General features: G+C 52.7%; 4 protein-coding genes across 11 annotated transcripts; 3 read left to right on the forward strand and 1 right to left on the reverse strand.

The window, feature by feature from the left end:
* Positions 1 to 241: 241 nt before the first annotated feature.
* On the reverse strand, positions 242 to 18,274 carry PLCD3 (phospholipase C delta 3). The gene is made up of 15 exons (XM_049636291.1): positions 17,979 to 18,274; positions 9,323 to 9,484; positions 8,976 to 9,204; positions 8,559 to 8,697; positions 7,367 to 7,595; positions 6,709 to 6,910; positions 6,383 to 6,527; positions 4,960 to 5,112; positions 3,697 to 3,831; positions 3,443 to 3,593; positions 2,620 to 2,736; positions 1,851 to 2,017; positions 1,475 to 1,610; positions 1,250 to 1,399; positions 242 to 1,070 (listed from the first exon to the last, which is right to left on the reverse strand). Exons 1-15 carry the CDS (start codon positions 18,115 to 18,117, stop codon positions 982 to 984), a joined length of 2,343 nt encoding a protein of 780 aa, XP_049492248.1. The 5' UTR covers positions 18,118 to 18,274; the 3' UTR covers positions 242 to 981.
* Positions 18,275 to 19,610: 1,336 nt separating this feature from the next.
* On the forward strand, positions 19,611 to 28,304 carry ACBD4 (acyl-CoA binding domain containing 4). 8 transcript variants are annotated; one of them, XM_049636300.1, is made up of 10 exons: positions 19,611 to 19,996; positions 20,119 to 20,515; positions 20,781 to 20,901; positions 20,973 to 21,057; positions 21,318 to 21,438; positions 21,690 to 21,776; positions 22,090 to 22,160; positions 22,249 to 22,327; positions 22,914 to 23,044; positions 25,475 to 28,304. In XM_049636300.1, the coding sequence occupies exons 2-10, from the start codon at positions 20,428 to 20,430 to the stop codon at positions 25,598 to 25,600; spliced, it is 909 nt and encodes a 302-aa protein (XP_049492257.1). In that variant the 5' UTR covers positions 19,611 to 19,996; positions 20,119 to 20,427; the 3' UTR covers positions 25,601 to 28,304. The 8 variants fall into 8 exon arrangements, with proteins under 8 accessions (XP_049492257.1, XP_049492258.1, XP_049492259.1 ...); XM_049636301.1 differs by having other exon boundaries at positions 22,252 to 22,327; XM_049636302.1 differs by having other exon boundaries at positions 22,252 to 22,327; positions 25,478 to 28,304.
* A 1,741-nt stretch (positions 28,305 to 30,045) lies between these two features.
* On the forward strand, positions 30,046 to 33,522 carry HEXIM1 (HEXIM P-TEFb complex subunit 1). Its single transcript, XM_049636292.1, has one exon. The coding sequence runs from the start codon at positions 30,736 to 30,738 to the stop codon at positions 31,813 to 31,815; it is 1,080 nt and encodes a 359-aa protein (XP_049492249.1). The 5' UTR covers positions 30,046 to 30,735; the 3' UTR covers positions 31,816 to 33,522.
* A 5,724-nt stretch (positions 33,523 to 39,246) lies between these two features.
* Positions 39,247 to 44,912, forward strand: HEXIM2 (HEXIM P-TEFb complex subunit 2). Its single transcript, XM_049638184.1, is given in 3 exon segments — positions 39,247 to 39,441; positions 41,127 to 41,240; positions 43,892 to 44,912. Coding segments are annotated over 3 exon segments (1,104 nt in total). The 3' UTR covers positions 44,687 to 44,912.
* The last annotated feature ends 23,643 nt before the right edge of the window (positions 44,913 to 68,555 follow it).

The following is a 68,555-nucleotide window of genomic DNA, read 5'->3' on the forward strand; positions in this document are numbered from 1 at the left end:
CAGGAGGAGGGGTCAGGCTATTTAGAGATGTGACACCTCCTCCACCCCTCCCACCCCCTCCCTGGCTGTTTTAGACAAATCCAAGCCCTGCTGGGGGAGGGGACCCAAGGGACTCTGCCCTCATCCCTCATGGGCCTGTGGGTATGACCTCAGAGGGCTCAGGGTGCAGCAGTGGTAAACTTGCTTCTTTATAAAAAAAAAAATTTTTTTAACATTTATTTATTTTTGAGAGAGAGCACGAGCAGAGGAGGGGCAGAGAAAGAGGGACACAGAATCTGAAGCAGGCTCCAGGCTCTGAGCTGTCAGCACAGAGCCCGATGAGGGGCTCAAACTCACAGACCAAGAGACGCTTAACTGACTGAGCCACCCAGGCGCCCATGCTTCTTTATTTTTTTAAACCAATGGTCTTGTTCTGTCTGCTCCAGGGCTCTTCTGTGGCACAACTTGAAACCTACTCCCAGGTTTCCTCGGCTTTCCCTTCTTAAGACGGGAAGGGAGCTCAGGTTCAAGAGCTTGAGGGAGGAGCCCAGGAAAGCCTAGCCAGGGGAGGGCCTTCGGGGGCACTAAGGCCTGGTGTGGGCTGGGGGACAAGGAGGGGGCCGGACACTCTGGGAGAAGGAGGCTGGGATGGCCTCCCCCCGGGGGGGCAGAGAGGAGTTCAAGGCTCATGTGTCTTCCTCAAATCTGGCAACGACAGGCCTCGCTCTTCACCAGCCACGACGAGGGAGTGGGCCGAGAATCCAAGGAGTGGGGGCCATCTCAAGGCTCCAGGGTTGTAGGAGAAAGCGCTGATGCCTGTTCTCAGGAGGGGCCAAGGCCACCCCCCAGCACCCAGTTGAGACTGGAGTCTAGCCAATGGCAGGGCGAGCAGGCTGGAGGGGCTGGTCCTCCCACCACCCCTCTACTGCGGAGGAGGAGAGAGCCTCCGCCACGGGGTGTAGACTGGCACCCGAGGAACCCCAGGGTGGGTCAGTCCAGCTCTCAGAAGCGCTGGATGCGGATGTGGACGAAGAGTGTGGCTGGTGACAGTGAGGCCCCGTCCTTGGAAAGCAGGTGGATGTGGCGGTACCCTGTGGGGAGGGGGACATGCCTCAGGTTCTCTGTCCCCGATCCCACCGGGCCTGGGCCGTGGGCTCACGGACCACATCCCACCCCTGGGCTCGGGGGGCAAGCTCTCAGAGGGGATGCAAAGCCCAGGTGAACAGGGCCTTGGAGGCCCAGACCCCCATCCCTGTCCGTCCCCACCAACCTTGCTTCAGGCTGTTGAGAGGCAGTGTAAACTGGCCCACAAAGTCATTGGGGGAGGTGGTGTCATAATCTTCTACCACGAACCGGACCAGGACCAGCTCTGGAGCCCGCAGCTGGAACTGCAGGGTCTGCCCCCAGCGGGGGTTGAAGCCTAGGGTGCAGGCCTGGCAGTCAGGAGCCAGCTGGCCCCCAGGCCCACCCTCCTCCCCCCGGCAGGCCCACCCACCATTGTTGAGCACGTAGTTGGTCTCCTTTCGAGCACAGTCTGCGGGCACCCCGTGGATCTCGACACGCACCAGGGGGTCCACGATGGAGTTTGGCTTCTCGGTGTTCAGCTTGGGCAGCTGCTGCGCAGTCAGAACCTGAAGGGGATGAAGGGGAGCTTCGGTCCAGCCCCCCGCCCCCTGCCAGGGCCCATGGCTGCCTGCCCCCTCTGTTAGGGTGGGAAGCCCCTTGCCCTCGGCACTCACCCTGAGCCTCCCCGCATGGGACTGAGACTCAGACCGCCCTCACACCAAGCCGTTCGGGCCGGCGCCCTGCAGACTAGGACCTCTCCAGAACCAGCTGGGACCCCAGAGTAGGGCTTGGTCCAGGCTGCTGACCTGGATGGTGAGAGTAGTTCTGGGGGGTCCAGGACACTCAGGGTCAAAAGTTGTGTCAGGCTGTCGCAGGCAGGCAGGTTTCAGGATGTAGCCGCACTGCCCGTTGATGAGGAAGCGGCCAGCATTGAGGTCCATCTCGTAGCCTGGTGTCTGGAAGTTCAAGGCCACTGTGGACACAGCAGGGTCAGGGCAGGGGCTCTTAGTGGCCCTCCTCTCACTGCTCAGTTTCAGGGTCTCACAACCCACTCCCACCGTGGCTTAGGGGTGCATCATAGCAGCCAAGGGTCCCAGCCCCCGTTGTCACCTGCCCTTTATCCCTGGTATCTCCCACGGCCAGAGGGTTGGGCTGGGCATAGGCCTGGGCCAGGGCTGGGCCCAAGGAAACCTTGGGTTTCTGTATCTCCATTTCTGCCCTCAAGGGGACCATATCCCCCCTCCTTTGCTCCTTTGTTGGGGCTCAGCCTCCAGAGCCCACTCTTGTCAGTGTTGACTTAGTGGGACTGCCAGGTGTGTGTGTGGGGGCGGGGGGGACACATGGGAATGGAGGTTTTTAACTTTTGCCTTCATGAAAAATGTGAGACTTTACAGTGTCAGGAAGAAATGTGTCTGATTTGTGTTTTCCCACCTACTTTCCTGACAATTATTTTAATAAGTGTTATTACCAAGAAAACACATTTTTCCACCTTCTGAAAAGCTGTATGCCCCATCACTGCCTGAGCCTCTCATGGTTCCCTGGAGGCCACTCCCTGCTCCTGCTGCCCCCACTCACCAAGCTGACAGCCTGAGTTCCACATCTCCTGGGGGCTGTAGTTGGCGGAGTTCATCCGCAGCCCCAGTGGGTAAACACGGGTCAGTTGTCGGGTATTGTGCCTGACGAAGCTGTTCCCTGGGGGAGGAAGTCGGCGCAGGATTGTGATGGCCCCTGGGGTGTCCCTCACCCAGCACCAGGGCCTGTAACCTCCCCAGCCCCAACCGCAGGGACAAGCTGGGAACAGAGGCTGAACTACCCCCACCCCGCCGGCTCCCCCTGCCCCAGGGCTGAGAGGACCTCCCAGAGGAGGCTACCAAAACCCAGAGAGAACCAAGGACCCCTCCCACAACGCAGCACTGCATCCCAGTCCCAAATCCCCCAACTCAATGCCTGGAACGCGGGGCCCCAGGCTGACAACCCGGCTCTCGTCCCGCCTTGGAGGGGTCTGGGGTCTTCGCAGGCATCACCTGCTCTGGAATTCTCTCTCCTGTCCGCACACCCGCTGTGGGACTCCCCCAGCCCCCACCACGGCCCACTGATCACCCTGCACCATTACCCCTGCCTGTGTCTGGCCCTGCCACCAAGCTTGAGCCCAGTAAAGGCGGGCAGCAGCCTCCCTACTCCCTGGGCCCTCTTCCCTCCATCCATGCTGGCCCGGTGCTGCCCACGTGCTGGGTGCTCGTTCCCCGAGCCCCGATCTGGGGGCCTCCTGACCCCTTCACTGCCCTGGAGGCCCTCTCAATCTCCTTTCCAGACACCAACTTCAGGGTACCCCCCACCAGGAGCCTGCAGGCCTCCACGGGGCCTCCTGCCCCCAGATGCCCCACGTCCCAGCTCCTACCTGCCTCTCGGATGAGCTTCTTGGCCTTGCGCTCGCTGAGGGAGCTGACCTGGCAGGGCTGGGGTGGGACCGGGTTGGGGCGCAGGGTCCGCAGGCGGGTGGCACAGCAGTACACGGCCAGGGCCGACAGCTCGGGGGAGATCTGCTTGGCCTGGGAGATGAGCTTCAGGGCAGGGTTCCGGCCCCCCTGTCCTTCCCCTCCCCATGCAGCCCCTCCCTGCCCAGGCCAGGCCAGCCCAGCCAGGCCCACTCACCCGCCGCCTCTGTTCTGTGGCCTCTGCCTCTTCTTCCTCTTCATCTTCCTCCTCCTGGTCGGACAGAATTCGACCGTCCTCGCTCCGAGCAGCTGGCAGCTTCTTCCCCTTCACCAGGACCCGGCCCTTCAGCTGCTGGAGAGGCCAGTATGGAAGGATGATGCCCTCTTGCCCCTAGGTCAGCCATTCAACCCCCACTATGTGAGGGGCTGACTGGGGATGGGGAGCAGGAAAGAACATGAGTGATGTTTCTAATAGGGAAAAATGGGCAACGACGTATAGACCCATCATCATGGGACTGGCTAGTGACGTCCCTCCAAACAGAAGACCACACGGCAGGCCTTACAATGGTTGAGGCAGCTCAAGACTGAAAGAGAAGGTGCCCTCTTCAGAAAATATCTCACATGAAAGAAGTGACTATAGAACACGAACACGTAATCATATGATCTTCTTTGTGCAACATTTGAAAGGTAGCTATGTACATAGGTATATACACATGGGAAAGTTCTGGAAAGACAGACGAGAAACTTAAAGATGGTTACTTCCTGTGAAATTGGACAGGGGCAGAGAAAAACCCATTTTTCATTGTATATACTTTTGTACAGCTCGATTTTTTTAACCATGTTTCATGCTAATAAAAAAATCAAATCACACACACACACACACACACACACACACACACACAAAGGTGAATCAACCTTCTCTGCATATTTGGATTGCGAGGAGGAGGAGAGTTTTCTCAAGGAGCAGGGAAGAAAACACAAATGTCCTGAGGGGGCAGAAAAAAGGTTCTGGGGTTCGGGAGGAAAAACCACCTCGGGCCAGAGAGCTGAGGAAATTTCTAAGGCCACAGAAGAGGTGGTTTATCACTGAGCTAGAATTCTAAGCAGGTGGCGGTGGGCAAGAGTAGATGGCTGGGAAGGGAGCTTCAGGTGGAGGGGACATGTCAACCAAGGTTTGGAGGTAGGAATGGCGGAGTCTGCAGGGACTCTGTAGGTAGGGAGGCAGAGCGGGGTGGGAGTGAGGGCATGGAAGGCCCTGGGTGCCAGGTGAGGGGGTGGGGTGGCGGTGAGGTGGGGGAGGGGGGAAGCGTGACGAGACCTCGGGGTGGCAGATGGCCACTGAGCGCAGGGGCAGAGGAAGGCTGAGGCAGAGAGAAGTGAGGGGTCCTGAGCCAGGGAGGTGGCACAGCAGTGGGGGATGGCGGACAACAGCCGGGTCCCCGCCCCCAACCCGGCTGGGAGTCTGGGGGGCACTCACTACCTCTGGGGATGGCAACTCTTCGGGGTTCTGGGAGTCCAGCGCTTGTGTCACCAGCACGTCTCCCAGGATGGTGCGAAGGTGGCGGGCCATGACAGCCTGCTGCTCCAGCCCGCAGTGGTTCTCAAGGGACAGGATGACAGGGTATGGGGACAGCTGGAGAGGGAGAGGGGGCAGCAGCTCAGAGCCACTTCCCCGTCCCCCTCCCAGGCTCCCCCACTACACCCGGACCCCAACCCCCTTCAGGACAGGCAGGCAAAGGCACACTGGGGGGGCTGAGGAGGCGGAATGTGGGACATAGTCTGGGGTCAGTGTGTCCATGAGGGAGACAGAGGGCAGATCTCCGGTCTCAGGGAAAGGGTGGTATGTCTGGGAAGCTGAGGGCAGCTGCAGAGATGGTTTTATTTTTTATTATTTAAAAAAATTTTTTTTAACGTTTATTTATTATTGAGAGACAGAGTGTGAACAGGGGAGGGGCAGAGAGAGGAGGAGACACAGAATCGGAAGCAGGCTCCAGGCTCTGAGCTGTCAGCACAGAGCCCAAGGCGGGGCTCGAACTCATAAACCGCAAGATCATGACCTGAGCCGAAGTCGGACACTTAACCGACTGAGCCACCCAGGCGCCCCAAGATGGTTTTGTTTTATAAATGCCCTTTATATGTTAATGACATTGACCATGTTGTTTATGTTACAAACTTTTCCCCCCACGCCAGTCTTTTTTTTTTTTTTTTTTAATTTCTTTTTAGGTTTACTTTTTTTAGTAACCTCTATACCCAACATGGGGCTCGAATTCATGACCCTGAGATCAAGAGTTGCACGCTCTTCCCACTGAGCCAGCCAGGCACCCCCAAGCCCATCATTTTTGAGGGTAAGATCTGCATATAGCTTGACAGAAGTTACAATTTTATGCAGATTCCATGCCCAGCTTCTCTGTCATGGCTTTCCCTTTGGGAGTTAGGATTAAAATGTCCTCTCTTGGGGCGCCTGGGTGGCTCAGTCGGTTAAGCGTCTGACTCCTGGTTTTGGCTCAGGTCATGATCTCATGGTTTGCGAGTTTGAGCCCGGTGTTGGGCTCTGTGCTGCCCTGGAGAGCCTGGTTGGGACTTTCTCTCCTTCCCTCTCTCTCTGCCCCTGCCCCCTGCTTGTGCTCTTTCTCTCTCTCTCTCAAAATAAATTAACAAAAAAAAAGGTCCTTTTTACTCCTAAAGTTTTCTGCTAGACATTTTGTGATTTTAACACATTTAATAAACATGAAAGTAGGGGAAGGGAGCCTCTCAGCTTTCTTCTACCCCACTGGCCAGCTGTCCCAGCAACACTTGGTGAGTGAGTGATTCTCTGGGCAAGGGGGTTTTTTCTGGAAGGACTGAGGATGGCTGGGGTCATCGGGAAGGCTCTGGGGCTGGGCATGGGGGTCCTGGGAGCTTACAGTGAAGGCGTGGTCACGCACAGCCTGGACCACGTCTCGGAAGAGGATCTTGGAGGTGAGGGTGTGGCCGTGGTAGATGACGGGCTCCCCTCCTGGCCCCTCCCAGCAGTCTAGCTCCACACAGCGGCACCCCTGAGCAAAGGCCCTGTGGATAGACAGATGGACAGGCAAGGTGTCCTGTGGGTGCCACAGGGCACAGCAACCGGCAGACCGAGCCAGGTAGGCGCCCCCCCTCCCCGCCGGAAGCCCACGGTGAGATTCGAGCCCCATGTCACCCTCAAGCTGGGCTCCCAGATGTGTTCACCCCACCATCCCTGCTATGGTACCTAACATAGGCCTCGGTGCTGCTGGGCCCCCCGATCTGAGAGTCAGTCAGATAGGTATTGTGCGAGGAGGAGATGAAGTAGTGGGAGAGGGGCTGGTCCATGTCCTGGAACACACATGTGTGGGCTGGGTCCAGAGCAGCCCCTTCGGGTGACAACAGGTACATCATGAAGCCATCCAGTGTCATCAGCTCATGCTGCTTGGCTGCGGGGATGGGCAGAAGAGAACGTCAGGCCACAGGGAGGAGCCCCACGTCTGGCCCCATGTGCCCCCAAAGCTCACTCTACTTAGTACCAATGAGCACCTATCTACAGACTGGACTCTACTCAAGCGATGCTACTGACTTCTTTGAAGTAATCTCTACACCCACCGTGGGGCTCGAAATCACAACCCCGAGATCGAGAGTGACATGTTCTACCGACCGAGCCAGCCCAGTGCCCCCTGAAGTCATGCCACTTCACCTTCGGCCAAACCCTGTGAGGAAGGTGCACTACTATGCCATTTTACAGATGTGGCAACTGAGTCTCCAGGAGGCGAGGTAGCCTGCCCAAGATGGCACCCACTGCCAGTAATCGCAGCGCACGCTTAGCTAGAAGCCCAGACCTGTCAGATGCCAAGACGGGGCCGTGTTGACCCCCACCCTGTCTGTCAGACCGCCACCTGTCTCATTGAGCTCATAGGTGTGGATGAGCTGCTGGGCACGGGCCAGCGTGGCGCCATCCTCGCCCTGGTCCTCCAGGAACTCCAACAGCTCAGGGGCGCTCAGCACGCGGTCCTCGCCGGAGTACCGATGGAAGATCTCCTCCAACTCGGGGCGTTTCAGCAGCCGCCTCAGAAACTCCTCAATCTCAGCCCCCTCCAGCCGCTCATTGTTGGAGTGGTCGCACTCCTAGAAGGCAGCAGGGAGGAGCTCAGAGGAGTGGGGGGGGGGGGGGGGGGGGACGACACCCTGGGAAAGCTGGCCTGCACGGACACCTCTGTCACCTACAATGCTAGGAAGGCAGATGTCCCCCATTTCGCAGGTAGAGAAACCGGGAGCTATCGAGGCTCTGGGTGTTGCTCAAGCTCACACAGCTGGTAAATTGCAGGGCTGGGATTCTAAGGAAGGTCGCTTGGGTTTAGTGCCTGTCCCTGTATGCCCATGACCTACCCCCCCAAAAATCCAGATGTGGGAGGAAAAGCAGTGGCCCAAGGGCAGGATGAGCCGTAATTCCCCCTCCCGGGCATGTACATTACCATCCTCACAGTCTCCAATTCACACCCAGGGTCAAAGGGCAACAAACAAGTGCGACTGCACGTGGTGCAGTCCACATGGAGCTGTGGGCCCCCGTGTACCGGGGCCATGGCTCTTCTGTCTTTCAGGGTCTCAGGCTGGTCACATAGGCGTCTGCCACGTGCCCTGGCTGGGCCATCGATGCGGAGCCCACCCCCGCGCACCCCTGTCTGTGCTCCCACATATGGGGTGTATCTGGTCACACGTGGAGGGGCCACATGGGCCACGGCGGAGGAGGATGCGCGCGTGTGCCTGTGAGCTGACTCCTACTTGCACTCCCATGTGCAAGCCGTGCGTGGTCACCTGTGCAAAGGCTGCCTGCAGACTCCGAGCAATGAAAACTATAGCTCTGCTGCTCCCTTTGGAGGTATGGGAGGGCCCTCCCTGCCCCGAGCCCCGCCCCTCCTCCAGCTCTGCCTGAGGGTGAGGAATGTTCTGGGCCGGTACTCCCATCCTGGCCCAGCCGCCTCGGGGGAGGGTAAAAGGCTAACTAGGCCCAGATGGGGCCTTCCCACTGGGAGAGGCCACTCTGTCCACAAAGGATGGTGACTCAAAGATCAGAGTGCGGCAGGAGCCCACCTTGAAGAGGCGGTAGGCATACATGTCGTTCATGTCCACGTTGACCATTCTGAGCAGGCTCTTGATCTCCTTGAAGCTCATCTTACTGTCCTGGTTCGAGTCGGCCCGGTGCAGATAGGAGTGGATCCAGGTGTGGGTGCTCAGGAAATACCAGCAACAGCCTGGGCACCGCCCCCAGCCGACAGGTAACTGACAGGGTCGCCACCACTGCCTGGCTCTGGGGGCTCCCGGGTCTAGGGGCTGTACTTCCCCTCAGCCTGGGGACTCCCTCCCTACACGGGGCCAGGACCGAGCTTCCCAGAGACGGAGGCGGCGTCACCAGCCTCGGTTCTGAAGACTAGGGGCCCCGGGCTCAGCCCGCGGGGCCCCCAGACACGGCTCCCCCCTCCCCCACGCCCGGCCCCCTGGGCAGGATATTGATCGAGGCGCTCGCGCTGGCTCATGGCGTCGAGGCGCGCGCGCAGCTTGCCCAGACCGCGCACCCAGCGCTGCGCCTCCTCCGGGGTGGCCGCCGCCAGGTCCAGGTTCTTGCGGCGGCCCTTGAAGGCGATGGTGAGGCAGCGCGCCGGCGGGAAGGCGCCCCCGAAGCGTCGCAGGCCCTCGGACTGGTGGCCCTCGCGGACCGCCTCGATGTGCTGCACGAAGACTGCGGGAGGGCGAGGAAGGGGAGGGGGTGGGGAGGACGGGGCACGCGCAGCCGGGTCAGGGCGGCGGGACCCGGCCGCTGTCCCCAGCCCGCCCCGCGGCCGCGCGCCCTGGCTCACAGATGTGCTGCGACGGCGCGCGCGGGATGCGCCTCTGGAACCACACGCTCAGGCCGTCCTCCTGCAGCCGGTACAGCCGCTCCTTGTGCCACGTCCGTGAGCGGATCTTGCAGAGCCGGGAGCCCCGCAGCATGGCGCGCACGTCCTCGTCCTCCGTCAGGCCTGCGCGGGAGAGAGGCCGGAGGACGTCGGGGCCGGCCTCGCCCTCGCCCTCGCTCCCTCCACCCTCGTCCCGGCTGGCAGCCGGCCTGCCTTCCTGCGCCTGGAGCCTTGCAAGTCCTCACAGGCCCCTCTTCCTCTCCTTAGCGTAACTCGTCCCCAGTGGTGGGTTTGGCTATAGTCTCTTCCGCCCCAGGAACTCGCTGGCTTGGTGTGTCCCACCCAGCCGCCCTGGGGAGGGTGCCCGTACCTCCACCAAGCAGCTGCCTCCGGAGGCCCCCAGAGCAGAGCAAGCCCTCAGGCAGCGCCTGGGACTCAGGCCTCCCTAAAGGTCACCCTTTCTGCCACTCCCTTCCATCCGGGCCTCCAGACTTCAAGACCAGAATCTGCCACCAGCAACCTTTTCCCTTGACGTGAAACCCTGACCATCAAAAAGGTAGTCTCACTATCTAACCCAGATCTTCCTTGCTGCCACCCAAGCTGCTCACCTCTGCTGTCCCCCCAAGACCAGGGAGGACAGCAGAGGCCACCTCTGTCACTTCCGAGTTACACAGCCTGGGTGGCAGCTGAGACTGCTCTAAGCCTCATGTTCTCTGTGCACAGAATGAAGGCCACAGTAGTACCTCCTGCAAAATCCAAACTTCAGTCAAGATGCTGCCCTGCTCTGATTTGTCTCACTAGAGGTCAATACCAAGGGTTTACGAGCCAGGGGACAACAGAAAGAGTGGGAATCCGGCATACTGGAAGGAGGAGGGCAGCCAGGAATGGATGAGGGCCCAGAGTTTCCAGAGAACAGGAAGCTGGATTTCTATGGGAAGTCTCCAGATTTTGCAGTGCTGGCAACCAAATCAAATTGAAACAAAAAAACCCCTAAAACACCACGGTATGGGCCAAATGAACAGGACAGTGGGCCTCTCTTCCTCCCTTTATTTTATTTTAATTTAATTTTTTTAACATTTATTTATTTTTGAGAGACAGAGCGAGACAGAGCATGAGTGGGGGAGGGGCAGAGAGAGGTGGATACACAGAATCCAAAGCAGGCTCCAGGCTCTGAGCTGTCAGCACAGAGCCTGACGTGGGGCTCGAACCCGCAAGCCACGAGATCATGACCTGAGCCGAAGTCGGACGCTCAACCGACTGAGCCACCCAGGCGCCCCCCTCCCTTTATCTTATCAAGTCCCCAATACTGGCTTTGGCTCTAGGCTTTGTGGCACCAAGACTCCTGCTTGTTGTAAACTCTGGCCTGTGGAACCAAGTCTACATCCCAGGACATTCCTCTCTCATTCTCTTGGAACCTTTGTAGGATCCTTCTTGCTTCTCTTCCTCACACAGGAGTCCTTCAGGGACCAGCTCAGACACCATCTCCTCCAGGGAGCCTTCCTTGGTTTGTCCTCAAATGGGCATTCTCCCTCCCTGATCACCAACAGCACTTTTTACTTTAACTAAAACAAACACCCTACCTAAATTGTAATTTCGGTCAACTTTAATAAACCCAAGGACAGGGATGAAGTCTCATAGCTGCACTACAGTGCTCATCCCAGAGCCAGACTCACAGCCAGTGTTTTGATAGGGGAGGCAGATGTACCAGCAATTGGGGGAACTAAATTTATTCTGCCCCCTGCCTTACCCTATCTGTCCTTTCCTTATGGGCCAGGGTTTCTGAACCCTGGCTGTGATCAGAATCAGCTGGAGGGGTTTGCAAAACCCACAGCCCAGAGATTCTTGTCTGGCAGGTGTGGGTTGGGACTTGGGTATCTATGTTTAAAAACCTATCCTGTGACTTTGAGGGTGACTATGACTGAGAATCACGGCCTCAGGGCCAGGAGGAGAAACCTACCATCCAGAGGAGCCTATAGTCCCCCCCTTGGGTTAGCCTGTGGCCCTAATGGCTCTCGGGATTTAGACGAGCCCCCTGGGTCAGTGCCCATTTGGTGCCCCCTAGCTAGGAAAGCTTGTCCTTTCCAGACAAGGAGCTAGAATGTGGCAGGCACCAAGCCAAGAGACTCACCAGACCCTCAGCCCCCTACACCCACATCTGGGCAGCTTCTGAATTCCTTCAACCTGAGAAGCAATGGATTGGGGGGCAGGACATTCAGCAGAACCCGTAATGCCATAGCAACCAAGCCTGCCCCTCCTCTACCTCCTCTCAGTGGGAGAGGAACCCCTATTCCCCTGACAACCAGGCTCTGCAGCTGGGGCCACCTCCCCTGACCCCGCCATCCCTCTGATGCCAAGCCCATAGTTGGGGAGGGTGGGGAGAAGGGGGACTGGTGAATGACTAAGGCCGGAAATGGAGGTGAGTCACTGAGGGCCTGCTTTGTCCTGAATCTTCCGCAAACAAAACATCGAGACAGGGAGCCTGAACTTCTGATCAGCCCGCCACTGGGACAGGTTCCCACGTTGAGAAGGCCCTTGCTCCTGACCTTCCTCCCCGGCTCCTCAGGAGCCTGTTGGGGGAAAGGGTGACGTTCCAGTCTGCCTGCCCAACTGGCACTGGCCCCTGGACCACACTGCTCCTGGGACCACACTGCCCCCGCCGCCCCCACATCCAGTGGAAAAGCCAAACAGAATGGGAGTTCAATGCCAGGCCAAGCCAGGTGCTGAGTCCCTGGGTAGGTGACATTATTTCCCCATTGCTTGAGCTTCTGACCCCTGAGAGAGTGAGAGGATTAGGGTGCCAGACAGGAAGGACAGGACCAACGGAGGTAAGGGGGTGACGTCAGGCCTCGGGCAGTGAAGCTAGGAGGCACCTGGCTCTCTGCCCAGGCACCCAGTAAACATTTATAGGTCCTGCCAGGCCCCAAACACACAGATGTTTCCTCAACCTCATTCCTACCTGCTTGGAGCAGGTGTGCATCCTGTCTGCCTCTTGTGGTTTCCGTGGGTTATCTATCTAAACATCTCTGCCTTGAACCTGGAGCTGGGCTGGGCCAGTGCTGTGGCCACCTTGACTGAACAGATGGAGTAATAATCATGAAACAACAGCACTAAAAATGATGAACAACAGTCAAAAGATAGAAACAACCCAGAGGTCCGTCAACGGATGAATGGATAAGCAAAACGTGGTATAGACAGACAGTAGAATATTATTCGGACATAGAAAGGGGGAAATCTGGTCTCACCCTGCAGCCGTAAAAGGACAGTATATGATTCCACTTATATGTGGTACCTAGAGTAGCCAAATTCATAGAAATGGATTATATGTCACGTATCCCTCAATAAAAAAAAAATTCAGAGACAGAACGTAATTAGACGTTACTAAGGCCTAGGGGAAGGGAAGAGGGGGGAAATTACTGGTTAACGGCTAGAGTTTTCGTTTAGGGTAATGGAAACATTTTGGAACTAGCCCAACACTGTGAATGCATAACATTGCGAATATAATTAATGCCACTGAATTAGCCACTTCGAAATGGTCAAAGGGGCCAACTTTATTATATATTTTTTGCCACAGTTAAAAAAAAATAACAACGCAGTATGCCAGAAACCATTGTATACTTTGAAGGGGTGAATTGTATGATATGTGAATTAATATCTCAATAAAGCTGTTCAAGGGGCACAGAGCAGTTAACTTATCCAGGGTCCTGGGGCGGCAGGTGGTGGAACCAGGATGGATTGAGAGTTGGGGGGTACCTAACACTCTGAAGGGCTGTGTGTGGCTGGAATGAGCTAATGAGCACTCAGTTTAGGGCCCGGCCTACAGTAGGCACTCGATAAATTATAATAAAGGAAAGCGAGGCAGTGGCCCTGGAGGGAAGAGGGAGCCAGGTATTCCCGTAAGTCTGTCCTTGTCAGTCTCATGGCCTCCAGATGGGCCCTTCTCCAGCCTCGTTCAGTGTTGTCAGTGGGGCTCAGACACCTTCTCTAGGCCAACCGCTCATCTCAGCCCTCAGAGACGGGCCACAGGGAGGTGAGGAATGGACAGGCCCAGTGTCCCAACTATCACCTTCAGCCCGGGAGGTTTGGTCTGTGTGTGGTCTGAGGCCTGAGCCGTTCTGGGTTAGCGGCCAAGGTCGAGGGCGGGAAACTGTCTCAGTGGCAGAGCTGGAAGGGGCCATGGGAAAGTCAAGTCCATCTCTGATCCTTAATGTCCCTTTTTCATAGATGGGCCACTGGAATTATGAGAGGGTAAGCTGGGTATGCGGACAGGGTAAGTTGTGTATGCGGACAACAGTGTGGGTTACCCAAGGCAAGGGGGGACGCAGGGGCAGTGCAGTGGGTGGGCAGGGGCCAGGGCAGACCAGCAGTGGGGGTGAGGGTGGGGCTGCTGTGTGGCTACAGGGTGTGTAGACAAGAGGGGTAATAGGTAGGCAGCAGGGTGTAAAAAGGGTAGGTCTGCAGCAAAGGTGTGTGTGTAGGTTGGTGTGTGCATATAGGGTGTGTGTGTGTGTGCGCGTGTGTGTGTACGTGTGCTTGCTCCAGTGCACACACGGGAAGGGTACGCGGGGCTCCAGCAGGAATGTGAGACATGCAGGGAACAGCAAAGGCCGACAGCTTCATGCCAAGTGGGGGAGGAGAGGAAGAGAAGCTTTTCCTGGTGGCTCTGGGAGGGGGTATCCAAGCCGAGGGGTCCCAAACACCTTCCCGCCCTAATCCTCTGGCCAGCAGGCAGCCCCAGCTCTTCAGGTATCAAGCGTGTCCCCCTGGCCTGGGCTGGCTGCCACACCTGGGGCCAGAGCCCGGTGTTGCTCAGCGCCAGAGTCCATAACATTCCTGGGAGAGTCAACAAAGTCAGGAAAGGCAGGCAGTGCTTCCCCAGTCCCTGGCTAGACGCAGTGCGACAAAGGTGGCGGCACCCTTCCCGGCAAGGCCAGAACGAGCATGAAGCCCATTTTGGGGCAGAGGTCGTAGGAGGGGGCACAGCATGCCCCCGGCTCAGACAGAACGGCCGGGGGCCCAGGCCCTACCCCACTCCCCGCCAGGCCAGGCACCTGCCAGGACCCCCAGCCGCCAGATCCACCCACGGCAGCCCCACTCACCCTGCAGAAGACGTCCTGGGCAGGCCATGGGGAGAGCCCTCTTGCCCCTGCGGCAATCAGTGGTGCGTGCAGGCTGGGGAGGAAAGGGAGCAGGATTCTGCCCACTCAGTGCTCTGCTTGCTGGGAGGATTAGGGGCAGGGCGGGGCATCAGGGGCACAGGCACAGACAGGGGCTCTGGGGAGACAGGGTTGTCAAGATAAAATTCAGGGTGCCCAGTTACATTCGAATTTCAGATAAACAACGAGTCATGTTTCAGTATAAGTTTGTCCCAAATCATTTGTTTGTTTATTTGGAATTCACATTTAACGGAGCATCCTGTATTTTATTTGGCAAGCCTATGAGGACACCTCTAGAGGCTGGCAGGGCCTCGGTGGGGGATGGGAGTAGCAGGCCATCTCCAGGCATCAATCCCTCACTCATTCACTTAGACTCTGTGCCAGGCGCCTGGGTTCAAATCCTCTCGCAGCTACTTCCCAGCTTTGAACTTCTCTGAAACTCAGTTTCTCACTTGTAAAATGAGGCTAAAGGTACCACAAACCTCAGACAATTGTGGGCATTAAATGAGCTAATATGTGAAAAGCTCGCTCGGCATAGTGTTATAAAGGTGTTAATTAGTATTCATTAATTCTGGCAGTAAAGAGCCACCATTGAAAACTAGGCTTTGGCGGCTGCCTCTCAGCCCTGTGGGCCTTGGCTGGTGACTTCACCCTCTCCACTGGGTCTGCACCAGTGAGGACAGCTGCAACACCTTTCCCCCTCCCGCCCCCCCCCCCCCCCCCCCCACGCCCGCCGGGGTGCCAAGGATTAAGTAGGTTCTGGACTGATGCAAGCTCAGCACTATGTCTGGCCTCACTGAACTCAAGCTCTCTCCAGCTATTCTCTGACTTCCTGGGGACAGGCTAAGCCCACAGCACCCCCGAGGGGGGAAGGGACAGGAGAAGGACCCCAGGCTCCACAGATGATTCGCACTCAGTGTGGGAGTGGTGTTCCCCCCAGGATGGCCTGAAAAGCCCTTTCTTTTCCTTGGGCCTCTTGGAGCCTTCGACCTCCAGGCCACTCCCTGCCCCGGTCTCTTGAGGGGACCTGAAATAAAATCTGTTCTCTGTTAGCCTAAGGGGTGTGGCCACAGGGGGCCATCCTGGGAGGAGCTGGGGTTGCTGTGGGAGGGGAAGCTACCTAGGTGCTGGGCCTAGGCCTTGATGGCCCAAAGGGCCAGGCCCCAGGACACCTGGGTGTGGTCTCCACCCTGTCCCTGGAGTCAGTAAGGCCCAGGGAAGCTGCATTCCCCAGAAACTGGACATTCCTTTCTTGGCAGTCACTCAGCAGGACAGGGCAGTGGTGGGAAGGGAGGACGGCCCAGGTGACATTCTGACACCCACATAGTTCCTGATGGTGTCACGGTGGGGGATGCCGTGAGCTCCCGTGCCGCTTTACTCAGCCAGTGAGCGCTGAGTCCCGGGCTCGGCGGTAATGATTTGTCTTCAAGTGTCTCTTGCTACTAAACTGTGTGCTCCCCGAGGGCTGAGCGCTGTGCTATTCATCTCTGGCGCCCTGGCCCCTGGCACAGTGCCCGTGGCACACTGATAGGGCTGAGCAGATATGTGTGGAATGAAGAAGCAGGCAGGTATGCAGGGGCATCACCCCAGCCCTCCCAGCAGCCACAGCCCCTGCGGTGGCTGACTCCTGGAACTGCTTCTCTGGCCCAATGCCAGCCCTGGGTGTCTCGGTGGCACCTCACCTCCCCACGGCCACCCTCCTCTCCCCAAGGCACCGCTGCTCCTCAGCCCAAAGAATGACACTGCCATTCACCCGAGACACCTTTCAGATCCCACCGACTGCAGAGTCCAGCCCAGTCCACCCCCTAGGTGGTTCTGGAATCACATTCGGGCTGCACCGGCCCAAGTCTGAGCACCACCATGGCTTGACCAACTGATTCCCCAGCCTTCCTCCTCTGGGTCTCCCCGATTCACCCCTACCTATGTACAACATGCCCCTGCTCTGCACAAGCCCTTCCTCCTGCCTGAGGCCCTCTGGGGGCTCCTACTGGCCTTTTAAGGAGGGGCCTTGAGGACACGGCCCCCACCTGCCTCTCCCCTGGACCTCCCTCCAATCTCCCTCCGGCTCTGGGGTGCCACCGGGGCTCTCGCTGGCTCCCCAGCATCACTTCCCTCTCCCTCCCTAGCCTTATTTCTTTGCTTCATTGTCTGACCTCCTTGCCAAAGGGCCAGAACTGTATCTTGTTTGTTGCTGAATTCCAGGACAGAGCATACCGTAGGCACCCAATAAATGTCTGCTGAATGCGTGAATGATTGGACAGGAGGGCAGAGATCACGTGTCTTAGTCTCCTTAAGGAGAGTGTCAGGCTCTCTCAGACATAGTCAATGCTCTCAATCAATTCCGATCGAATGAGTGACAGGAGGTAGAGTAAAAACAAGTGGGGGCAGTATCTAAGAGAAGGCAAGACTGGCAACTGGCACCCCTGATTCACACTGATCTCTTGGGCAGCCCTGCCCTGTTCCCCCAGCCCCACACCCCACCTCTCCATCATTAACTATTTACTAACAGCCCTTCCAACACACCACTTCAGTTTCATGGTGCTTTACATTTTTATAACACACACACACACACACACCTCATTCAAGCCACTCAACCAGCCAGTCGGTCACACTTTGCTCAGACTCTGAGAGGGTCGCAGGGGCAGCGTGGCTGGGCACAGCCACCATGCCAGCCTTTGCCCTTAGCAAGCTGTGGGGTCATGGCAAATTCTTCGCCTTCTCCGAATCGGTTTTCTCATCTGTGAAAGGGGAATTATACCAGGTACCTCTCAGGAGGGTGAGGAAAATTGAATGATGCCACCGATGTAACTACCCGGGGCCAGGCCAGTCTCTGGGAGATGCTTAATAAGCCACAGTTACATTTCTTCCCCGCAGTGACTTCCCCCAAACCTGAGCCGGGAACTCTGCCTTTCTGACTCCAAGGGCAGTATTCTCACCAGTCAGACCAGTCCTACCAGTGCTATGCGGCTGCTGCAACCCCTGTGGGGGCTGCAGGGTTGGAGGGCTGGCTTGAGAGGCCGGACTCCCCCACAGCTCGCCTGCCTTCCTAAGGGCGGCCAAGAACCCGGGATGCCCGGGGGTGCCCGCAGACCCGAGAAGGCATAGGGTGTTGGGGAGGCGAGTGAGGGACACCCCGAGCCTGTCTCTCCCACTCTATTCACCAGGTCCTCGGGGACCCCCGATCCGCGCCCAAACGCCCATTCCGGCACGCCCCGCGGGCGCCTCCTGGTGGGAAGCAAAGGCCACCCGGGCGCCTCGCTCTTCCCGGGAACGTCGGGTGACCCCAGGTATGACCCCCCCCCTCCCCCGCCGGAACGGTGCTGGCATTCCAACCCTCGCCCGGCTCCACACAGCCCCTCGCAGCTGGGAAACCCGCGACGGCTCGCCCGCACACCCCGCCCCCAACCCCAGACGGACCTCTGGGCAGTCGGCGCCCACCCGAGTCGCCCCCGCCGGTCACTGACCCATCTTCTTCAGTGCCCGCAGCCCGGGCCTCTTGGTGTCGCCGTCCGGGGGCGCGAGCAGAAGGGGCGCCGCGACCTGGGCCGCCACCGGGGGCTCCTCGGGCCGCCGGCGGCGGCTCCTCCAGCGGCCGCACAGCATGGCTTGGTGGGGCCGGGGCCGGGCCCGGGGTCTGCGCGAGGGGACAGGGTAGCGCGGGGCGCCGCTCCGGCCCGGCCCCGGCTCTGCGCGCGGTCCCGACCGGAGAAACTTAGCGGCGCCGGGAAGGAGTCGGGGGGAGGAGGTGTCGGGAGCAGGGAAAGAGGAAGGGACGAGGTCGCGAGAAGGAGGGACGGGGAGGGAGGGGGCGGAGCCGAGGACGGCGCGGGGGAGGCGTGGGGCGGTGGCGGGGAGCTGGGTGGCGACCCCAGGCCGGGAGGTGCCCCTTTGCGAGGTGTAGGAAGGGAAGGGGGCCGGCTCGCGTCCCCTCTCCCTGCCCGAGTCCCCGGCTCTTGAGTCCGCCTCCCCATTCTCCTCCCAATCCTCGGATCCCGGCCGCACAGATGACGGGAGCCCCTGTTGGGGGGAGGGGGCGGCGGAGGAGACGAGGATTGCTTTCTGGCACACTCTCCGTTCTCTGCACCCTGACTCGATGTGGACTCAGGACCCCTCCCTCTTCACCTTCCCCTTCCCCGTCCCGCAGGAGGCCTCAGAAGGGAGCCAGACTGGGGGCCAAATCTGCGGGGCGGCTCGTCCTGGGCCAAGGGTCCTCGGACTGGCCCGGAAAGCCGAGAGAACCCCAAGAGCTGGGCCAAGCAGGAGGGCAGCCCCATCTGGAGGGGTGGGAGAAAGGGAGGTGGTGGTTGGGGGTAGGAAGGCTCTGGCTGTGATGTCATTGGATTAACCCTCTCGGCATCAGGTGCCAGCCCCTCGGTCTCAAAGCTGACTGGTCTGGGGGAGATGGGGTGGCACTAAGTCATTAGAATCCCCGGCAGAACTCCGGTTCTGGGTTCGAGGTTTGGAAGCATTAGCGTCCCAGTGGGCGTTCGATTGCCCCGGACGGCCGCCGCACCCTGTGTAGATGTCCGTGACATCAACCCGTGGATGAGCGTCGAGTGTGGGTCCTGGTGACCGTTTCATGTGTTCACTTACTATATGTGAAACCATCAGAATATTTGTACGAAGGGTGGGATGGCAGGAGACTAATCATTTTAGCGTTGTCTGCCGCAATTACCCTAAATTGGGTGCGGAGAGCCGGGCGCACACCGCCACTCGGCGGCGGCCAAGAGCGTGGCATCTCAAAGAGAAAGCTTAGTTTCTCAGGACCTAGATTTGCCACCTACTTGCTCTAGCCCATTCTCAGATATCCTCGACCCAGAGATCTGGCATACTGGTTTGGATACCCACCCCTGTCTGGATATTCTTTCTGTACTTTTGATCCTGCAATTCCTTCCTTCGGGAACTACCTTTCTCATTCTTCTCCTGGTTTACAATTACGTGTTCCAAAACTCAGCTCCAATGTCCCTCCTCCAGAACCCCTCCAGAACCCGCTCTTCCTCCAGGACATAGCTCCTTTTTTTTTTTTTTTTTTTCTTTCTTTTTTTTTTTTTTTTATCCCCAGCCCCTGGCGGGGCGGGGAGGGGAGGGCGGGTCTAAGGAGCTGAATTGGGTTGCTCAGATTTGCAGGACCTGGGTTCGGAGGACAGACGCAGGTTTCCACCAGGGGGCGCGAGGACTCCGTGTCATTTTACTAACTCCACCAGGTGGCGCTGCCTCCCTCCTCTGGTCCTCCAAGGTTGGGGAGCCGGCCGGCGGATTCGCCTCTACTGATTGGGAGAGCCACAGCTAAACTATTTGCATAATCTTGAAAGGGCCATGCTGAGTGGTTGAGGTATAGAAGCAGAAGCTGAAACGAGCCCTCTCATTGGCTTAAATTTCCCCCCTGCGTCCACATCCCGGTCAGATTGGGCCCGGAGGTCAGTCGGAAGCCTCCGGCTAGTGGCGAGACCGGGACCTCAGTCCGCGTATTAGGCGCTGCAGGGTGAGTGCCGGGTGGCCGGGCGGCTGGGGTGGGGGACCCCAGGGCAGAAGGAGTGGAGGACCAAGGTGGGAGAGTGTTGGCCCCGCCCTGACTCCTCTTGGCTTGCCCATTCTCCGGTCTAGGAGTTGGAAATGTGCATCTAGAGAGGGACAGCGGCTCTTGGCACCTGCCTCCACCCACCCACCGAGGTCCTATCCACCCGCCTTGGCCCCCACCCGTGCTGCCCTGGGGTAGGAAAAGGAGTCTCAGCTGCAGCTTCTGACATCCCGGGGCACCTGACTCGAGTGTAGAGCTTAGTTTGCCCCTCTGGAAAGTGGACCAGTGGCTTACAGAGGTGTGTGCCAGGGTGGACCGTGGAGGTCTGCTCATACGGAAGCTTGTTCTTGTAGAGTCGCTCAAAAGTAGGTCCCCAAGGTTCAGAGGCGCGCGGTATGGGTACCGAGAATGAAAGCCCAGAACCGGACTGCCAGAAACAGTTCCAGGCCGCAGTCAGTGTCATTCAGAACCTGCCTAAGAATGGTGAGGGCGCTGGGACCTGCACTTGGGGGTCAAGAAGATTGGGGTTTGCCGGGGGTTTCCCAGGAGGCTCTGATCCTTGCAGTTTTTGCCGATAAGTCCCTGCCTGGGCTGCCCTGGGGATCTCCTCTGCCTCCTGTCCCAGTCCAGCTGAGTGGGACCCCTCACCATCTCTGTCCATTCCAAGGGTGGGTGGTTCTCCCCCCACTTCCACTCTCTTGGAGCTGGGGGTGATGCTCTGCCTTCCACTTCCCCACCCCCTGCCCAGGCTCTTACCGCCCCTCCTACGAAGAGATGCTGAGATTCTATAGCTACTACAAGCAAGCTACCATGGGGCCCTGCCTCGTCCCCCGGCCTGGGTTCTGGGACCCAATAGGACGATATAAGTGGTGAGCCCCCTACCCACCGAGCAAAGAAGCCTCAGCTGTCAACCAGCCTCTCACAGCGCTCTGCCCCCCAGGGATGCCTGGAACAGCCTGGGCAAGATGAGCAGGGAGGAAGCCATGTCTGCCTACATCACTGAGATGAAGCTGGTGGCACAGAAGGTAGGGAGAGGCTGCAGGCGTCTTTCTGTCCCCAAGGTCCCAGCTAGGTGGCCTATCTTCTACCCTTCCAGGGCTGACCCCCATTAGGTTTCCTGCACATTGACACCCCTGTGGGAATTACTACCTACATGCCATCTCTCTAACCCTGCTTGTCTCTGGTCCCTGACTGGGCACAGGGTGGAGGGGACCCAGTTCAAGTGGGATAGGAGGACAGCGGTAGGAGGGGCAGGCCCCTGTCCAACAGACACCCTGCCCCACAGGTGATCGACACGGTGCCCCTGGGCGAGGTGGCAGAGGACATGTTTGCTTACTTCGAGCCCCTGTACCAGGTGATCCCTGATATGCCGAGGCCCCCGGAAACCTTCCTGAGAAGGGTCACAGGTCAGGCCCCCAGGTTGGGAGCTCCACAAGTGCTGAGTGAACTTTCTGAGGTCCAGGCGGAGGGGGCTGCTCAGGTGGAGGGGGATTTGGGGGTAGAGGGCTCCAGGTGACGTCCCTGTAGACACTCCAACCAGCGCCCCTGATGGAGTGGGTCTCAGGGAGAGCCCATGGCTCATGAGGAGCAGGGGCTGATCTCACTGGGAAGCTCCAGCCTTTTCCCAGCCCCACCTCTGGGTGCCATGTCTCAGCAGGTTGGAAAGAGCAGGCACTGAATGGAGATGCCAGGGCTGCCCCAGAGCTTCCCTGCCCCCCCAGGGAACCAGCACTCCCAAATCCAGGTCAGTGCCTGGGGGGAGGGACAGACAGCCAAAGCCAGAGGGTGGGTGGGGAGCTCCCAGTGGGGTGGGTAAGGGGAGAAGGCTGGATGGCACACCTCATTCATGCCCACAGACACTGAGACCTCCTGTGCTTGCAAAGGCCAGGGGGCAGGTTCTGGGACCCTGGTTCCAGGACCTCACTTCTGGGACCCATCTATGCCTCCCATGGCAGTATCTCTCGTGTTCCCAGAGCAGGTGCCTTTACTCCTTGAACACCCCTCGCCTTTTTCCATAGCCCCCGTCTTGTCACCAGTGTCACCTATCCCCTCCCCAGAGTCCCAGCCACCTAGGGACCTGGACTCCGAGGTTTTCTGTGATTCCCTGGAGCAGCTGGAACCTGAGCTGGTGAGACTACCCCTCATTCCCTGCCTTCCCCACCCCACTGTGCCCTGGCTGCCCTACTCCCACCCTTGGATCTTGTGACTCCTCTCAGCAGGTCTGGACAGAGCAGAAGGGAGCCCCTGGAGGAGAGCCTGACACCAGAAACAGCTCCACGCTCCCCGCAGAGAAAGGTGAGCCCTTGTCTGACCCTTCACCCACTTCTGCCATTCCCTGTGATTCTGGTGCCCCAAGCTTTCCCCTGACTGCCCTCTTGGGGCAGAGGTGAAAGTCCAGCACCGGGCACTTGCCAGCCAGCCAGACACCAGCCTGGATGGGCAAAGTCCCTGCCCGGCCCCATCTTTGTAGGCCTCCCATTGGGGACTGTCAAAGGACAATGATTTCGGCCCAATCCCCTTCTAGGATTTCCGTACGTGCCGTGTCCCTTAAGGGCACTTTCATAAATATTATCTCCTTTATTCCTCTGAGTAAGCAGCCCTGTGAAGGCAATGACATTTCCCCCTAACTTTCAGGAGACAAAAATGAGGCTCAGAGAAGCTTCTGACTTGGCCAAAGTCACACAGCTGAGTGGTGGTGCTGGGATTCAAACCCCTGGCAGCCCATCACTCAGCCACATGGATGGATTTTATAGAAATCACAGTTGGTACAAGGGATCGCCCTCTACTATTAATTTGCCCAGACCTGCCCCAGCCTGCCACCACCTTGTCCCTAGCTGAGTTGCCTCCTGAGTCCCCTTCCCTGTGTGTCTGTGCTCTGCAGAGGGCAGCCCGCTGGGGCCCCAGGAATTGGACACGTGGCTGGTGGGGACAGTTCGGGCGCTGCAGGAGAGCATGCGGGATGTCCAGGGTAGACTGCAGAACCTGGAGAGCCTGCCCAGCGTCGTCGAGCAGGTGAGCCGCCCCCAGGGCCCAGGGCAAGATAGAGGCAGAACTCCAAGGCTCTCTGTTCTGGGCTCCTCGTGGAGCCACTTCTGTCTTTCGTCCTAACTCCCCACCTGCCCACACCTCTGCCTTCTCCAGAGTGGTGTGGTTCTCCGTTGCAGGCAGGGCAGTCAGGGGGACTGAAGCGCTTCCACCCTGGAAGGGAGAATGGGGGAGGCCCTCCTTTCCTGCTCTTGCCGGAATAGAAACTGAACATGAGCACTAATTCCAACAGTTTGGAAGGCCAGGACGTGCCTGCTCTTTGCACTGGGGCTGGGGGGGGGCCCTGTTGCCAGATTTAGGGTTTGCTCCCAAGTGGCTCAGCCCTCGTGCCCCTCCCTCCCTCCCCTCTACTCCTAGATCTGCTTGGCCCTCACACCTCTGCTTCTGAGCTCCTGCAGCATCAGTCACTGCCACCAGTCTCTGAGCCCCAACTGAGTGCCAAACGCGTACTTCATTATCTCATTTAATCTGCACAGCCCTAGGAACTAGCTTTGCTTTTCATTTCCCTTTTCCAGAAGAGGAAACCAAGTGTCTGAGAGGCTGGGTAATTCACCTGAGGGCACACAGCCCAGAGGAACCTCACAGAGCTGCTGTGAGGCTTAGATGAGGCGATGTCCACCGCACTTCTCCAATTACTATTATTATTATTCACATCCAGTGAGGGAGCTGAGAGCAGCCTCGGGTCTGTCTCCCTCCAAAGCTGGGACTCCCCATTGACGGAGTAGGTCTGTTCTTGAGAAGCCTGGGGTGGTGGGGGCAGGAAACGGCTAAATTGCTGGACGTGGGGGATCACCTGGGTGACCCTGAATCCCCTTGACACAGTGGGTGTCAGCCAGGGTGGCAGGAATTTCCTCAGACCCATCTTTCAACGCCCACCCCCGCAAGGCTTTATTTATTTATTTTACTTCTAACTCATTTTATATGCTGAGGATTGTGAAGATTTCCACCCTGAAATAGCTGGTTTTCCATCTCTAAAAATAAGAATATTCCACTACCTAGCCCGAGAGGACAACATTTTAGCACACACTTCGTATCGTCACATCCCCAATCCAAATCGAAATCTCCCCAGCTGTCCCGAAATTGCCTTTTCCAGCTGCTCTGTCTGTCCAGTCCAGGCACATGTGCTGCGTGTGGCTTCTCCGTCCTTTAAGACTCCTTTAATCTAGACCGGTGCTTTCTCCTTGCTACTGACTTACTGAGACTGGGCCAGTGGTCCAGGAGAAGGTTCCCTTCAGGTCTCTCTGATTACATCCTCCTGGCCCGTTTACATGACCAGATCATGTCACATGTGATGCTCTGCACATCAGGGGACACATATCTGGATGTCCCACAGTTAATGATTCTAGTACGGCCCACTGGCGTGGATGAAGGAGGAGTGCCGGTCTGATCTCACTACTGTTAAGTCGTGTTTTCCTCTTGCCAGCCAGGGCATGTCCTGCTCCCCTGACCCCATTTGCCACGTGATTTTTGACAATTAATGGATAAGCCCTGCCTGGATCAATAATTTATTTGGAAAAAAGAAACGTTGACTTCTAAATTCTCTTATTCCTTTAACATTTATTAGGGTGACACTTTACTGTAGAGTTTCATCTAGGATTTCCCTGAAGTACAGCGCCTTATGGAAAGGCAGAATAAGTGCTTAATTCATTCTCTTTAATTACCTATCTTAAAGTAAGGAGTTGATTGAACAGCCACCTCAACAGTGACAAATTTCCAACTTTCTCTTTGAGTATCATTATGGACTAATGGATTTTAAAGGTTCAGTCTCTCAATCAACTGAAATTATTCTTTGTGATGCTTAGACTGGCACAATTTTGGTCAATGGAGACCCTTTCAAGCAGGGTCCTATGTTCTTATAACATGATCTCACTAATCTTTAAAAGTTTCCTTGTTTTCTGGTACAAAATGTCCCACATTCACCTCTGCCTTCCCTGCTCGGGACCTGGAATTCGCCACTTCTCCAAGGAGCCCTGGCTCCTTTTAGCAGAGAATGAGATTTAGAAGCTAAACTCTGAGCACCATTTGAAATATATGGCACATCCTTTATAATATTGGGTGTTCAGGCCACACCAACGGGGCCACTGCTTTGTGGCCCAGTAGAAACAGCCTAGAAGCCATTCTCTCCACTGCGCAGCCCCTACAGGCCCCTTGGCACCTGGGATTGCCCTCAGAGGAGGATGCGGGAGGGCACTGGAGGTCAGCTGTCAGGGACACACTGGGAACCCCAGGAGCCTTTCCTTTCTAGTGGTGCAGATTCAGGGGTAGGGCCTTCCCTATCTCAGTTCTTGCGATCTTAGGGAGGCGCAACCCCCACTTAGCTCCGGAAGCAGGTTCCTAAGGAATTGCCCGGTCTGTGCCAAAGCCTGGGCCGGCCCCTGACTCCCTCCCTCTCGGCAGCAGAGGACCCCGCCCGGTGCCCGGCCATGGCCCCTCAGGCTCTCGGGTCCCACGCTGCTCTTCTTCCTCCTGTGGCCCTTCATCGTCCAGTGGCTCTTCCGACAGTTTCGGACCCAGAAGAGGTGACTCTCAGTGGAGGGGTCTCTGTAGCCAACTGAGGTGGCTATGAGCCCCCTGTCCTGCTGTGCCCTGAGCCTTCCTAGGGTTTAGGAGAACAGCATTAACTCTGTGTTCCCACCATTCAGTGTTTGCCTCTGCACCGCTCCCTTATCGGGGGGCCATTTAAGAGCCCATCCTTCTCCGCGGCTTCACATGGACACCTTCTCCTCTCCCGCCCAAACACCCAGGCTCCCTGGTGAGGGTGCAGTAGTGGTGCACGTCCCGGGTTCTGAGTTGGCCGTGACTCGGGGGCGGGGCTGCCGGGTCTCAGCCTCCGCCCTCCCCACCCTCTGGGTCACCTGACTCTTCTCCCACCCCAGTCTCTCCCGGTGGAGGCCCAGCTCTTGGGCAAGTTGGGACTTGGGCCGGGGCCTGGAAGAACGATTGGCTGAGAGGCTGCGGGAGGAAGGCCAGGAGGCCCGGCCGAGTTGGGGGCAGGGGAGTGAGCTCCGTTTTGCTGGTCTCCCTCCCCCTGCACATACACACTCAGGACGTCTTCACGGAAGACTCACAAATGTTTCACTAAATAAAATAAGACCTTGATCTTCTGCCTTCTGGGTCCCCACGGAGTGAGGCGGGAAGCCGGGTCCGGGCGCGCAAGGCACAAGTCTTCCCTGCCCCACCCCCAGTACCCCCGAGGACGGTCCCGAGAGGAGGGCGGCTTTCCCTCCTCCCGGGGCAGGAGAGGGGAGCACTGCGGCCCTGGGCCCGAAGGGGGCGGGGCGGCCGAGGGAGGGGAGCGGGGCCTACCGCCGCCACGGCCGGGGGGTGGGGCCATGTCGCGACCCTCCCCCCCCCCCCCCCCCCCCGTCGGGGGGGGGCGTCTGGCGAGCTGGGGGGTGGTGGGAGGAGAGGAAGCCGGCGCCGGGACCGAAGGGCGGCTGCTCGCTGCCCTGTGCGCGGGCCGCAGGGAAGGGGCTTCGGGTCCCCGGCCCCGGAAGTGCCCACCGCCCGCTTCCCCCTCCTTAGCTGCTCGTTCCCGGTGTCCCCGCCCGTGACCTCCGCGCTCGGGCTTTCCCAGGGAACTTTCTGGAAGGCCAAGACCCAGCGGGAGCCTAGTCCCGCCCCACCCTGAGGAGTGGGGGCGGGGCCGCTCCTTGGGAGCCCCCGTCGGGGTGGGCAGAGCGCCCGCGTGGGCACAGAGCTCCGGGTGACGCCCGCTGCTCGGGCCCCGAACTTATTTTTCTCATCGCCGGGCGGCCTTGGCCTCCTTCTGGTCTCCGACAGCCCTGTCGCCCCCGCCCCCACCCCGTGCGGCCGCCCTGGCTCTAGCAGTGGCCTGTATTCGGTGGCGAATCCGCCACCCCGAGCGCCTCCTAGTGTTGGCCCCTGACAGGCCACTGGCCAGGGTCCCCATCTGCAGAGGGCCACAGTTGCCACCGCCTGGGCCCCAGGACCTTCCTACCCTGGGTGAGGAAGAGGTAGTTCTGAAGTCTCCTTCTTGGAGACCCTTAAATTCCTAGGTTCCCTCTATCAGCCCCTGGCCTTGACCACTGCCCAAGGTTGGGTATCATTCGACCCACTGGTAGCCTCAGTCACTCTTTGACTGTCAGTCTTTCTTCCAAGGTGGGGAGGGTGTCCCTCAAAACACACACGGGCCCTCCTGCTCCGCGGTCCAGTCCAGTTTCGCAAGCAGAGGTTGAATAAACCCTTGTGTGAAGGATGGACAACAGCAGGGTAGCGGGAGAAGGAGCAAAGTGGTGCTGGGGATGCAGGCATGGGCACACAACTAGCTGTGTGACTTGGGCAAGATTCTTAACTGCTCTGAACCTGGGCTGCCTTCTTTGTAAAATAAGGATGAAGATCTCTTCATCATAAGGCAGTCCTAAATGACCAAGACATGTAAAGTGGCTGGCGATGGCTTAAAACTCCGTTAACATCAAGGTGCCTGGCCTCTTGTTTGACAGAATTCTAGAATCCCACAACCTATCCATCTGCCCACCCCTCCCCACATATGACAAATGAGCCCTGCCCAGTAAACTGAGGCTGGCTGGGCTCAGCTATACCTTTCAATCCCCCTGAATGAGAGTACCCAGGAGTCCTCTGGAGTCTGAAATTTTAACAATACAAAGGTCTCTGACTCCCATTCAAGTTCTCTGCAAAACCCCTTTTCTCAGGGAGTTCTCAGTGTGGGGGGCAGCTCTTGCTTACAGGGAGCCCTGCAGGACTGATTAAGGAGCACAAAGAAGGCCAGGCTTTTCAGATGCACCTGAATTCTTGGAAGCTCAGGGGCTCGTGTGGGCAATTTCAAAACATTTGGTTGTGCCCCAGAGGCAGTCTTGCTCGCCTGTCCCTTGGGGCATACCCATCACCACCTCCCCACGGAACCACTGAGTTCCCAGACAAGTCCTTTCTTCGGACGCGATGCTTGCTCTTTATAAAATGTTCTTCTTCATGCTACTAGGCCTGAAAATGCTTCATCGTTCAGAGAAAGCCAAAAAGACACCTCCCCCACGCATCCTGTCCATAATTCCCAACTCCTGAGCAGCTTGGCTCAAAAGATCCTACCAGGATTTTCTTCACTTGCCATTTTGGCTCACTGTGGTTTAATGGTTTCTCTACACTGTCCATGAGCAGCAGAGATGACATTTCATTCATCATAGTTTCTCCTAACAAGTGTTTGCTAAATGAAGAAATGAGGACCTTAGACTGAAGCTGTTGGAAATGGAAATGGAAAATGGGGGTCACAGAGACCTTCGTTCTAGCAAGAAGTGCCCCTTAGTTGTCATGTAACCTTGGACAAGTCACTTCATTTCTCTGAGTCCTAGAGACTTCTTACCTCTAAAACGGAGACAATCATCCCTACCCTAACTCATTGGTCTGTGGTGGGGTCAAGTGGTTCTGTGTGCAAAAACAATGTTATATGTCGAACGTAAGACACTGCTATTAAGGAAGAAATAACAAGAATAGGTCACTGGGTGTGTGTCAAGAGGGAGATGCTGTGATTACGCTGACATTTTAGGCCTAAACGATTAGAGCGGCGAGTTTGGGCTACTCCAGGGCCCTGTCCTCTGGGCCGGAGCCTGGAATTTGGAGAATTTTCTCGAGCCTGTGTCACCCTCCCTCCCCCATGAATCTACCCCAGTCCTGGGCCAGAATCCCCCTGTCCCCATTTCCGGGCAAGACCTCCTCCTTGGGGAAGACTCGGCTCTGTTTCCTCCCAGTGCTGCCCAGCGCCCACTGATGAGGAAGGGCCTCTGTGGATGGTACCCCTTCTCTCTCCGCTAGCCAGGGTTGATTATTTAAACTCAGGATTAATTTTGAGCTCTATCCCTCCCCCGAAATCGAGGTCCACCAACTGGCCCGACTGCCTTGTCAGGCCTCAGGAAATGTTCCCGGTCGGCTCGGAAGTGAAGAGATCAAGTCGGCCCCAGGAGGCCATTTTTGTTTGACAGAAGCCAAGGCTGAGGCCCGGGGGCTAGGCCTTCCCGCCCCGGGATCTCCCCGGAGCCTTGGATGCACTCCCCGCGCTTCCCGGATCCCCGCCCAGAAGAGAGGCTCGGTCACAGCCCACCATTTTGCATTGGTCCTGGACGGCGGGGGCCCCGAAAGACCAGACCTGGACTGGGACTCGGCCACTTTCGCCGAGCGTCCCAAAACCAGTCCCAGGGTGGAAGTCACCCGGGACTCGAACCTGCCTTCTCATCCTCCGAGGCCTAGTCCGAGGTTGCTGCACTAATGCAGTCACACTGTCCCTTTAAGACGGCACTTTTTATTCTTCATTTGTTTACTTCTTCATACGCTTTTCGTTTTTTTTTACAATGTGTTCGCAGTATCCTTCCGCAAATGTCAGTCCCAGGCGCTAACCACACGCACCTTGAAACCATTCCTGTAATCTTAAGAATCAAGAATTATTAGTTGTAGGCCAATATCTCTCTTTATAGAATTTAATCCTCTTTTACACTTTAGGGACTACTTTTTAGGAATATACCATTTTTGCTTTAAGTAACAAATGTTTATGACCTTCAGAACCCTTCCGCTGAGGACAGAATATGATAATAGCCTCTAAAACTCACCTTTTCATAAAAATATTCTGTGTAGGCCCTCAGAGGCCATCGAATCTTCTCGTATTCCTGAAGCAGAATGGTATGGCCCAGAGCCCGCCCCATCTTCTCTATGATTGGCTTTCCTTCTTTGGCGAGACTTGTGACTCCTGACCAATGGTCATTCACGTTTCTCTAGCGAGGGATGTGCGATAGAAGGAGGCGGCCTGGAAATCGCCCCCTACGCGTTCTGGGATTGGCTACGTCGCACGGCGCGCGAGGACGGCGGGCCTGAAGGATGAGAACTACGACTCCCAGCTTCCTGAGATGGGGACTCCGTTACGCATGCGCATGGGAGGGGCGGCCAGGCTTCTATATAAAAGGGGCGCAGAGGGCTGGGAGGCAGCAGTTGGAAGTTGGCAGGTGGAGAGGCAGGTTGGGAGGGGGAGTCGGGGGAGGAGGCGGAAGAGTTGCTGTCGGAAGGGGGAGGAGGGAGGGAGGAAAAGAGGAGGAGGCGGTGGAGATCTGAGCTGAACCGAGCATCGAGCCAAAGGGGAGATGAGTTTGTCTGTCCTCGGCTGAGGCTCCGGCCGGGCCTAGGGAACTGGGAGCTCGGGTTGGAGCGACACCCGTGGAAGTGGGAGGAGGTGGCTCTGGGACTTTAACCCCTTGTGGGCTCTGCGGCAGGGGATTTAACCCTTTGTGGATTCGGCCCCTCGGAGGCAGCGTCATCGGGTAGTTTTAACCCCTTCGGGGCTGGGTTTAACCCGTTGGACTTAACCTCATCTCCTTGGCCACCAACTCCTCGATCGTGGGGGCGCTCTGCGGGGAGGTTTGAGGTCCACCCCCTTTGCACATTACGTACTGTTACTGCTGCTGCACCCCCCCGGACCCGCTTAGCTGGCCGCGTTGTGGGCACTTAACCCTTTATTGACTTGAGCTCTCCCAAGTTGCAATTGGAGTTTGTTGACAGAAGGACTGGCTAAAGGCGTCACTGCAGGAATTACAGACCGAAGAGGACTCTGCTGGACGTTTTTTAAAAGAAAAGAAAAGCCTCTTTTTTCCTTAAGGACTTACAGCCAAAATTTTTCAAACTTCGAGAAGAGGACTCTATTAGCCATGGCCGAGCCACTCTTGTCAGAATACCAGCACCAGCCTCAAACTAGCAACTGTACAGGTGCTGTTGCTGTTCTTGAAGAGCGGAACCCCGATCGCCCCCCAGGCGCGGAGGAGCGGGTGCCCGAGGAGGACAGTAGGTGGCAATCGAGAGCGTCCCCCCAGTCGGGTGGCCGTCCGGGGCAGGAGGGGGAAGGGAGCTTGGAGCCCCAGCCGCCTCCCCTGCAGACCCCGGTCCGTCCAGAAGCTAACTGCCCGGAAGCAAGCGAGAAGGGCCAGAATAGGGATGATTTGTCCGCTGGCGGAGCCCCCCTGCCGGCAGCCGGGGGAGAACCGAGGCCCGAGGCCGAGCCGCTCGCACAGCCATGTCAAGACTCCGAGGCCAACAAGTTGGGGGCTCCTGCTGCAGGGGGCGAGGAGGCGTGGGGACAGCAGCAGAGGCAACTGGGCAAGAAAAAACATAGGAGACGCCCCTCCAAGAAGAAGCGGCATTGGAAACCGTACTACAAGCTGACCTGGGAGGAGAAGAAAAAGTTCGACGAGAAACAGAGCCTGCGAGCCTCAAGGATTCGAGCTGAGATGTTCGCCAAGGGCCAGCCTGTCGCACCCTATAACACCACGCAGTTTCTCATGGATGATCACGACCAGGAGGAGCCGGATCTCAAAACCGGTCTCTATCCCAAGCGGGCCGCTGCCAAATCCGACGACACCAGCGATGAGGACTTCATGGAAGAAGCGGGCGAGGAGGATGGGGGAAGCGACGGGATGGGAGGAGATGGCAGCGAGTTTCTGCAGCGGGACTTCTCGGAGACGTACGAGCGGTACCACGCGGAGAGTCTGCAGAACATGAGCAAGCAGGAGCTCATCAAGGAGTACCTGGAGCTGGAGAAGTGCCTCTCGCGCATGGAGGACGAGAATAACCGGCTGCGGCTGGAAAGCAAGCGGCTGGGAGGCGACGACGCGCGTGTACGGGAGCTGGAGCTGGAGCTGGACCGGCTGCGCGCCGAGAACCTCCAGCTGCTGTCGGAGAACGAACTGCACCGGCAGCAGGAGCGAGCGCCTCTGTCCAAGTTTGGAGACTAGACTGAAACTTTTGGGGGGGAGGGGGCACAGGGGACTTTTTACAGTGATGGAATGTAACATTATACACATGTGTATATACGACAGCGGACCTTTTTATGACACATAATCAGAAGAGAAAATCCCCCCGGCTTTGGTTGGTTTGGTAAATTTAGCTATGATGTAGCTTGCGTGCTTTTTTCCTGTTCTTTAATTATGTGAAACTGAAGGGTTGCTTTTCTTGTTTTCCTTTTTAGTTAGGGTTTTTTTTTTTTAATGTGTAAGTAATTTGACCAAGTTATGATGCATTTTTCTGTTAAAAATCCCCTCCTTAAACGGAGCTATAAGGTGGCCAAATCTGAGAACCATTAAATTCATTCTAGTTATAATAAATTTAATATTTGTAAATGTAACAGTTTCAGTGTGATTTCTAGAGCTAATTCAAATAGTGCTGGCTTATTTTAAGTGCATTGTGTGGGGGGGGTGGGGGTAAAGAAATCATTAGTCAGTTTGCAGAAAAAATCTTTAATGGGACAGTTTTCAATTTGCTGATTTTTCCCTTGAATGGGTTTTAGTGTGCTACAAAATACAGTTCAGGCAAAATATAAAGATTTAATTACCTTCAATACTTAACTGTGCTTGCTTAGTGCCTTGGTTTTAATTTTTTGATGCTGGAGAAATAATCCAGTGGTGGGTGCTTGGGGAGCAGAAAGTGGCTACAGTCAGAAGCTTAGAATTTAATTCTGCTTCTCAACAGCCAACCTAATTTGGTAGTTTGTTAGGTTAGACAAAGGACAGTCTCATTTCATTCCTACAAATAGGTTTTTAGTAATCCCTTCACCTCCCCAATACGGCTTGAAGAAGCTCCTGCATGTCTGAAAGAGGCTCTTGGTAAACCCCTTGCTTTTTTAGTGCAAGCAATGGTTGAATAAACTTGTGTGGCAGCTCTTTGTTAAAATGTTTAGAGGTAGGGAATATTGGATTTATAGAGGAAATGGCTGTTTGGGGCATTCCAAGGACTTACCCTAATTATCTAATACTTAGGTGCTCCCTATACTAAAAAAAGGAACAGGAGCTGTCCACCTTTTCATGAGGGTCAAGCCAAAATTAGAAATGCCCCCTCACTGCAAATGAAATGTAAAGCTTCTGGTTGGGGAGCTAAATTAAGTCCTTATGGGCCGAGTGGGAACCCTGCACATTCCTTGTGCAGTCGCTATCCTCAATCTCCTAATAGCTGCTTAGGTTCTGGAGTAGTTCTGTTCTTGAAAATGCAAGGAGGCCCTCAGAATTAATTTCTGCCCCCAAATCAAAATAGTAAGAAATGATGATCGTTGGCAATCTCTCTTTTGCTATCCTGGCCACCATTCCCTTGCAGTGTATTCAGTAAACTTCCAGCTCCTTAAAAACAACAAAAAAGAAATTACGATAGTTTCTTCCTGTCATCATGGTTAATCCAGCCCATCTCCACCTGCTCTGTGTCAGTGTTTTCCTACAGCAGATGCATTGCTCAAATCATTAGCACAGGGGTTCCTTAACTTGGGGCCTTAGAAACCATAGGGGGTCTTGGGATACATGAACCCCATGAGTTTCTATGTAGACTTGTGTCGTATGTACATTATTCTGGGGAGACAGTCAAGAGAATCAGGAGATTGTTAAACTTCTTGAAGGTTAAGAACCTCTACAGGGAAAAGGGGACCCCCCCCCCAAACTCCCACTGGAAAGCTTGCTTTTGTAGCTAAATGGAATGGTGGAGGTGGTAGGAACTTCTGAGAGTGAAACGCACCTTATGATGCATGAGCATTCACAAATCAGTGAATCAAGGGAAATTAATGCTGGTCAAGAACTGACTCAGGGCCTTCAAAGCTGGACTAAGCTGGCCCTATTCTGGCAGATGGTCCACTGAAGACAATGTATGATCAGTTTTTCCTTTGGCCTAAAATTACATTAAATGTCTATTTTGAAATAGTTTTCTTCGTGTTTTTAATTTTCCTTCTGCTATGACGTCATGCAGTAGTCCCAGAAACCTGGCTGGCTGCTTGGTGGAAAGGCAGCAACACTGCCCTCTGGCTTTATAGTGCAGAGAAGCCTCATTTTGACTGCACTGTAGGATGAAGCAGTGATAACCTCCGATTGTAGAACTTGTTATGAAGATGAACGGATTTAAGTTTAATGATCTTGTTTCCCCTACTATTTGTCTTGGAAAGACTCTGTAAATACATTTACCGTCAGAAAAACAACAACAACTATGTTTTACTCTTAGCAGACAAATTAAGTCCAGTCTTTAAAAATACACAGTTTTAAGTAACTCACAAATTACTTTACCTGGAGATAGGCCACTTTCCAAATTTTGCTTCCAAGGCACTTTATAAAATGTATTGCATTATGTTCTTAGAGTGATGAGGTTTGTGGGAAATTTCAGTTTTCTATCAACACTTTCTACACTGAAACACTTGACTAGCCTACTGCTCTCACAATAGAGAAAAGACTCTGAATTACTCATTATAAAAGGGGGCTGTGCTGACAAATGGTCCTCAAGTCATTTGAAGATCTCTAGTCTTTCACTAAAGTCCTCTCTTCCAAACATTTTAACTGAGCTGCTTAAAAGACCAGGCTTACACACTGGCAATTTCAGTTTGTTCCCTTTCTCCTAGGGGGCCTGGGTATCCAGCCAGGACAAAGTGCTTCCCCAACTTTGAGAGAGCTGGCTGGAAAGTTTAATCCTCCTCTAAGGAAAACTTTTGGGGGGTTAGCCCATAATACAAAGTGGCCTTCAGGAGACAGGGCCCTTTAGATATCATTTTTTTTTTTTTTTGGGAGAAAACCAGGGAGGTTCAGATTGGTTTAATTCAGAAAAATATACCAGGTATCTCTAAAGAAAGAAAACATAAAAATTAGACTAGCTTAAAAGGAGTCAAAAAACCAGGGTCCTAGTCATATCTTTAACATATACTGGTAGTGCAACCCTGGACAAAACTCTCTTAAACTCTGAGTCTCATTCTTCATCAGCAAAATGGGCCTGTGCCTACTTTACAAAACTGCTATCAGGATTAAAGGATGAAAACATGTTATACTAAAGTCAGCTACCATTGATATTATTTATTTATTTCCTTTTTTTTTTTTTTCAGTAATCTCTATGCCCAGTGTGGGGCTCGAACCCACAACCCCAAGATCAAGAGTCACATGCTCCACTGACTGGGCCAGCCCTTTGTTTCTTTTTAAGACCAGAGCAGTTGCCCATTTGATCAGTATTTTAATTTTCACTTCATCTAGAGTAAAACTAAAATCCTTTGGGAAAATGTAAATACATATGACCCTAATCACTTCAAAAGTTAGAGGGGAAAAAAAAAATCAAAGAGGGAATCCATAGAAATTAAAAAAACCAAAAACCAAAAACCAACAACAAAAAATCCCACAACCACAAGCGAATAGTTTACCTTCAGAAAATCAAGAGCTGGCTATATTTAGTCAAACATTAGGTAATGCACCACAGAATTCTCCCTGGCCACTTACACCCAGAACAGCTGGCAACAAATATTCACAACATTGTGATAGCAAAGTTAGCTAGAGCTGAGATAGTACTTGTATTAAGTATACTTGAGTTTGTGAGGTTTGTTTTTTGAAATTATTTTTTCAAATTTGATAACATTGGAATAAAATACCACTTTACTATTCTTGCTCACACAAAGTATAAATGGTTGATGCTAGAAATGAAAAATAATTTTTAAAAGAAAGAAGATGTCGGGGCGCCTGGGTGGCTCAGTCGGTTGAGCAGCCGACTTCAGCTCAGGTCACGATCTCACAGTCCGTGGGTTCGAGCCCCGCGTCGGGCTCTGGGCTGATGGCTCAGAGCCTGGAGCCTGCTTCCGATTCTGTGTCTCCCTCTCTCTCTGCCCCTCCCCTGTTCATGCTCTGTCTCTCTCTCTGTCTCAAAAATAAATAAAAAACGTTAAAAAAAAAAATTAAAAAAAATAATAATAAAAAAAAAAAAAAAAAAAGAAAGAAGATGTCAAATTCAGGCCCTGAACAGTCGGGTGGGCTGACCAAAAGGTAATCGTCATACTTTGCAAATGGGACAGAATATACAGTCTAGGTGGCAAAGGTTCCATTTGAGCCAATGGTCTTTGAATACTGGAAAGTTTACAACCTCATTCCACTTCTTGTTGAAAAAAACAAAGGCTGAGTTTAAACAGATCAATAATTGAGCCCTCACAATTCCTCCTGAATAAACTTTTTCTTGGGTTTTACTCAGAGGTGGTTCAATTATGACAAATGATGTTAACAAGGTCAAGGGCAGAGAATAATCCTAGTAGTTTATTAATAAACCTTTGCACACCAACAAAATTCTTTCAAATGAGTGAGCTGCTGTAGGCAATTGTTGGTAAGTTTTTTGAAAAAGTGCTCTCTCTCAACGTAGCACCAAGAGCAGTTATATTTGGCTTAAAAGTTTTTTCTTTTAAAAAAAAATTTTTTTTTAATGTTTATTTATTTCTGAGGCAGAGAGAGACAGAGCATGAGTGGGGGAGGGTCAGAGAGAGAGGGAGACACAGAATCTGAAGCAGCTCCAGGCTGAGCTGACAGCACAGAGCCCAACGCGGGGCTTGAACTCACAAACCGTGAGATCATGACCTGAGCGGAAGTCGGTCGCTCAACCGACTGAGCCACCCAGGCTCCCCTAAAAGTTTTTTCAAGAAGAGCAAAAATTCAGAAGGAAACTGAACTCTCATCCTTCATATTCTATTTGACGCAACCACAGACTTCGTGTGAAGTGTTAAAAAGCCCTGGGTTTGCAGTGTGCAAAAAGGATATTCCTGAAGGAAAATGTGGGAACTTGAGTGCCCCAAGCAGAAGCATCTGAAAAAATGACAGCATCGCTGCTCTTGTGAGCTCTCAGCAGAACTTGTGCTAGCCTCCAGAGGGTCAGAAAAGGAGGTTAATTTGAAGTCTGAAGCCTGATTCAACACAGAAGTTCGCATACCTGGATAACTCCAGTACAACTGTTAGGCAAAGGCAGGAGACCAAACTAGAGGATGGAAAGGAATGTCTAAGAGGTTACCTCTCTAGTTATTTCCAAAAGTTCACTTAACAAAACAACAAACATTTGAGCAATTTAAAAAGAGAAAATTCAAAGAGAAAGAGGATGAGAGCGAAACACAATAAAAAATTGATTACGATTGTGGAAATCCAATCAGTCAGAAGCAAGCAGCTTCATGCCAAAGGGGACCTGCTCCAAGAGTCAATCCTACTCATCCATGGATCCTGCTCACACAGAGCCACCAGGCCCCAGGAGCTGGCCATCAGGGTAAAATATCCAGGTCTTCCTAGTAACAACTGCTTGGTACCCTGAGAAACTGACCCTCATTCAGCCTAGTTGGATGGCCCCCCTTTGTGCCGCCAAGGGCAACCAGGGCCACACTTCTTTAAGGCAGGCCTCCCAAATACCCCAGATAACCTCTGAAGCAGAAGTTCTAGATTCCCAAATAATGAAGTTTTAGTAAGTAAATGTTTACATAGCTACTGAAGAGTAGTTACTCAAGGTATTTATGAGGGAGGCAGCACAGATACTATTTTCAAATCAGGAAACTGAAGCATATAGGGTTTGTAGCCTTTGTCATAAACCCCAAAACAACTCATCTGAAAGGGGAGAGCCGAGAAGGAAGTTGAAGGTCTGGTTGAACATTAGATGAACAATGGACTCAGCAACAAAATGACCAGTTTGGCCTCATCTTCAGGATTTGGCCTCCGGCCAAGCCAATCAAGTCAGTGGTAGCACACACAGAAATTGAACTTGGAGTTCCTAACTTCCAGTCCTGTGTTTTGCTCAGAAGATAACCAAGGGAGCATTATTAAACTGGGTTTATTCCCAACTTTTCTTATCAAGGAATGGAAAAGCTTCCGGGTCAACCTTAAAGATGATAACCTTTCATCTTTCTAAATGAGTAACACATTTCTGCACCTGGCCCAGTACTGTCTACCTAGTAGCATCCAAAGGTTTAACCCTATTACTTCACCATGGAGGATGAATCACAAGAGTCTGGGATCCTCCACTAAATTCTTGACAGAAGAACTACAAAGATAATCTGTAAAGCCCCATTCAGCTCCTATGACTATTTAACTTAACTCCTACCAAGTTAAAGTCAGCTTTTCCTAACCCATCTTCTCTTGATCTGAAGAACAGTGTAAAATTAACATGACATAAGCCAAGTCAACCTACAGTATGAATCAAGTATACTTCATTCAGTGGTTCAAATTTTGGATTAAGAAATTAAGTCAATGGTGATCACCTTGTCACCATCCAGTTGTAAGACTTTCTCTGAGAACATCTGGGGAGCAGGGGGAGAATATAAAGTTATGGAACTGTCATTTACAACTTAAAAGATGATTAATAGGAGGAGGGGGAGGGCTTCAGTTATCAAAAATCTTTCAAGGTTCTTGCTTTTCAAGCCAAAGGCTTAGGAATGATGTGACCATGTGTAATTGGCAATGAGATTCATTACAAGATACCCTCAAAGGTAAAGTTCACTACCCAGTCACTCTCATGCTACACATAATTTCTAACTGGTATTTTAGCAACAAAATTATTAAGATATCCCTGAGCTGTATGTAAAGCTCTCTGAACTTGGATCTCGAGCAGGAGGAAACAAGATGGTTTAATCTGTAATTCAAGAAAAGAATTTCACATCAAACTTCAATCCTAAGAAGCTGCTATAACTGTCAATGTAAGGTTCAGTATTTATTTTTTTCAAAGCAGGTCTCCCCCCACCCCTCAAACGCTACATATATGAAGTTGCTCAAAACTGCAATTTCTATCTTGGTAGCATCTGGGATTCACAGAGGTGATTTTCAATTAGTGTACTTGGAAATTCAAAATAGAGGTTCCCTAGTAACGATGCGTCAGTGGCAAAATACTCCCCATTTTGTTCAGTTTGTGGAAGAAAAGTTCTTTAAACTGGAAAGAATTTGTAGTCTTATAAAGATTATGTTGGAATTAGTTCGTTCTTTCCTCTAGGAGGGCAGCCATTTCTCCAAAAGTTTTGGTTAAAACTCATGGCTCGGATTTCAAAACGCAAACAGATGTTCCTGAAGCATCCGAAATGGGCCACTCCACTTTTATTCCCAGAGCCGTGGCCACTCAGTTTTTTTTGTGTCCCAACCCCGTAAAGGGCAAAACCCAACTTTTTTCGGTGTAAACTTTCAAGAGAAGTGAACAGCACATTTTTAGAGTTTCCCAAACTGGCTGGGGACGTGCAAGGTCAGGTCATTCCGACAATCGGGGCTGGCTAGAAATCTTGAGGGCAAGAGCGCTCAGAGATTTCCAAGCATTGGGCTCGCAAAGCCTTCCACGTGCCTCTATCTACCTAGTTCCAGGAGGAATTGGTGGTTGCTACTGTAAGAAGGGACTGTTTCCTTCTCGAAGCCGGGGCCGCGAGATGGCCTTGGTGTATGGGGGGGGGAAAGATGGTGGGTGCACCCGGCTCTGCGCCCTCGGGGCCTCCAGCTGCCAGCCACGCCAGGAGGACGCACGGCCAGAGCTGGGACCTCCGCCCTCCCCGGGGGCGCCAGTCTTTGGAATCTGGCGACGCCCCCACCTCGCCCCTCGAAGTGGGGGTCCCGCAACGCTGGGCCCCGCCACCATACCCAGGCCGCATGGGGGTGGGGAAAGTTGGCAGAACTCGGCCTCTGGATCTGCGTCCCCCATGGGAAGAGCAGAGCGGAGTCGTTTGTTTCACCCGGTCTCTCCCCAACTGGGGTCTCGGGGAACACGCGGTAATTGCCCAAGAACCCCGCCCTCTGTGAGAGGCGAGGCTGCGGGGCTGCCGGGACGGTTTGAGGACCGGGCCCGGCCGGGGAGACTCCAACCTTCACCCCCCCGGTCCCCGGTCCCACTCCCCGCCGTCTCCCGGCGCCACCACTTCAGGCAGCCCACTCGGCCCGGCCTCTCCCCGCGCCCGGACCACCCCCCACGGGGTGCTCTCACTGCGCAGCGAGTCCCTCCGCTGCCTCCTCCCAGCCCAAAATGGCGGCGGCGGCCACCGATCCTTCTCGTCGCCTTCCTCTAGGGCCGAGGATCCCTCCGCACCCACAGCCCCGCCCCTCTCAGCCGGATCTATTTTCTGCCCCGTAAAGATTAACGCCATCAATGAACTCTTTAATTGAGCTCGGAAGGCGGGTCCCGTTGTGCTTCCGCACAGCTAATCGTTGACGAAAGGGGAAATATTGGCAGACGGCTTGACCAATCAAAGAAGGCATCGGTGAGCGCGGGAGGCCACTCGCGCAAGGGTATATGGGTTTTGGAGTTCTCGGTCTGACTGTAGACGTGACAGGATCTTGATCCGTGTTCCAAAGCTGGAAAAACTACAATCCCCAATAGGCACCGCGCTGCCAGGCTTTCCCCCCCCCCCGCCCCCCCAACTTCTCCAACCTTAGTGCCTGAGCGGCTTGACCAGAGCTGCTGCAATTGCAGCAAGAGGTAGGGCTGAGGCTTTGGGAACTGCACAAACAGGAGGTCGGTCGCACAGAAAGACACACAGATATAGTCGTGTGCATAATCCTTGACAGCAAATAGGTCAGTTCTGCCTTTGCAAAATCTCCTTTCTCGGACCACTTCCCCCTTTCCAAGGAATCCATCCTTATTCCAGTTGGGCTTCCCTTCCAGCTGCATGTAGTGTGAAGACTTCTTCCCCTTTCCTCTGTTTCCCGTCCCGAGAGGAAGGAGCCGGGAGGCAGGCCAGGCCCAGGAGATGATAAGGCTTCAGCCCCAGGCTCGGCCCAGGCCACAGCTGTGTTTCTCAGGGCTGGGTTTTGGAGTCCAGCCTGGGGGCAGGCAGGGGGAGGGGGTCCGCTGTCAAGACTGGGGCCTCTGGACACAGTGAGGAAAGGACCCCCTTGTAAAGCCTGCTACATATTTTCTTGTTACAGCCACTGACCCACTCGACTGTCGGCTTCTCCAGGTCATTGCTGTACCTTGCCTCCCAGGACAGCGTCCTTCCCCCTTTTGGTTTTGGGGCGGAGGGGTGGGGGCGGGAAGCTCAGGGCGAGCTTCCTAACTGCCAGCCTGGGCCTCAGTGACTTCTAGAAGAACAGTATAGGATGTAAACCCTGGCCTGGGGTCTGAGGAACAGGACTGGGAAGATGGTCCCTTGTTCCCCATTTGGCCCTCTTGCTGGCTGGAGGTGTGAAAACCAGGGTGTGGAGGCAGCCTTCAGGGCCTTCCTTTGATAAGGACAGTGTGCAGGTCTGGTGGTACAAAATGGCTGCCGCTGCCTTGGGGAAAAATTCCTGGGTAGCCAGTCTTCCTGAAAATTCTCCTTTAAGACTTGGTTTTTCTGTTATTTAAGGCAGGTGTCATTAGTTAAAGGCATCTGCTGAAAGATTTGGAACAGAAGAACGTGGCTACTACGAACCAGACCAACTGTAATACAGAATCACCCGCAGCCCTGGAGGAGGCCAAGGTAAGCCCCACCTTCCCAACCACCTGAGTGCCCTGCCATGGATCCCGCCAGCGTGTCTCAGATGTGTTGGCAGATTTGGAAAACCAGTATTTTTAAATGAGTCCCTACTGTGCAGTGGGCAGTATGCCAGATGCCAAATCTGTGCTATCTCATAAAATCCTAGGAGCCCTTCAAGGTAGGGTTACTACTTCCATTTCAAAGAAGCTAAGGTTCTCAGAGCTGAAATACCTTTTCTAGAATCACGCAGCTAGCAAACAAAAGGTCCAGGTTTAAAGTTTGTTTTGTTTTTGTTTTTTGAGAGAGAGAGAGAGAGAGAGAGCGCGTGCATACGAGTGAGCGAGCACGTGCTTGCGCACAAGCACAAGCAGGGGAGGGGCGGAGAGGGAGGGAGGGGAGGGGAGAGGGGGAGAGAGAATACCAAGCAGGCTCCGTGCTGTTAACACAGACTGTCGCAGGGCTCAATCCCACGAACTGTGAGATCATGGCCTGAGCCGAAATCAAGAGTCGGACGCTTAACCGACTAAGCCACCCAGGCACCCCAAGATTAAATTTAGGGACTTCTGACAACAGAACTCTGCCTTGCAATCTGTCAAGGCTGAGAACGAAGCCTGACACAGGGAAAACAGTTTGAGCATTTGGTTCATAATTTAGGTTAGGGGTTGGGGTGCACACATCATCCGGGAGAGAGGGAGACACAGATTGTGTCAGACTCTCAGAAAACATCACCTTCTGATCTGGCAACAGGAACCCAAACCCGCTCTGCCCATACTCTCTCTTGCTGCCCCCACCTTGCCTATTCTCCCCGAGTTTTTGAGTCCCTGTAGGTGAGGAAGGAGCTCAGCTCCTCTGACCCACCCTAGCTAGCCACTTCCAGCGTTTTCTGGAATTGTTTAATTTGGAGTTCATGGTAGGTCAGGGTTAGAAGTTCAGAGAGGGCATATGACTCACCCAGATCACACAGCTTATCTGCAGTAGTGGGAATGGTGGTAAAGGGACAAGCCTTCAGGAGGGAGGCAGCACGTGGGGCTGAGGGGCAGGGATGGTTTGGGTGAGGGGAAGGATCATCAGGGGGGACACGTACTGAGGGCTGGGGGCAGGTGAACGATTGTGCACACACAAGCAAACCACCTTGCCTGGGCCTTGCTGCTTCTGGGGTGGGGCAGAAACTCCGTCTCAGGTGGCTCAAGACACTGGTGTAGATAAGGCCTGTTCTTGATCTACGATCTCCCTGCAGGTGAAGTAACAATACAACACGACAAACAACACACACACGTACTGCGTAGACGCCGTAACACACTCCATCCCAGATGAAGAAGAGAACTCCAGGGCCTCTAAAACACTCACAGCGCACCTCCAGCTCTCACAGGGCTGCGTGCATCCCCCGATGCACATGCTATGCTTGTATGCACCTATGTCAGATGTCTCTGAGCCGTGGTGTACATTATAGAGCAACACTTTAATGGCAGGAGTTATTATTAGAATTCCCCAAACCACAAACATAGAGCAATTCATTCTCCATCCCCCACCCTGAGTACTCCCACCCTTACCACAACAGAGATAAACACATGCTGTGTACACACGCTCTTGACAGAATCCTTTCCACCTCTTAGATAAGTTCTAGGATTCTGTCGGCTGCACACTGGAGGTTCACCCTTCCTCTCCCTAGTGAGGGCCTCTTTCCTGCCGCTCCTGTCAAAGAGTGATAGCAACTTCTGCCTGGAATAAATACACCCCGTCTTCTTTGCCCTAGATCAACAGAAAGGAGAGCCTCATGTCCCTATGTTTTTTGGGCCCCCCCCTCTTATGGGCTTTATGTTATTTAACATATGTTTATTGAGCACTTACCTTGGGCCATGCACGGGGACACAGTGGTGAACTGGACAGACAAGACACATTCTTATAGGAGGAAGACAGATGGTAAATGGTAATGTGGTAGATGCGACATGGAATGTTAACTGGGTCCCCTGACAATGGGAAGGGAAGATGAGGGGGCAGATCTTTAGATAGGGTGGTCAGGGTGAGCCCCTCTGAAGAGGGCACTAAGCCCTAAAGAGTCAGCTATGCAAATACCTGAAAGCAAGATCGACTACATAATTTGTAGGGCCCAGTGCAAAGGGTTCTTTATTAAAAAATTGTTAAGTTCAAGGCAAGGACAGCAGAGCTTTAAGCAAAGCGTGGGGCCTTTCTGAACAGAGTGGGGGTGAAAGGCTCTGAGAGACTGCACAGGTTGCTCCCCCACGAAGCCAACTCTGTCTGAAAGACAAGCTTCCTAGGAAGATGACTGATCAAGCAAATGCATCAGGAGCCAGTCCCCGACCTCTATTCTCTTTCTCCTACTTCATTCAAACAGTATTTAGTGAATACTGTGCTCTGCGAGGCACAGAACAGGTACTGAAATTACAGAGTGAAATATATGGGCAGAATTCCTGCTGTTTTCATGAGTTTGCTCGGGGAGGGCTGGGGGGGGGGGGGTGGGCAGACAGTAGACAGGTAAAAACCCACAAACCAACAAATAGTTGCAGAGGGTGAGAGGCTGGAGAGTGACCCCAAGTCAGCTATGGGAAGGTTGGCTTCAGGCCAAGTGGTTATGGAAGGGTTCCACCACCGGGGACAGGCTGTCTGTGATTTATTCTTCCTTGTCCTCTGTCTAGACCCCTGGTGCTCCTGGGAGCCCCCAGACACCCCCTGAGCCTCATGACCCTGGTAGTTCCCTGCCCCTGACACCCCGGATAGAGAGCCACTCGGAGGAGGAAGACCCTACTGGGGCTGGCAGTGGCCTGGGCTGGAACAGTAGGGCTTCCCGGACCCAGAGCCCAGGGGGCAGCTCAGTGGAGGCTGTGCTGGGCCGGAAGAAGCACCGCAGGAGGCCTTCAAAGCGCAAAAGGCACTGGCGGCCCTACCTGGAGCTGAGCTGGGCCGAGAAGCAACAGCGGGATGAGAGGCAGAGCCAGAGGGCCTCCCGGGTCCGCGAGGAGATGTTCGCCAAAGGCCAGCCCGTGGCGCCCTACAACACCACCCAATTTCTGATGAATGACCGAGACCCTGAGGAGCCCAACCTGGAAGTGCCCCATGGGGCCTCCCAGCCAGGCTCCAGCGGGGAGAGCGAGGCAGGGGAAGGCGACGGGCGAGGCCCGGCTCACGGTGAGTTCCAGCAGAGGGATTTCTCCGAGGCCTACGAGCGCTACCACACCGAGCGCCTGCAGGACCGCAGCAAGCAGGAGCTGGTTCGAGACTACCTGGATCTGGAGAGGCGGCTGTCGCAGGCCGAGGAGGAGACCAGGAGGCTGCAACAGCTGCGGGGGTACACCGGCCCGCAGCCCTGCCGCCAGGTGGAGGAGCTGGCTGCTGAGGTCGAGCGGCTCCGGACAGAGAACCAGCGGCTCCGGCAGGAGAACGAGATGTGGAACCGGAAGGGCAGCTGCCCCGGTGGGGAGTCGGGCACCTAGGGGGGCCCCTCACCCAGGCTGACCCAGGGAGAAGGTCCCATTTCATATACACTCAGGCCGCTGGGTCTCAGGGAGGCAGGTGGCAGTTGGAAACCACTCCCAGTACCCCTGTGTCCGCTGAGAACAGCTAGAATCGGTTCAGCCTTCCCACCTTGTCGTTTCCATAATGTGTTCTTTGATGTCTTCGTATTTTTCTCAAAGAGATTAAATGATTTTCGTGAGGTCAGATGGGAGTGGCTAGGATTGATTTCACTAGGGCTGCTCTGAGAATCAAAGCACATTTGTCCCAGAGAGGTTTGGGACTGGGGTCCTAGACCCACCTTGCCCCAAGCCTGGGAGGCCAGCCGACCTCTGTATTGGGGAACTACCAGGGCCTCCAGGATGTCTGAATGCTGCTCTCTGTGTCCAGGAAGAATCAGACTCCTCTGAAGGTTTTATAGAGGAGGATGCAGGGCTGGGAGGGGGGCTCAGGAACCACCGGTTCAGCCAGAACTTAAGATGCCGGATTGCCGTGAGGAGCTTGGGGTGTCCTCTGGAGGAGGGGGGGCTGGGACTTTTGGAGGGGCTCCTTCAGGGTTTCTTCCCAGGCTCCCTGTATCCTCCCTGTCCTCCCCAGAGTTCAGAGGGCCGGGCTGGATGAGGATCTGGATGGCTTGTGTCTCCTTTACCTTGACAGCCGGCTACCCACCTCCACATCTCGAAGCCAGTGGTTGGGCAGGAGGTTAGTCATCACCTTTGCCCCCAGACCTCCTGGAAGGGCACTTACAAGTATCCCTCAAGGGAAGTTTTCTCCTGGGAAAAAAAAAAAAAAAAAAAAACCCAAGAGGCAGAGGGGGCAGTGAAGCCGCCCTTAGCAGAGCTGGTGGCCTGGCTTTCCTCGTGCCCACCGCACATCTGTGTGTGCTGCTCCTCTTGCCCCATCCCCTGTGTGGTCCCTTCCCTCCAAGGTGAGCCCCTCCCCTGTCTGCGTAATAGAAAGCTGAGTCAGCTGGGATAAGGTGCCACCAAGGTGCCAGCAGTATTGGGCTCTGAAACGAGCTCACACACTGGAACACTCAGACCCAGCCTTCTCCAGACACCCGGTCTCACTTCCATCACCCCTTCCAGGCGTCCTTGTTGGCTGCCTAGTGTCAGGCTGGGGTGGTGGAGGGGGAAGTTAGTCAACTCACCAGCAAGCCTGTGTGGTTCTGCCGCCCCGTGCACTGGGGAGGGGCGGAGACCTGGCCAGCCCAACCTAGCTTCCATTCCAGGAAGGCTCATCTTGTCAAGCCACATTGGGCAAGAGAAGGGCTCAGGCCTCTGAGCTGCTGGGATGGAAATGTTGACGAACCCTGTGTGTTGCCAGGACAACTTTCATTTCTGCCCTGCCACACCCAGGCCTGGCCAGCGCCTTCAAGAAGGAAGCAAGGGGAGAACAGATTCTGGGGAGGGATGGGTTTCAAGAAAGAGCAGAATCTCTAGTCCCTGGTGGCAGGTGGGGTGGGGGTGGGGCGTTCTGCTCCTGGAATCTTCACCAAAGATTTTAGCCCCCTTCTCTTTGATCTTGAACAGTTCAGGAAGGGCCAGAGGAACGCTTGTCCCCACTTTGCAGGTGGGAAATCCAAGGCTCTGAGAGGGTGTGGCTTTCCGAATTCCTAGCCTGCCTTCCCCTGTGGGTGCTAGCCTGGATCCAGAGGCCCCCTGGGCAAGGCTCAGGCAGCCTCCCAGCTGCCGCATTCCTCAGCAGGGAGCCCAGAGGGAGAGGGTTGGGCCTGGCCTAAGGTTGTTTACCCAGAGGCATATACGTGTGTGTGTGTGTGTGTGTGTGTGTAAGTGTGTAACTAGGAAGGGTGAGAAGATTCCAGAGGGGGCTGCTGGAGTGTTGGGGGAGGGCTGTGGGTGTGGTGTGAGGGAGAGGGTGCTGGGGCTGTGCCCAGGAGGCCGGCTTTGGCCAGCGTGTCCCTGAGTAGGCAAGAGCTCCGTACAGGGGAAGGGACAGGTGAGGAGTTCAGTCCTTTTTGGCCCAGAAGCTGAGGAGCCTAGAGACAGGAAAGCTAGCTGCTGGCCCTCCCCTGTCCAGAGACCCAAACACACAGACACACACACACGCACGCACGCACACACGTTGAGGGCTCTTGGTCAGGGCCACATCAAGGTGGGTTAATTTCCCCAAGGTTGGTGGAGGACAGGATGGAACAAGAAGAAAACAAAGGAGAAAAGTGTGAGCTGGGAAAGTGTCTTCACTGAGGGGAGTCAGTGAGGAAGAGCCCTTGTCACCTCCTCCGGCCATCTGGGTCCCTGACCTCAGTGCCCTGGAGCCCCAGGGTTGAGCTGGAGTGCCTTCTGCAGTACTGGGCCAAGTACTGGGCAGAGGCCGCTCGGCTACAGGTAGTGGCCAGGTGTGGGTTCCTTTTGCCTTTTCCCTCTCTGGCTGCCCTGTCCTGAGGCCTGGGCTTCTCCCGGTCCCCCACAGTGACAGAAGCTCCAATTTTACAGCCTCCCCCCTCCCCTGCAACCTACATACCCCCTTGGCTGGGGAAAGCTGGGCTTAGACACATTCCCCTTTCCCCCTCCAGGCCTTTCTAGAGCAAATTCTCAGTGTTTTATTTCCCTCATGCCCATTTGCTTTCCAGGATCCTCTTGGTTACCTGGGTTGGGGGGTGGGCGGTGGCGGGGCAGAGGCAGATATTTCACAGGAGTGAAGCTTCCCATCACCCCTGCGTGCCCTGGCCTGGGATTCTCCTTTTTTCCCATCAAGGACTCCCTTCACCTCAGGTGGAAAACACCTGTGTCCAGAGGGGACAGGAGATGTCTGCCAGGAAGTGAAGAAGGGGGTTTGAGGTGAAGAAATCAGTATGAGGGCAGAGGGTGGCCAGTTCTTACTGCTCCCTGTTGGGCTCAAGCAAGCATGGCACTGGCCCTTTAAGTGGGGGTGCCAGTCAGTGCCCTCCCTCAGCCAACCCAATTCATGGGCACACTGAGCATGTGCAGGAGCCCTGCAAGCACAGGGGAGGGAAGTGGGGGGATAGATTCCGGAGGGAACTCCTCACCCCCCTACTTCCTGTAGCTACCCCCACTCTCCTTCCTGGGTCTGACAAAGGAGCTCATGGTGTCACCCAGTCCCTTCCCCCACCCCAGACCCCGGTGGGTGCTGCCCTCTCGGGATGCTGGGCGTGCAAGGCAGGCCCTCTGGGCCCCGGGGAAGCTGGGCAAGCCCCCCCCTGCTGCCCTGAGTGGCACACACACTTAGCCCAGTGCCATCCTCACTTCTCTGATGTGGGCGGTGGATAATCTTCCTGCTGCTTAACATGCTTGATGTCATTCCGTTGGTGCCAGGCTTTTTAAAAGAAGCATCTACCTGTGACGAAGCTCTGCTACGAAAATTAAAGTCAGCTAAAAAGATGAGGTCCTTGCCCCCTCCCCCAGGAGCTTCCAGTCTAAACTCTGAGAGGAAGCAAACAGCTCAGAGGTTACTAGCGCCTGTCCAACTCCCTCCCTGCATCTCCCCCTTCCCCTGTAGGCAGCTGGCTCCCCAAGTTCCAAAGCTCAAACTGCTGCCTCAACTGGCTGCATCCTCCAGACCACCCTCCCTCTTACCTTCCCCCTACCTCAAGCTGCTCTGTTTTCTGCAACATCAGAATGTACAACATCTCCCCCTCCCCCCATAACTCAGCCCTCCTTCACCTTCCCACCTGCCTCTGCCTCCGCAGGAGAGAGAGAGAACAAGCGGGGGAAGGGCAGAGTCAGGGGGGACAGAGGATCTGAAGCAGGCTCCCTGCTGATGTCAGAGAACCCAGGAACCATGAGATCGTGACCTGAGCTGAAGTCCCACGCTTAACTGCTTAACTGACTGAGCCACCCAGGCACCCCCCCCCCCTTCTTTAATCTCTTAGCTACAGGTACCCTTATTTCTAATCGAGGTGAAATTCACATAACATAAAATTAATCATTTCAAAATGAATGACTCAGTGGCATTTAGTACATTCACAATGTATGCAAGTGCCACCTCTGTCTAGTTCCAACATTATCACCCCAAAAGGAAACCCCCATCCTCATTAAGCAGTTACTCCCCACTCCCATCTTTCTCTAACCCAGGCAACCACCAATCTGCCTTCTGTCTCTATGGATTTACCTATTCTGCATATTCTGGTGATAAAGCCAAGAGGGAAAGACTGGTCTCCAGGGGCCTGTATCCAAAATGACCTGAGATTACCTGAGGGCCTATTGTAGAGGGAGCACTGTATCAAGAGGCTAGAGACCTGTGATCCATCCCATTCTGCTTCTATAACTCAGGGGCCTCCTCTCCTCTGTCCCAGGACATGGGAGACTTCAGGCCAGTCCAGGGTCCCGGGCCCTGGGGCCTATCCTTGGCTAGGGGGCTTGTGTCTGGGACTATGCTGCCTGGCCTGAAAAATAGAACATCTCCTTGGTCCTCTTGGCTCCTGCCTGCCGGGTCCAGGCAGTGAAGGTGGTCCCCGGGGAACAGTGTGATTAATCCTGTGGGGTTTGGGGTCAGATGCATGAGGCAACTGTGGCTCAGAGAGGTTGAGAAGCTAGCAGCCAGTTCTGTCTGATTGTGTTTGAGCTGTTGACCACTGTGCTCGCTCCTGTCTTCAAAGAGATAAAGTAAGTTAAGGGTTTAGCAAAGTGCTGGTGGCGTGGGAGGCGCTCTTGGATGGAAGCAGCCATAAATTTTACTACTTGCAGGGTATTGCATAATCAAGAAGTGAAGAGCTCCATTCCCAGGTGGTTCTTGGGAGTTTCCCTCACCATCCCCTTCCCTCATCTTTTGAGAGGGTTTCCTCTTTGCCTTGTCCACCGGCCTCCCTAGGATGATGGCTTTTGTGGAGGCTGAGGGGGGCTGCCTGGACCTTGAGCCCCTAGGGCAGCTGGGAGTGGGAAACATGGTTTCCCTCTCCCCCAGACAAGGAGATGTTACTGTCGCCTCACCTGGAGCTCAGCTCACTCTTGTCTCCACGGCTGAACGTCCACCCCTGCCCCCAAACAGAAAGGCCTTTGTGGACCCAGGGAAGGGAGGGGACTGCATCGGCCCGGTCTGGCAGTGGGACAGGGTGAGCAGCTGGTTCCCAGTTGGTCACTGTGTGAGCATGGGCATTCCAGACACCACCTGCCCCAGAGATCCTCCCTGGACCCTATCCAACATAGGATGCCCAGATCAGCCCTCAAGGCACCTGCTGCCTCCTGCCTCCTGCCCATCAGGATGGGTGCCCTCCCCTGCTTTGTCCTTACCCTAGCCGTTCCCAGAGGAAGTTCCCAGGGAGACTAAGTTGTGAGGGAGACATTATGAGCCACGTGGGCATCCAGAGCCTGCTTTGGCCACAGCCTGTCATTCCAGAGAGAAGGAAGGGAAAAGGGTCTCCACGGGCCCTAATTCTCCTGGCTCTTACTCCTTCCAGCTCTCCTTCTGGGGCCCTCCTCAGGCCCACCCCCCCCCCCCCCCCCCCCCAGCCATTCAGACTCCCCTACCACAGTGTGAGGACCTACCTGGTCACAGGGTTGCAGGCTCCTGCACTGCATGCCCAGAACCACACCCTGTGGCTGTTGGACAGTCCGGCTCTCGCCATTGGGTCCTGAGGCCCCACAGTCCCTTCTGGCCAGACCTCCCTTCCTTTGCCTCGCAGTCCTAGCCTCAGTTTTTACCCTCTTGGGCTTTTGAAAAAGAGGATCTTTTTCCTCTGGGCCCCTGGTCCAACTGGCCCCACTTTTAATTCCCATCAGCTGTATTTGTAGTCACAGACATCACCCCTCCCTGGACTCATCCCACTCTGAGGATCCTCTCCTCCTCTCCCCACCACCCCTGCCCCCCAACAACTCCAGCTTCGTGACTTCCCTGGACAGCACTCCTCAGCTGCCTTTCCTCCTCCCTCCCCTGGGCTTCAGATGCTAGAGGCCTCCCCCCTCCTCCCACAGATGGCTACACAAGTGTGGACCTAACACCTGTTTCACCACCATTTGAAATTTCACATGGTTTTTGTTTTTTAATTTTTTAATGTTTATTTATTTTTGAGACAGAGAGAGAGCTCAAGTAGGGGAGGGGCAGAGAGAGAGAGGGAGGCACAGAATCTGAAGCAGGCTCCAGGCTCCAAGCTCAGAGCTGTCAGCACAGAGCCCCATGCAGGGCTCTAACTCACAAGCCGTGAGATCAAGACCTGACCTGAGCCGAAATTCGAAATTCGAAATCTGATGCTTAACCGACTGAAGCCACCCAGGTGGCCCTGAAATTTCACACTTATCGTAAACTACTTTCGCATGTGCATTTGTGAGTTTTCTGTTCTACTAGTTCTCCATCTGTTTATTGATAAACCAATCACATTAAAAAAATTATGCTGTATCATATGCTTTAATAGCTGATAGCTCTATTCTCTCTCATTACCTTTTATTTTTAAAATTATTTTTTATTTTATTTTATTTTATTTTTACTAAAGATTCCTGGATATCCTTCCTTAGATTTAAAAAAAATTTTTCTGGAGTACATTTAAAAGCAGCTTGTCCAGATCTCCTCCCCAAAGCATATCTTTTTTTTTTCCCCCTGAAGCACATCTATCTATTATCTGCCTATCTACCTATAAAGATATAGATAGACATGCAGATATAGACATAGGTGTAGGTATCTTCAGGAAGTTTCTAGACATTACCTAATTCATTTTTTTTAAGTTTATTTTTGAGAGAGAGAGAGAGACAGAGCATGAGTGGGGGAGGGGCAGAGAGAGGGGGAGACACAGAATCCGAAGCTGGCTCCAGGCTCTGAGCTATCAGCACAGAGCCCGATGCGAGGCTCGAACTCATAAACTGAGAAATCATGACCTGAGCCGAAGATGGAGACTTAACCTTGTGAGCCACCCAGATGCCGCATCATTACCTAATTCAATGCCCTGTCTTTAGGGTGGGTTAAATATCTTTCTAAATCTGTGACTCTATCTCTCTTATTCTTTTTAAGGGTACTGCCCACTGGCATTAAATACATTCACACTGTTGTACAGCCCTCACCACCATCCATTTCCAGAACTTTTTTCTTTTCATCTGCCCAAACTGAGACTCTGTGTCCATTAAACAATAACTCCCCATCCCCCCCAACCAGCCCCTGGCAACCACTATTCTTTTCTAGAAGTCTTTTGAGATGATCGCTTCCCTGCTGCTTTCCATCCAGCTGGAGTCCAGTTTCTCTCTCCTTGCAGTGCTCCTTTGTCCAAAATATTGCTTCGCAACTTGACTGCCCACTGGGATCACCTGGGAAAAAATTTTTAAGTTCCCATGTCTGGGTGCCACCCCCGGAAATTCTGATATAATTCTTCCATGTATGCCTTCCCGGTGTCAGAGTTTTGAAGGTTCTCCGGGGGATTCTCCTGTGCAGTCAGGGCTGAGAGCCACGCTTCTAAGTTCTCTCTGCCCAGCTCTCTGTGGCCGCGAGTCCCACGAGTGAGAGGGGTGTTTCTCACTTGCCCACATCCCTAGGAGGACTCCAAGACGGCATGACCTCTGGTGTGCAGACCAGACAGAGAGTCAGGATGTTTGGAAGGCACGGGGGTGGGCAGAGCTCAGTTTAAAGAGGAAGGAGATATTTCCTATCAATCTCTCCGGAGATTCCTGGCCTCCATGGATGTGCCAGGGCTTATGAGGTAAGACCAGAACACATGCTTGAGGGTCCCTCCAGCAATCAGATTTTGAAATCTGGCCACAGCAGCAGAGCCAAAAGCCACCTGCAGCGTGTGAGTGATGATGACTTCTGCCCCATCTGGGCAGGGGGGGCCTCTGGACTGGGGGTTGACCCAAGTCTTCTGCCATTGGCATCCATCCGTGAACAAGTGCTGTGTATGTTTGCCGGGAGTTTCAGAATCAAATGCTATCCTTGCTTCCCTTTTCAGTGCCTTTTGTGATTATCCTCCACCCCATTTCTTCTTGCTCACCCAGAGCAGAGGGAGGGAGGGAGGGAGGAAGGAGGCCACTTGGAGGCTAGGGCAGGGAGGGTTCCCTAGAGCCAGATAGGGTTTTCTAGTGTGGAAATTAAGAGCACGAACTCTGGCCTTGGACTACCCGGGTTCAAATCATGCCTTATTCTACCCACTGCGGCTCCCCGCCCACACACAGAACAGAACAGGCACCTTCTCCATTGCCTGTCTGGACACACAGGCTGGCCAAGAGATGGCCAGTCTCACCGGAAGCACCAACAGCAGTATTTGTTCATCCAACAGACGTTTACTGGCTGTTTAGTCTTCTAGAGCTGCCAGAACAGAGTACCATGAACTGGGTGGTTTGGAACAATGGAAATGTACGATTCACAGTTCTGGAGACTAGGAGTCTGGAATCAAGGTGAGGGCAGGACCATGCACCCTCCAAAACCTGCAAGCAAAGAAGCTTTTCTTGTCTTCCCTTAATTTCTGGTGGTGTGCTGGCAGTCTTTAGTGGTTTTTGGCCAGGTTACTCCAATCTCTGTTTCCTCTCTATGTGTGTCTGTCTGTGTCCAAATTCCCGCCCCCCCCTTAAAAATTTTTCTTTTAAGTTTATATGTTTATTTTGAGAGAGACAGAGAGAGAGAGAGAGAATCTGTGCTGTCAGTGAAGAGCCCGATAGAGGGCTCGAACTCTTGAACCGTGAGATCATGACCTGAGCCAAGATCAAGAGTCAGCACCCCCAAATTCCCCCTTTTTATAAGAACATGAATCATATTGGATTAGAGCCCACCCTAATTACCTCCTGATAACCTATGTAAAGACCCTATTTCCAAAAAAGGGAACATTCTAAGGTATTGAGGGTCAGGATTCCAGCATATCTTTTTTTGTGGGGAGGGGGGACTCAATTCAGTCCATAACTCTGACTGTTCATATTGTGCCTAGCACTGTGCCAGGCACTGGGGATGTCACAGTGAGCTTGATGGACATAGTCTCTGTCCTCATGGACCTTACACTCTCTTGTGTCTTTTTATTGATAGCTTCTTCCTTTTCTTTTCTTTTCCTTTTTTTTTGGTTTTACTTATTTATTTATTTGTTTGTTTGTTTATTTATTTATGTTGGATCCACACCCAACATGGGGCTTGAACTCACAACCCTGAGATCAAGAGTCATGCATTCCACCAACTGAGCCAACCAGGAGCCACCGGCCCCCTGCCCTAAACCTATAGCTTCTTACTTAATTCTAACTCTTGTTCGTGAATCACTCTGGAGTGTTCAAAGTACTTTCTTTCACGTGAGTCTTTTTGGGGAGACCGAGTCTTGGAGGACTGAAGTGACTTGTTCAGGGTCACTTGACTAACAAGGAAGAACACAAGTTAACAGCGAAATTCAGCACTTGTTAGATACCCAACCAGTGTGAGCCTCACACACTTCGTCTCATTTGATCCCCACAAACATTTTTCAGGATGAGGAGATTGAAGTAAGTTGCCCAGTGCCTTGTGGTTAATGAGAGATTGCACTGGGATTTGAATCTCGATGGTCCAGCTCCTGCGTCCATTCTCTTAGCCACCGCCATATGGTTCTCTACAGTGAGACGCAGCCTTGTGCCTTTTTCGCTGCTCTCTGCTCTCGGCTGGCAAGCCAAGCTTGATTATTTATTGTACCCTCCATGCCTAGCGAGAGCCACCTCTTCGCTCTTCCTGATCCAACTTCCCTGAAGCTCCTTCTCTCTTCCTCTTCCTTCCCGTTCCCTCTCACTCTGCATAGAGTTGCTTTGTCAAATGTTTCATTTATTATATACAATATTTAAGACCTAAAAAAACCACATCCAGGTACCCCCCACCCAGCTTAAGAAATAGCAATATTGCTTTTATTGTTAAAGCCCTAGCATCATATCACTCCCCAACTGCATTCTGCACCCTAGGTGGGGGTAGGGGGGACCCAGGATCCTAGATTGGTAATAATCATTTCTGTGCGTCTTTAGAAACACAGAGTTGCTTCTGACAGACAGTAAGGAGTTTTTGAGCTTGCTTCTTGACAAGGAAACGTAGCAGGAGAAGTGGATCAAGGTGGAAGTGTAGCTTACACTGGATCTCTTTTGAAAATATATTACGATGAAATAGTTCAGACACAGAAAGGCATATAGAATAATGGAATGAACCCCCTGCTTAGGAAAGAAACATTAAAAATGATCCCCAGGGTTTTCCTTCCTGATGGAATCCTCCCAGATGAACCACCCACCTAAATTTGGGGCTTATCCTATGGATTTGAATCTTGGGGAAGAAGCAGGGCTTTATAGTCAGGTGTGGGTGGGAAAGGACAGCCCTAACAGAGAGAACAGCAGGGCAAAGACTCAGAGGAATGAGTTCAGGAAGCGGATGTTGGGCATGGCTGGCAAGCTGGGTACCTCTGGGGGAGGAGAGGTGGGGAGTTTGGGAAGGTAGATAAGCAGCCGTCTTTGCCCTCCTTGGGGACCTCACTTCTGAATTTCCCTCTTTCATTGCCCTCAGCACATGGAATCCTAATTATTTGTTAGCATGACTTTGAGATCCTAAGGGTAGGGACCCTATCAATCATCTTTGCCACCCCAGCATCTGACACAGTGCACAAATGTTTTTTTTTTCTTCTTCTTCCAAATATTAAATTGGTTAAATGAGTGAACGAATAGCTGTTGAACTGATTTCAGCCTGCCTTGTGGGGGTGGGGAGCAGCTGGTGGCAAGAGGAGAGTCTGAAAGGGGGAGTCTGAACGGGAGTGTTTTTGAAGGAAATCATCGTTTTATTACTTAAAATGCAGCCCAGCACTGCCTCCATCAGTGTTGCCACGCAGACACCTTGCTTTTCAATGCCTATCAGTAAGGGTGAAAATCTGCTGTGTAGACAGGTGTGTGATGATGCCACGAATGACCGGATGGGCTCCTGGCGGCTTCAGCGACAACAGTGTCATTTGAAACCCTTTTTTTTTTTTAATTTTTTTTTTTTTAACGTTTATTTATTTTTGAGACAGAGAGAGACAGAGCATGAATGGGGGAGGGGCAGAGAGAGAGGGAGACACAGAATCGGAAGCAGGCTCCAGGCTCCGAGCCATCAGCCCAGAGCCCGACGCGGGGCTCGAACTCACGGACCGCGAGATCGTGACCTGAGCTGAAGTCGGACGCTTAACCGACTGAGCCACCCAGGCGCCCCTGAAACCCTTTAAACTATCAGCTCTGGTTCGAGGTAAGCGAATAATCTGCCTCCCCCAGAATCGGACCCGTTTCTGTTCCTTAAAAACAATCCTCAAAGCCTGTGAGTCCCCTCCCGTGTGTTCACTGTGCTGTTAACTCTGTTTATTGCTGCACAGGCAGCCTGTCGTTTGCATTCCTAGAAGCCCCTCTCAGGGCTGGGCATGCTTGGGTGGGTTTTGAGTGGTGAGAAGAGCTTTCCTCGGAGGCTGCATTCCACACGGGGCCTAACAGACAGACAGAACGCGCCCGCAATTAGTGGCGTCTCTTTGCACGCCAAGAATTAATGTGCCGAAGGCTGTTTGTTTATTCTCTCGCACCAGCTGAATGTGCCCCACGATCCTGTTTGAACCAAACCTTGGCTTAGAAAGCCCCCTTTTCTGTCCCATGGAGAGGACAAATGCACTCACATAAAAAAGACAAAAGCATCGAGTTTACCTCACAGGTAGGTCTTAAAAGGTTTCGCTGGATAAGGAGCAAATTACTAAAAGATTTTGGCAGTGTGATTCATAGAAATTTAGGCTACCAGACTCGGAATTCGCTGACTGCCCATTCACGAAGTTGTCTTGTTTCTTCCTTCTCTGTTCTCTGTAATTCAGTTCAGATACACAGAGTGCTGAGTGAGGCTGGGGCCTCCGTTACTGCCGCCCCCCACACAGCCACCCCCCAACTTGTGGCAGGGTGGGGAGAGGCGTGGTAGGGTGTGCCCTGGACTTGGGATCTGGTGTGGGAAGACCTGACATTGAACCCTGGCTCAGAGGCTTTTCCTGGTCCAGTGATCTTCATTCGCCAAACATTTATTGAGTACCAGGCACTAGGTTAGTGGTGGTAAGACAAAGATAAATCAGGCAGTTTCTTCCCTCTCCTGCTTTGGTTTTTGGTTTTTTTTTTTTTTTTTTTTTTTTTTTAACACCGAGGAGGATTTTTAACTACGAAATATGTCAGGCAATCAGAAAAGTATAAAGCAATAAGAATAATAAAATGAATACCCATGACAGGAACCACCAAGCTTAAGAAAATTAGAAAAACATTTTAAGTCCCTTGTACGTACCTCAGGCCCCTCTCTCCCACAAAAATGGCACCGCTGTTCTGCATTTGGCATGTAGCATCCCCTTGAATGTCTGTCTTTTGTACCACCTAGGTATGTGTTCTTTTTTGTTGTTGTTGTTGTTTATTTATCTTGAGAGAGACAGAGACAGTGCTAGTGGGGGAGGGACAGAGAGACAGGGAGACAGAGAATCCCAAGCAGGCTCCGTGCTGTCAGCACAGAGCCCCCAATGCATCAAGCGTTGGATGCTCAAGTGACTGAGCCACCCAGGCACCCCTGGGCTTCCCTTTTTAAAGTTAAACTGTAGGGATGCCTGGGTGGCTCAGTCGGTTGAGCGTCCAACTTCAGCTCAGGTCATGATCTCGTGGTTTGTGAGGTCAAGCCCCGAGTCGGGCTGTCTGCGGACAGCTCAGAGCCTGGAGCCTGCTTCTGATTCTGTGTCTCCCTCTTTCTCTGCCCCTCCCTCACTTGTGCGCCACCTCCCTCTCTCTCTCTCTCTCTCTCAAAACTAAACATTAACAAAATTTAAAAAATAAAGTTAAACTGTACCGGGCACTTTATATGCATCTTCTTATTGTACCATCATGTCAAACCCATGAGGAGGGTATTGCCGTTGACTCTGTTTTACAGATTAGAAAACTGATCTTGAAGAAGTTAAGAAACTTCCTCAAGGCTGCATAGTGAGGGCTAGAGCCAGGCCCCCAGGCTTCACTGTCTCCAGTTGCTGTGGTCTGGAGCCCAGTCTGGTCAGGGTGGGGGACCCATGAGAACAAAGCAGTGGAAGCTGGTAAGACAAATACTGTACCTGAGACATCGTGCAAGGTACAGTGGTGGCCTCAAAGCTAAAGCAGGTCAGTCCTACTGGGTGAGTCAGAAGGAGCCACAGCAGAGCACTGGATTGAACTGGACCTTTGGACAAGTCAGCTTAGAATAACAGCACCCATCTCCAGCGGTCTTGGTGAGGATTTAAAGTGCTCGCATCAGGGAAGTTTCCTGGTACCTTGCACAAAGCTGGCGCTCAGTGGAGGGTTGTTGAAGAAATTAGTCAACATGTAGGATTGAGAGACCTTCACACAGTTATAGTCCTTCTTGGGCCCAGGGGGATGGGCAAAATGACCTCTCTAGGCCCCTTTCATCCTGAGTCTGGGAAGGCCGGGAGAGAGCTGGAGTAAAGGGCTAGTTCTACCATCCCAGGCGGGGAAGACTCCCCTTGCCGCCCCACCGCTGTCCACTCGACTGTAGCGGGGCTGTGCAAGCAACTGTTTTTTTTTTTCTTTTTTAAGTTTTAAAAATTCATTTTAGTAATCTCTACACCCCACGTGGGGCTCGAACTCACCACCCCCAGATCAAGAGCCTCACTCTCCTCCCACTGAGTCAGCCAGGCACCCCAAGAGCAACTCCTTTCTACACAGGAAGAAATAACACCACGGGGCCTCTCCTACTGTCCTCAGCACCCTGTTACCCCCTGGCCATCTCCATCCAGATCCCTGGACCCAGCAGAAGGAACTGGAGTCTAGGAGCAACAACTGGAGAAAGGCCCAGGCAGGCTGGGGATGGGCTGGGGAGGGGTGTGTTTGTTTTGAAAGCCTGGGGCTGCTCTAGAGCAGGAGAAGGAGGAAGAAGAGGAGGAGGAGGGGGAGGAGGAGGAGAGGGGGAGGAGTATGAGGAGGGATGGGGGAGGAGGAGGAGGGGTGAGGGGGAGGAGGAGGAGGAGGAGGGGGGAGTGAATGGGGGAGGGGGAGGAGAAGAGGGAGACGGGGCAGAGAAAAGGGAGGATTCGTTTGCTACTCGGACTCTAGGGCCAAGGACTGAAGCCTCTTCCTACTTATCCCCTCCCCTCCTCCACCAGGCGTCATCCAAGGGAGTTGCCTTGGGGCATCCAAGGTGGGGGAGGGGTTGCGGGGAAGCTGAGGGCCTGGGAGTGGGAAGTTAGACCCGGGCAAGGATGAGCGAGGCTGCTAATAGACCCCGGTGGGCCGAGTTCTGGAAGACACCCCTTGGGCTCACCATCTCCAGGTCCCCGCTGAGCTTCTGCCAGGGTCTGCCAGGGCCGGCTCAACAGCGGCACCTGCTGGCCGGGGCCCTCCCTGCGGGGCGGGGCTCCCCCTCCGCCCAGGGAGCGCCAGTGGGTGAGTCAGTCACCCGGGCTTGGGTCCGCGGCTGCCTCAGCTGTCCGGTCCGAAAACGTCGGGGGCGAGGAATGTCCCCAAGCGGCGGCCTCGGCTCTTCCGGTCACCACCTGTGTTCCTCATTCTGCCCTGTAGACCCATGACCTAGGCCGAGGGTCTGCCCTGCGCCAATCCAGGACCAGCGCTGGGCAAGAGCAGGATCTATGTCCCTAACTTCAGGACGCTTGTGGTTTCGATAGAGAGTTTTTGTTTTTGTTTTTGGTTTTTTTTAAACTTTTTATTTGGAAAAATTTCAAGCTTAGAGAAGAGTTGCAAGAACTATACAAAGATCCTGCACATACCACTTACCCAGTTGTTAAAATATACTGTATACCAAAATATCCGTACACCATCACCAGTTGTTAAAATTTTGTCCCATTTGCTTCCTTTCTCACTGTGTGTGTGTATTTTTTCCCTCCAGAACCGAGAGTGGAAACCATTATGTTCGTTTGCTCATAAATACTTCAGTGGGTATTTCCTAAGAACAAGGGCATTCTCTCTATAACCACAGTAGACTTTTCAACTTTGGGAAATTTAACATTGATACAATACTTGTAACTAATCTCCTGTCTATATTGCAGTTTTATCAAGGGATTCAGTTAGGGTCCTTGGGAGCATTTTCCCCCTTCAGTGTAGGATCCAGACCAGGATCACACATTACATTTAATTGTCGTGTTTCTTTAAGCTGCTCTAATCTGAGCAATTCCTTGGCTTTTTCCATCTTTCGTGACATTTTTTCAGAGTAGAGCACCGCCCCCCCTTTTCTTTTAATTGAGTGATCCTCACTTTGGGTGTGTCTGGTGTTTCCTTCTGGGCAGATTCAGGCTACCCATCCCTGGTAGAAATACTACATAAGCAATATTATTTTCTTAGGAATGGGGGTCTCCACTTAAGGGGTTTAAGGAACTCCTGAATCTCTAAGGACTGACCCAGAGTTATCGGTAAAAAACTCCAATCAGATTTTCAACACAGGTTAAGAATGACACCATTAATTACATGTGTGTTTTCTTTCTGTGGATGGTAGGCTTAGGCTCTGCCCCTCCCTGTTTCTCCCCTTCTCTCCCTCTTAACTCCACACTTGCCCTTGAAATTCAGCAGTTCCTAATGAAAGCATTATTCTTTTCTGAAGGCCACTAGGGACACCCCAATTGCCCAACTCAACGCCTTCATAGTCCTTACCCTGTTGACCTCCTCCCAGGGCCTGAGACTCACCCTCTTCCCTGAAAACTCCCAGAGTCAAGCTTCCCCAGGCTCCACCCATCCTCCCTCACCAACAAATGACCGAATGCTAGCTGGTGCCTGCTGGCTGATCTAGGAGCCGGCCCTGCTGGAAGTGGTTTATCTGGGGAAAATCTGCGAGTCCTGGTTTTTCCTGTGGCTTCCTGAAACCCCAGTGGAGACATCCTCCCAGTTTTGGTCCGCAGATAGGTCTCTGGACTTGTTCACCTCCGTAGGAGAGCTCAGCCTTCTAGTAGCTTCCACATCCCTTTCTTCTTTACCAACTTGGTGCAGCCCTGAATCTCCACTCTCCTGTCTGGACTGGCCCTGTGGATGCCTTTCAGCTTCTAGGAATCTCATGTGGAACTATTGACTTCTCTCCCAATCTGTAACTTCGCCCTTGTGTTTATTGTGACTCACCCTTTCTCTGACACCTGCACTCCAAGTGTCAGCCATTTTTCACCTTTACATCAAAGCCATGTCTTTCCTCTAGAAGATATCTCTCCCTTCCCTCCCCTCTGCTTCTCTCTCATGGTCTGTTGTTTTGTTTTTAAATCTCTAACTGGTCTTCGATTTTGCCTTTTCTTTTCTGATGTGTCCAGCTGGTCTGGTCCTTCCTGCTCCACCTGATCTCATCAGCTACCAGGCTTGAGTCTCATAACTTTAGCATGGCCCCAGAACCTTGAGGATTGGCAGTGGATGCTTCCAGATTACCATCCTCCTCCCTTCTAGGTCCACACTCTGCATTTCAGTCATATCAAATCTGTTGTGTTTCTCCCAACAGATCATTGTTGCCACTGGGCCTTTGCATATGCTTTCTCTATTTCAGTGGCCCTTCACCACCCCCTTTCCACCACTTCCCACATATTTGGCCAAATGCTCAAATGTCATCCTCTCTGTGAAGACTTCCTGACATCCTCTGGCAGTTCTACCTTTACATCTGGGCAAAAGGGTCTAGCTTGGGCCTCCTCCAGCTGTATCCCTCCCCAGAAGGCAAGGAGCCCAGTGGGAGCATAGCCTCACTTTCTAGACCAGTGCTGTCTGGTAGCATTTTCTGCAATAATGGAAATGTTCTCTGTCTGCACCGTCCAATATGGTGACCACTAGCCACATGTGGCTATTGAGCACTTGGAATGTGGCTCACTGCAACTTAGGGACTTGCTTTTAAATTTTATTTATTTTTAAATTATTTTTTTTAATTTTTTTAAGTTTATTTATTTTTGACAGAGACAGAGTGCGAGCATCAGCTAGGGAGGGGCAGAGAGAGAGGGAGGGGAGATACAGAATCCGAAGCAGGCTCCAGGCTCCAAGCTGTCAGCACAGAGCCTGACGTGGGGCTCGAACTCACACACGAACTGTGAGATCATGACCTGGGCCAAAGTCAGATGCTTAACTGACTGAGCCACCCAGGCGCCCTTAAATTATTTAAATCAAAATTTAAATAGCCATATGTGGCTAGAGGCTACCATATTGGATAGTACAGAACTTGCCCATGCCTTAGGTACCTGCAGTCTTGGGGTTCCCTTCCCAGAGGGCCCCAAGCCCTGTTTCTAGGGCTTGCACAGGCTATGTCCCAGGTTTATTCTCCTAAGGTCAGACTGTACAGTTGGTGTGCCCAGGTGCATAAGGGTTCTGTTTATGAGCGTATGGATGGGGGTTGGATATGTAGCCTGGTGTGTGTGTGTGTGTGTGTGTGTGTGTGTGTGTGTGTGATTGTGGCTCCTCTTTATGCAGGACAGAGTCTGAGGTGGGAAGGGAAGGGGGCACTCACCCTGAAGTGTCATGTTCCAGTGCATCGTCCTAGAATTTTTTTAAAAGTAGTCCCATGTCCAACGTGGGACTTGAACTTACAACCCCCAGATCAAGAGTTGTATGCTCTACTGACTGAGCCAGCTAGGCACCCCAGTCCTGGAATTGTTCAGTTGAATCTGGCTTTCTGGGTCCTCTTGAAGGTATATTTTTCTCACTGGGATAAGAAGATAAAATTTATCTGTGTTGTCTTGATTTATAACTTAAAAAAAATTTTTTAATGTTTATCTTTGAGAGAGAGAGAGAGAGAGAGAGACAGAGAGACAGAGCACGAACAGGGGAGGAGCAGAGAGATAGGGAGAAAGAATCAGAAGCAGGCTCCAGGCTCTGAGCTGTCAGCACAGAGCCCGACGCAGGGCTCGAACTCACAAACTGGGAGATCGTGACCTGAGCCGAAGTCAGACGCTCAACCGACTGAGCCACCAAGGCGCCTCTATAACTTTTAAATATATAGGTGAATTGGGGCACCTGGGTGGCTCGGTCAGTTGAGCATCCGACTTTGGCTCAGGTCATGATCTCACAGTTAGTGGGTTTGAACCCCATGTCAGGCTTTGTGCTGACAGTTCAGAGCCTGCTATGGATTCTCTCTCTCCCTCTCTCTCTGCCCTTCCCTTGCTCCTTGGCACACACACTCTCTCTCAAAAATAAACATCCAAAAATAAACATAAAAAACCCATAAAAATTTAATTCCTTTCTATCTATCTATCTATCTATCTATCTATCTATCCATGTATATCTATATCTATATCTATAGATAGCTATAGATATAGATATAGATAGATAGATAGATAGATAGATAGATAGATGATATGTAGGGGTGCGTGGGTGGCTCAGTCAGTTAAGCATCCACCAAATTCAGCTCAGGTCATGATCACAAACTGGGAGGTTTGTGAGTTTGAGTCTCATATTGGGCTTTCTTCTGTCAGCATAGAGCCCGCTTCGGATCCTCTGTCCCCCTCTCTCTCTGCCCTTTGTGATCTCTCTCTCTAAAAAATAAAACAAATAGTTATATAATATATATATATATATATATATATATGAATTAAATACACACACACACACATACACACACACACACACACACACACACACATATGAATTAAAAGTGGGCTCCAGTTGACTTCGGGCCCTTGACCCACAAATGTCATGAGTGGGTTTAAGATTAGTTTCTTCACTAACTAAGCCTCTGACACACAGAATCTCCCCTCATGTTGCCCACTGTAGGCTGTCAGCTCTTCCCAGGCAGGCCTGGGTCTAATTCCAATCTCATAGAATTAGAGGATTCTATTCTACTAGTTCTGGTGCCTGGGACACTGTTGGCCCATCATAAATCGTCATTGAGTAATGAGTGAAGAGGTTCAGCTGCTTGCCCAATGCCTTGGCTTTTATCACAGTGGCCCCTGGGTCAGCTGGCTGGCTGAGAGAGGGATCTTCAAAAACTGGCTGTCCTTGCTATAGGCAAAACAGCAGGGGAGCTAGGCCCCCAGACCAGGGTTCTTGTCTCTGCTCAGCTATTTCCTGGACCTTGGACAAGTCACCCTCTGAGTCCCAGTCTCCCTATCTGCATAAAATGGGGTGGGGCACCTGGGCGACTCAGTTGGCTAAGCATCTGACTTGGGCTCAGGTCATGATCTCATGGTTCATCTGTTCGAGCCCCGCATTGGGCTTGCTGCTGTCAGCGCAGAGCCCGCTTCAGATCCTCTGTCCACCCCCCTCTCTGGCTCATGCTCTCACTCTCAAAAATGAATATATATATATATATATATATATATATGTATATATATATATATATATATATATATATTAAATGGGGCTAGTAACACCAACCGCAGTGTGATACCATGGGGATCAAAGTAAAGGATACCAGGTACGATGATTGGTATTCAGCAGGTCTTCCATAAGTGCTCCTTTAGTCAGCATTCATTCAACACTTACTGTGTGCCAGGTACAGGCTCTGTTCCCCATTGTAGATGCCCCCTAGCCCTGGTGGGCCTGGGTGCTGCAAGTGGCTCCCTCAGCCCACCCTCTCTTTCTGCTCAGCGTCTCTGGGTACCTGTGCGCCCCATTCCCTTTGGCCTTTGGCCGCTGGTTGGATAGGGCCTCATCTGCCCTAGTTTGTGTGGGTTTCAAACATGAAAGCACACATTTTCACTTTTGGGTGAGCAAGCAGAGCTGGCTGAGACAGAGAGACAGATCGACCAACCAACCAATGAAGGCGACAGTTGTGGTTTGTGGCCTCTCAGCTCACTCCACCAGACACGCCAAAGCTCGAGAGAGGACCAAATACCTTCTTGGCAGACTGGTGTTAACCAAAAAGCTTGTCCCCACCTCCCTCCCTCAGGGGCAGCATGAAAGTAAGACAGCCAACTTGGATTTGAATCCTGGGTGTGCCACTTTCTAACCGGATGACTTGAGTTGCCTCACCACTGGCAGCCTCGGTGGCCTCATTAGGAAAATGGGACCAGAATAATCCCACTCACAGGTTGTTTGTAACTCATCCTCTGGGACCCTTCTTCTCAGACTCAGTGGTTACCTCCAAACGCAGATCTTCAGTCTTTACCCCTCCTTTGAACTCAGAATTAACCACTACCAAGTTTGTCTTACAGACAAAGCCAAGTTTGTCTTGCAGACACCTCTCACTCTGTAAACTGTTGTTGCATCTTTAACATCATCATCCTCACTGCCATTTTTAGGGCCCTATGTGTTAAGGGCTTTATACGTAATATTTTTGATCTTCTATTCCAAATATTTTCCAATTTCTGATAGGAGTTCTTCAATCCATGAATTATTTAGAAGTGCATTTTGACATTTGCAAATACATGGGTTTGTCTTTTATGCTGTCTTTTGATTATTGATTTTTAATTTAATTGCTGTCAGATAGTGAGGTCTGTATGATTGTTTGGAATTGGTCAGAACTTGCCTTGTGATCTACTATGTGGTCACTTTTGTAAATGTGTGGCTGAAAGCAAAAGTGTGTTTGCCAATAATTGTTGACTGGAGAATTCAAAGTATTCACTTAAAGTAAGCCTGTCAGTTCAAATCTGCTATGTACTTACTGATCTTTTTTGTCTGCTTAAACTACTAATTCCAGAGGGAGGTCATTTAAATCTTTCTTTATATTGGTGGACTTGTCTATTTTTCCCACTATTTCTGCTTTATGATTTTGAAGATATGTTATTAGGTGCATATAACTGTAGAATGGTTATATATTCTTGATAAATTAAGGCAGGCAAGAATCCTACTATCTCTCTCAGCAGGGTAGGTTTTTTTGCTTTTTTGTTTTTGTTTTTGTTTTTGTTTTTGTTTTGCTTCTCACATTTACCCAAAGATTTTACCTTCTGGGCACCCTTGACTTTTGAGAGGAGTGGATTATGTCTGCTCCAACCTCCTACCTTATGAGGCCCCAGGTTTTGTCTTCCATTTTGGATTTGTGCCTTTGAGGATTTTCTTTTCTTGCAAGCTTGGCCTTGCATTGAAAATATCATACATGCACACACTCACACACACAGCTTTTAATCTTTTATCTAGCATTTCTAGTTGCTTTGTACTAGAAGGGTTTCTCTGGACATATAGTCCACCATATTGTTGGAAATAAAGTCTCTTTTGGCTCTTAAGTTGAAATTTTATTTAATATTTAAAACAATTCTATGAGGTCCTATTGTCATTTTTTCATAATGAGAAAGCTGAGGCTCAGGGGTTGTATGACTGGGTTCAGATCCTGGCCCTGTGGTTCACATTTACCAGCTGTGTGACCTTGGACAAATCAGTCCTTTAAGAGGACACTGAGCTCAGAGAGCAGAGCAGTAGGCCTGCCTTGCAGGGCTGCTGTTCAGCTTTGAATGACATGTGGACAGCCCCTACCATGGTGCTGATGCTCAGAAGACATCTGTGACCACTGAATCTGTGAACACCTGGCTTATTTCCAGTCTTTAGGCATTGCTGTCTCCAGGGAAGGGACATGCGCCTGGTACTAAGGACTTGTCCTCTCTTCACTGGGAGGTGTTGACAAGGATAGTTCAGTGTCTGCTGGAGAGTTACTGGTGGACCATAAAAGGCACATCTGCTGAGATTCCGATTCTGATGCTTTACCAGGTTTGGGCACTTGTGTCACCTAGGGCATGGCTCATGAAGTGTTGCCCATCCCTCTCCCCTGGGCTGTCCTCTGGGAGGTCACATAGACAGGACAGTGGGATTATTTCCCTCATCTAACACAAGTTGCCAATAAGCAACTTGCTTTTATTTTCCCTTAACTTTTTTAGGGAAAATTTTAAAGTTATTTATTTATTTTGAGAGAGAGAGAGAGAGAGAGCACACAAGCAAGGGAGGGATTAGACAGAGAAAGGAGAGAGAGAGAGAATCCCAGCCAGGCTCTGTACCATCAGCACAGAGCCCGGTTGTGGGGCTCAAACTCCTAAACCGTGAGATCATGACCCGAGCCCAAACCAAGAGTCAGACGCTTAAGTGACTAAGCCACCCAGGTGCCCCTACTTAAACTTTTGAATAGAGAATAAATGCATATGGTTCAAAAACCAAAACAGTTTAGAAAAATGTATTGGGAAGTCTTGCTCCCACGTCTGCCTGGTCCACCCTGTTTCCCAGCACCTTATAGGTTACTACTTTTGTTACCTGCTCATGTAAATTCAAGCAAATACAAACATTTATTCTTATCTCCACCTCCCTTTCTTACACAAAAGACAGCACGGCATATATGCTGTTTTGCACTGTCTTTTTGCTTCAAAATATCCTGGAGATCTTTCCATATCAATATCTGACAGCCGCCTCCTGCTCCTCTCTTCCTTCTCCTTCTCCTTCTCCTTCTCCTTCTCCTTCTCCTTCTCCTTCTCCTTCCTTTCCTTCTTCTACAGCTGCATATTTTTCCATTGTGGAGATATACTATGTTTATTTAACCCTTCACTGTCCAGTATAGTAGCTACATGTGGCTATTTACACTGAACTTAATTACAATTAAGTCAAATTTGAAATTCATTCCCTCAGTTGCACTAGCCACATTTCAAGAGCTCAGTATAGCTACATATGGCCAGTGGCTGTCATACTGGACAGCACCGATAGAATGAGACATTTTCATCATTGCAGAAAGGTCTATTGGATTGCTGGTTTCACTGACCCCTATAGCTGAACACCTGACTTATTTCCAGCTTTTTTTTAAGTTTATTTATTTATTTTTGAGAGTGGGGCAAAGGGCAGAGAGAGAGAGGAAAGACAGAATCCCAAGCAGTCTCCGTGCTGTCAGCACAGAGCCCTCTGTGGGGCTTGAACTCACAAATTGTGAGTTCATGACCTGAGTCATAATCAAGAATCAGATGCTTAATCAACTGAGCCATCTAGGCACCCCTTATTTCTAGTCTTTAGGGGTCTCAGAGATGATGATGCCCATCCCTGGGATGCAGGAGAGCTAAGTGAGAGCTGTTTCAGGAATTTGGGCCTTCCGTCTCAGATCTCAAAATCTGGGAGGCTCCTGCCAGAGGAGGGCTGTTGGGTTTGGGGCAGAGGCTTGACTGAGGCCTGGAAATGAGAGTGACCCTTAAGGACAGGCTTCCTAGGGCTGCCTGGGTGGCTCAGTCATTTGAGTGTCCAACTCTTGATTTCAGCTCAGGTCATGATCTCATGGTTCGTGGGATCCAGTCCCACATCTGCACAGACAGCGTGGAGTCTGCTTGGGATTCTCTCTCTCTCTCTCTCTCTCTCTCTCTCTGCCCCTCCCTCCCCTCTCAAAATTAATAAATAAACATTAAAAAAACCAGACTTCCTGCTTAGCTCTAACTTTCTACCCCTTCCCTTCATCCCCACCAAAATGCAATCCTGTTTCCTTTCATTCATGGTTTAGATCCTACACTGGAGGTATAGGGATAGAAAATATACAGTCTCTGCCTTGGAGAAAAAGACAGATCATTACCGGCCTATGACAAAGACTTTCAAATAGGCCTCACCAAACATCAAAAGGCCTTATAGTACCTATAATATAATAGAGTGAGGATGTGGGAAAACGGGCACTGTCCTCCATTGTTGGGGGTTGCAAATTGGTGCAAACTTTTTGGAAGGCAATTCCAAATCTATCCAAATTCCCAAAAATCAACCCCAAATTTAAAAGTGCATAACCTTTGGGGTGCCCAGGTGGCTCAGTCAGTTGAGCATCTGACTCTTGATTTCAGCTCAGGTCACGATCTCATGGTTTGTGGGATCGAGCCCCGCATCCGGGCACACATTCTCTCTCTTTCTCTTTCAAAATAAATAGATAAACTTTTAAAAAGTGCAGAACCTTTGACTCAGCATTGTCATATTGATAAACTTGTCTTACGGCTACACACACAAGTGCAGACAAATATATGTACCGAGATATTTCCTGCAGGCACCATTGTTTGACTGACATAACTGAACTACCCACTAGGAGGGGACTAGTGAAATAGATTGTGACACACCCATATGATGGAGGACTGTGTCGATTTCGTGAAAATCGACTGTGTCGATTAAGTGAAAATATCAAGGTGCCAAATTGTAG

Source organism: Panthera uncia, chromosome E1, assembly GCF_023721935.1.
Source record: "Panthera uncia isolate 11264 chromosome E1, Puncia_PCG_1.0, whole genome shotgun sequence".
NCBI lineage: Eukaryota > Metazoa > Chordata > Mammalia > Carnivora > Felidae > Panthera > Panthera uncia.

What these genes read in the sequence shown, in the direction of transcription:
- HEXIM1 (XM_049636292.1), top strand. Translation starts at nt 30,736, where the DNA reads ATGGCCGAGCCACTCTTGTCAGAATACCAGCACCAGCCTCAAACTAGC.
- PLCD3 (XM_049636291.1), bottom strand. Translation starts at nt 18,117, where the DNA reads ATGCTGTGCGGCCGCTGGAGGAGCCGCCGCCGGCGGCCCGAGGAGCCC. An exon ending in CAGCGCGAGCGCCTCGATCA is followed by an intron (nt 8,698 to 8,975) that starts ATATCCTGCCCA and finishes GTATTTCCTGAG; the next exon opens with CACCCACACCTGGATCCACT. An exon ending in ATGCCTACCGCCTCTTCAAG is followed by an intron (nt 7,596 to 8,558) that starts GTGGGCTCCTGC and finishes GCTGCCTTCTAG; the next exon opens with GAGTGCGACCACTCCAACAA.
- ACBD4 (XM_049636294.1), top strand. Translation starts at nt 20,428, where the DNA reads ATGGGTACCGAGAATGAAAGCCCAGAACCGGACTGCCAGAAACAGTTC. An exon ending in TCAGAACCTGCCTAAGAATG is followed by an intron (nt 20,516 to 20,780) that starts GTGAGGGCGCTG and finishes CCCCCTGCCCAG; the next exon opens with GCTCTTACCGCCCCTCCTAC. An exon ending in CACGCTCCCCGCAGAGAAAG is followed by an intron (nt 22,328 to 22,913) that starts GTGAGCCCTTGT and finishes TGTGCTCTGCAG; the next exon opens with AGGGCAGCCCGCTGGGGCCC.